General features: G+C 42.6%; 1 protein-coding gene across 1 annotated transcript; it reads left to right on the forward strand.

Annotated features, from left to right (window-relative positions):
* Positions 1–16,646: 16,646 nt before the first annotated feature.
* On the forward strand, positions 16,647–60,712 carry LOC128705299 (uncharacterized; the record flags this gene model as incomplete). The annotated part of the gene is made up of 4 exons (XM_070081322.1): positions 16,647–16,750; positions 35,217–35,383; positions 59,909–60,151; positions 60,518–60,712. Coding segments are annotated over 4 exons (709 nt in total), but the record flags the coding sequence as incomplete, so codon positions are not given.
* Between the last annotated feature and the right edge of the window lie 276 nt (positions 60,713–60,988).

The raw sequence follows: 60,988 nt of genomic DNA on the forward strand, positions 1-60,988 counted from the left end.
AGGGGAAAAAAAAGCAATTGAAAGCATCATGAAAGCAATAGGAGAAGACGATATGACCCAGCTGGAAAATTTTCGGAGAATAGGGGGGTTTGTAAAAAAAAGAACCCGGCCAGTGAGAGTGACCTTCAAGGCAGAAGCGACTCGGACCAGGATACTGCAGGAGAAAGCACGATTAAGGGACATGACGGCATACAGGAGGGTGTATCTCGACCGCGACAGAACACAAGAAGAAAGGAAGAAACTGAGAGAGATGGTACAAAGGCGAAAGGAGGAAAGAGAGGGGATGGAGAAGACAGACAGGAGATCCCAGACCCAGGAAGAAGATCTAATACAGCCTCCCTCACAACTTTCTATAGAAGCCTCCCAACCAGGTCAACCCCAGTGCAACCAAACACTCTAAATCAAAACACCCATGCCACATCCAATGCCCCCACCCACTACATTACAAACTTCACCCCCACAGCAACAACCCATAGTTCCTTACCAGGTCTCCCACTTCCCCAACCCCAATATACTTCCCAGACCACAGTCTTAGAAAAGAAGTTGAAGGTGTGGTATACAAATGCAGATGGAATAACAAACAAGTATGAGGAGTGGCACGAAAGAATCAAAGAGACATCCCCAGACATAATAGCACTCACAGAAACAAAACTCACCAGAATAATAACAGATTCAATCTTTCCATCCGGATATCAAATCTTCAGGAAAGACAGAGGGAGGAGAGGGGGAGGAGGAGTTGCACTGCTCATTAAAAACCAGTGGGGTTTTGAGAAAATGGAAGGAATGGATGGCATGGGCGAAAGGGACTACTTAGTAGGAACAATCCAGTCTGAGGGACATAAGGTGATAATTGCAGTAATGTACAACCCACCACAGAACTGCAGGAGGCCAAGAGAAGAATACGATGAGAGCAACAGAGCAATGATCAACACACTAGCCGAGGTGGCCAGGAGAGCACACATGGGGGGAGCAAAGTTACTAGTTATGGGTGATTTCAATCACAAGGAGATTGACTGAAAAAACCTGGAGCCCCATGGGGGTCCCGAAACATGGAGAGCCAAGATGATGGATGTGGTACTGGAGAACCTCATGCATCAACATGTTAGAGACACTACCAGAGAGAGAGGAGAGGATGAACCAGCAAGGTTGGACCTTGTATTCACCATGAGTAGTTCGGACATCGAGGGTATCATGTATGAAAGGCCCCTGGGAGCTAGTGATCATGTGGTTCTGTGCTTCGACTACATAGTTGAGCTCCAAGTGGAGAGAGTAGCAGGAATAGGCTGGGAAAAACCAAACTACAAAAGGGGGAACTACTCAGGCATGAGGAACTTCCTTCAAGACATTCAGTGGGAGAGGGAACTGACAGGAAAACCAGTACAAGAAATGATGGACTATGTAGCAACAAAATGCAAGGAGGCAGAGGAGAGGTTTGTTCCCAAGGGAAACAGAAATAATGGGAAGAACAGAACGAGTCCTTGGTTCACCCAAAGGTGTAGGGAGGCAAAAACTAGGTGTACTAGAGAATGGAAAAGGTACAGAAGACAGAGAACTCAGGAAAATAAAGAAATCAGCCGAAGAGCCAGAAACGAATATGCACAGATAAGAAGGGAGGCTCAGAGACAATATGAAAATGACATAGCATCAAAAGTAAAGACTGACCCGAAGCTGTTGTACAGCCACATCAGGAGGAAAACAACAGTCAAGGACCAGGTAATCAGACTGAGGAAGGGTGATGGGGAATTCACAAGAAACGACCGAGAGGTATGTCAGGAGCTCAACACAAGATTTAAAGAGGTATTTACAGTGGAAACCAGTAGGACTCCAAGAAATCAGAACAGGGGGGCACACCAACAAGTGCTGGATGAGGTACATATAACCAAGGAGGAGGTGAAGAAGCTGCTATGCGAACTTGACACCTCAAAGGCGGTGGGACCAGACAACATCTCTCCATGGGTCCTTAAAGAGGGAGCAGAGATATTGTGTGAGCCATTAACAAAGATCTTCAACACATCATTTGAAACTGGGCAACTCCCTGAGGTATGGAAAATGGCAAATGTAGTCCCAATTTTTAAAAAGGGAGACAGACATGAGGCACTAAACTACAGACCTGTATCTCTAACGTGTATAGTATGCAAGGTCATGGAGATCATCAGGAGGAGAGTGGTGGGGCACCTGGAAAGAAACAAGTGTATAATTGACAACCAGCACGGTTTCAGGGAAGGTTAATCCTGTGTCACAAACCTACTAGAGTTTTATGACAAGGTGACAGCAGTAAGACAAGAGAGAGAGGGGTGGATCGACTGCGTATTTTTGGACTGCAAGAAGGCTTTCGACACAGTTCCTCACAAGAGGTTACTGCAAAAGCTAGAGGACCAGGCACACATAACAGGAAAGGCACTGCAATGGATCAGAGAATATCTGACAGGGAGGAAACAACGAGTCATGGTACGCGACGAGGTGTCAGAGTGGGCGCCTGTGACAAGCGGGGTTCCACAGGGGTCAGTCCTAGGACCTGTGCTGTTCTTGGTATACGTGAACGACATAACGGAAGGGATAGACTCAGAAGTGTCCTTGTTTGCAGACGATGTGAAGTTAATGAGAAGAATCGAATCGGACGAGGATCAGGCAGGACTACAAAGAGATCTGGACAGGCTACAAGCCTCGTCCAGCAACTGGCTCCTTGAATTTAACTCTGCCAAATGCAAAGTCATGAAGATTGGGGAAGGGCAAAGAAGACCGCAGACACAATATAGTTTAGATGGCCAAAGACTGCAAACCTCACTAAAGGAAAAAGATCTGGGGGTGAGTATAACACCGAGCATATCTCCTGAGGCGCACATCAATCAGATAACTGCTGCAGCATACGGGCGCCTGGCAAACCTACGGATAGCGTTCCGATACCTCAGTAAGGATTCGTTTAAGACTCTGTACACCATCTACGTCAGGCCCATACTGGAGTATGCAGCACCAGTTTGGAATCCACACCTAGTCAAGCACGTCAAGAAATTAGAGAAAGTGCAAAGGTTTGCAACAAGACTAGTCCCAGAGCTACGGGGATTGTCCTATGAAGAAAGGTTGAGGGAAATCGGCCTGACGACATTGGAGGCCAGGAGGGTCAGGGGAGACATGATTACGACATATAAAATACTGCGCGGAATAGACGTGGTGGACAAAGACGGGATGTTCCAGAGATGGGACACAGACACAAGAGGTCACAATTGGAAGTTGAAGACTCAGATGAATCAAAGGGATGTTAGGAAGTATTTCTTCAGTCATAGAGTAGTCAGGCCATGGAATAGCCTAGAAAGTGATGTGGTGGAGGCAGGAACCATACATAGTTTTAAGGCGAGGTATGATAGAGCTCATGGGGCAGGGAGAGAGAGGACCTAGTAGCAATCAGCGAAGAGGCGGGGCCAGGAGCTGTGACTCGACCATTGCAACCACAAATAGGTGAGTACACACACTCGGTCCTAGGACCAGTGCTATTTTTGGTATATGTGAACGACATGACGGAAGGGTTAGACTCAGAAGTGTCCCTGTTTGCAGATGATGTGAAGTTAATGAGGAGAATTAAATCTGATGAGGACCAGGCAGGACTTCAAAGATACCTGGACAGACTGGACACCTGGTCCAGCAAATGGCTTCTCGAATTTAATCCTGCCAAATGCAAAGTCATGAAGATAGGGGAAGGGCACAGAAGACCACAGACAGAGTATAGGCTAGGTGGCCAAAGACTGCAAACCTCACTCAAGGAGAAAGATCTTGGGGTGAGTATAACACCGAGCATGTCTCCGGAAGCACACATCAATCAGATAACTGCTGCAGCATATGGGCGCCTGGCAAACCTGAGAACAGCATTCCGATACCTTAGTAAGGAATCATTCAAGACACTGTACACCGTGTATGTCAGGCCCATACTGGAGTATGCAGCACCTGTTTGGAACCCGCACTTGATAAAGCACGTCAAGAAACTAGAGAAAGTACAAAGGTTTGCGACGAGGTTAGTTCCAGAGCTAAGGGGAATGTCCTATGAAGAAAGATTAAGGGAAATCGGCCTGACGACACTGGAGGACAGGAGGGTCAGGGGAGACATGATAACGACATATAAAATACTGCGTGAAATAGACAAGGTGGACAAAGACAGGATGTTCCAGGGAGGGGACACAGAAACAAGAGGCCACAATTGGAAGTTGAAGACACAAATGAGTCAGAGAGATCGTAGGAAGTATTTCTTCAGTCATAGAGTTGTAAGGCAGTGGAATAGCCTAGAAAATGACGTAGTGGAGGCAGGAACCATACATAGTTTTAAGACGAGGTTTGATAAAGCTCATGGAGCGGGGAGAGAGAGGGCCTAGTAGCAACCGGTGAAGAGGCGGGGCCAGGAGCTAGGACTCGACCCCTGCAACCACAAATAGGTGAGTACAAATAGGTGAGTACACACACACACACCCCACACACACATACACACCACACCCCCCCCCCACACACACACACATGCACACACACACACACCACACACCCCACACACACACACCCCACAAACACACACACACACACACACACACACACACACACACACACACACACACACACACACACACACACTCACACACACACACACACACAGATGCCATCTTTCCAACGGGATACCAAATCCTGAGGAAAGACAGAGGGAACAGGGGGGGTGGAGGAGTGGCATTGCTGATCAAAAATCGCTGTAATTTTGGTGAGCTGGAGAGAGGAGACAGCGGAGAAGAAAGTGATTACATAGTGGGAACGCTTCACTCTGGAGGTCCCAAGGTGGTAATAGCAGTGATGTATAACCCACCACAGAACAGCAGGAGGCCAAGGCAAGAGTACGACTAGAGCAATAGAGCGATGGTTGACACAGTGGCTAGAGTGGCCAGAAGAGCTCATGCATGCAGGGCAAAGCTCCTGATCATGGGTGACTTTAACCACAAGGAGATAGATTGGGAGAACTTGGACCTGCATGGGGGCCAAGATGCATGGAGGGCTAAGATGATGAAGGTGGTACTGGAAAACTTCATGTACCAACACGTAAGGGACACTACAAGAGAGAGAGGAGAGGATGAACCAGCAAGGCTGGACTTAGTATTCACCTTGAGTAGTGCAGATATCGAGGACATCACATTTGAAAGACCCCTTGGAGCCAGTGACCATGTGGTTTTAAGCTTCGAATACACAGTAGAGCTACAAGTGGAGGGAGAAGCAGGAAGGTCAGGACGAATGAAGCCAAACTACAAGAAAGGGGAATACACAGGAATGAGGAACTTCCTGAACGGGGTTCAGTGGGACAGAGAACTGGCAGGGAAGCAAGTTAATGAGATGATGGAATATGTAGCAACAAAATGCAAGGAGGCTGAGGAGAGGTTTGTACCCAAGGGTAACAGGAATAATGAAAAAGCCAGGATGAGCCCATGGTTTACCCAAAGGTGCAGGAAGGCAAAAACCAAGTGTGCTAGGGAATGGAAGAAATATAGAAGGCAAAGGACCCAGGTGAATAAGGAGATCAGTCGTAGAGCCAGAAGCGAATATGCACAGATAAGAAGGGAGGCCCAAAGACAATATGAAAATGACATAGCAGCGAAAGCCAAATCTGACCCGAAACTGTTGTACAGCCACATCAGGAGGAAAACAACAGTCAAGGACCAGGTAATCTGGCTAAGGAAGGAAGGAGGAGAGACAACAAGAAATGACCGTGAAGTATGTGAGGAACTCAACAAGAGATTCAAAGAAGTGTTCACAGAGGAGACTGAAGGGGCTCCAGAAAGACGGAGAGGTGGGGCACACCACCATGTGCTAGACACAGTGCACACAACCGAGGAAGAAGTGAAGAGGCTTCTGAGTGAGCTAGATACCTCAAAGGCAATGGGGAAAGATAACATCTCCCCATGGGTATTGAGAGAGGGAGCAGAGGCGCTATTTGTACTCCTAACAACAATATTCAATACATCTATCGAAACAGGGAGATTGCCTGAGGCATGGAAGACAGCAAATGTAGTCCCAATCTTTAAAAAAGGAGACAGACATGAAGCATTAAACTACAGACCAGTGTCTCTGACATGTATAGTATGCAAAATCATGGAGAAGATTATCAGGAGAAGAGTAGTGGAACACCTAGAAAGGAACGATCTCGTCAACAGCAGCCAACATGGTTTCAGGGACGGGAAATCCTGTGTCACAAACCTACTGGAGTTCTATGACATGGTGACAGCAGTAAGACAAGATAGAGAGGGGTGGGTGGATTGCATATTCTTGGACTGCAAGAAGGCGTTTGACACAGTTCCACTCAAGAGATTGGTGCAAAAACTGGAGGACCTAGTAGCGATCAGTGAAGAGGCGGTGCCAGGAGCTCGGACTCGACCCCCGCAACCTCAACTAGGTGAGTACAACTAGGTGAGTACACACACACACATACACACACACACCCCCAACACACACACCACATACCCCACACACACACCCCACACACACACACACCCCACACACACACACACCCCACACACACACACACATACACCCCCTCCCACACACACACACACACACACCACACACACACACCACACACCCCACACACACACACACACACACACACACACACACACACACACACACACACACACACACACACACACACACCACACACACACACACACACACAGCACAAGGTGGTCATTGCAGTGAAGTATAACCCACCACAGAACTGCAGGAGGCCAAGAGAGGAATATGAAGAGAGCAACGGAACAATTGTGCACACACTTGCTGAGGTGGCAAGAAGAGCTCACTTGAGCAGAGCAAAGTTGTTGTTTATGGGTGATTTCAACCACAGGGAGATTGGCTGGGAAAACCTGGAGCCACATGAGGGTCCCGAAACATGGAGAGCCAAGATGTTGGATGTGGTGCTGGAAAAGCTCATGCACCAACATGTTAAGGACACTACTAGAGTGAGAGGGGAGGACGAACCAGCAAGATGTGACGTTGTGTTCACCCTGGGCGGTTCAGACATTGAGAACATCACATATGAGAGTCCCCTAGGAGCTAGTGACCACGTGGTTCTGTGCTTTGAATACATAGTAGAGTTGCAAGTGGAGAGAATAACAGGAGATGAATGGGATAAGCCTGACTATAAAAGAGGGGACTACATAGGTTTGAGGAACTTCGTGCAGGAGGTTCCGTGGGACAGAGAACTGGCAGGAAAGCCAGTAAATGAAATGATGGAATATGTAACAGCAAAATGCAAGGAGGAGGTGGAAAGGTTTATTCCCAAGGGCAACAGAAACAATGGGAAGACCAGAACGAGCCCCTGGTTTACCCGACGGTGTAAGGAGGCAAAAGCAAAGTGCAATAGAGAATGGAAAAAGTACAGAAGGCAGAGAACACATGAAAATAAGGAGATCAGTCGCAGAGCCAGGAACGAGTATGCACAGGTAAAAAGGGAGGCCCAGCGACAGTATGAAAATAACATAGCATCGAAAATCAAGACTGACCCGAAACTGTTGTATAGCCATATCAGGAGGAAGACAACAGTCAAAGAGCAGGTGATCAGGCTGAGGACAGAAGGTGGAGAACTCACAAGAAATGATCAGGAGGTATGTGAGGAGCTAAACAGGAGATTTAAGGAAGTTTTTACAGTAAAGACAGGAAGGGCTCTGGGAAGACAGCAAAGAAGGGAACCTCAAGAGGGAATGTACCAACAAGTGTTGGATGACATACGAACAACCGAGGAGGAGGTGCAGAAGCTGCTAAGTGACCTTGATATCTCAAAGGCGATGGGACTGGACAACATCTCCCCATGGGTCCTTAGAGAAGGAGCAGAGATGCTGTGTGTGCCCCTAACCACAATCTTCAACACATCCCTTGAAACTGGGCAACTACCTGAGAAATGGAAGACGGCAAATGTAGTCCCCATATTTAAGAAAGGAGACAGAAATGAGGGACTAAACTACAGACCTGTGTCTCTGACATGTATTGTGTACAAAGTCATGGAGAAGATTATCATGAGGAAAGTGGTGGAACACCTGGAACGGAACAAGATTATAAATGAAAACCAGCATGGGTTCATGGAAGCCAAATCCTGTGTCACAAACCTTCTGGAGTTTTATGACAAGGTAACAGAAGTAATACACGAGAGAGAGGGGTGGGTTGATTGCGTTTTCCTAGACTGCAGGAAGCCCTTTGACACAGTTCTCCACAAGAAATTAGTGCAGAAGCTGGAGGATCAGGCGCATATAACACGGAGGACACTGCAATGGATCAGGGAATACCTGACAGTGAGGCAACAACGAGTCATGGTACGTGAAGAGGTATCACAGTGAGCGCCTGTGACGAGCGGGATCCCACAGGGGTCAGTTCTAGGACCAGTGCTATTTTTGATATATGCGAACGACATGATGGAAGGAATAGACTCTGAAGTGTCCCTATTCGCAGATGATGTGAAGTTGATGAGAAAAATTGAATCGGATGAGGATGAGGCAGGACTGCAAAGAGACCTGGACAGGCTGGACATGTGGTCCAGAAACTGGCTTCTCGAATTCAACCCTGCCAAATGCAAAGTCATGAAGATTGGAGAGGGGCAAAGAAGACCGCAGACAGAGTATAGGTTAGGTGGACAAAGACTACAGACCTCACTCAGGGAGAAAGACCTTTGGGTGACCATAACACCGAGCACATCACCGGAGGCACACATCAACCAAATAACTGCTACAGCATATGGGCGCCTGGCAAACCTGAGAATAGCGTTCCGATACCTTAATAAGGAATCGTTCAAGACACTGTACACTGTGTATGTTAGGACCATACCGGAGTATACAGCACCAATCTGGAACCCACACCTGGTCAAGCACGTCAAGAAGTTAGAGAAAGTACAAAGGTTTGCAACAAGGCTAGTCCCAGAGCTCAGGGGAATGTCGTACGAGGGAAGGTTGAGGGAAATCGGACTGACGACACTGGAGGACAGAAGGGTCAGGGGAGACATGATAACGACATACAAGATACTGTGGGGAATAGACAAGGTGGACAGAGATAGGATGTTCCAGAGAGGGGACACAGGGACAAGGGGTCACAACTGGAAGCTGAAGACTCAGACGAGTCACAGGGACGTTAGGAAGTATTTCTTCAGTCATACAGTTGTCAGCAAGTGGAATAGCCTAGCAAGTGAAGTAGTGGATGCAGGAACCATACATAGTTTTAAGAAGAGGTATGACACAGCTCAGGAAGCAGAGCGAGAGAGGACCCAGTAGCGATCAGTGAAGAGGCGGGGCCAGGAGCTGAGTCTCGACCTCTGCAATCACAATTAGGTGAGTACAATTAGGTGAGTACACCACACATACCACACACACACTCCACACACCCCCCACACACGCAGACACGCAGACACACACACACACTTTCTCACACACACAGATACACACATACAACAGGCCTTGTGTCTAATCGACATGTGCCTAGGACAAAATGGTAACTAACAAACACACTATATATATATATATATATATATATATATATATATATATATATATATATATATATATATATATATATATATATATATATATATATATATATATATCTGTGTGTTACTACTGTCACCTTGTCAGAGAACTTCAGTAAGTTTATGACACAGGATTTCCCATCCCTGAATCAATGCTGGTTGTCATTTATAAGCTCATTACTTTCTCAGTGTTCCACCGCTCTCCTCCTGATAATCTTCTACACGACTTTGCATAGTATATATGTCACTGACACTGGTCAGTAGTTTAATGTTGAGTGTCTGTCTCCCTTTTAAAAATTTGAACTTCATTTGTGTGTGTGTGTGTGTGTGTGTGTGTGTGTGTGTGTGTGTGTGTGTGTGTGTGTGTGTGTGTGTGTGTGTGTGTGTGTGTGTGTGTGCTTAATTCGCAAACGGGGAAATTTTTTACAAATATTATCTCTCAATCCACAGCAGGATTCGAACCATCTCTCTCTGCATGAGTTTGTAGTTTTTATCCTCATCACCTTATTCTTTCCTATGTTTTCTTTTAATTTTTCTTTTACATACCCTTCCAAACTCGTCTACCAACCTCTGCAACCTCTCTTCAGAATCTCCCAAAAGCACAGTGTCATCAGCAGAAAACAACTGTGATATCTCTCACTTTGTGTTAGATTCTTTATCTCTTAATCCATTATCTCTTGCCAACAGCTAAGCATTTACTTCTCATACAACCCCATCTATAAATATATTGAACAACCATCGTGACGTCACGCATCCCTGACCAATTCCTACTTTTACTGGGAAATCTCCATCTCTCCTATATACTCTAACCTGACCCTCACTATCCTCATTAAAACTCTTAGCTGCTTTCAGTAACCTACCACCTATTCCATACACTTACAGCATCTACAAACATTTGCTCCCCTATCAACCTAATCATACGCCTTTTCTAAATCCATTAATACAAGGAAAACGTTCTTACCCTTGCTTTTCACCTACATGCTTCACTGTAAACACTTGGTCTTCAAATTACCTATCCCACCTGAAGCTTCTTTCTTCATCTGCGATTCTGTCATTCATCTTGTCCTTAATTCTTTGAATAATAACTATACCATAGACATTACCAGGTATACTTAACACGCTTATTTCCCTGCAAGTACCTTACCCTTGTCCACACATTTATTAAATAAAAGCTCCTTAATATTTCTGTCATGATTCCATCAATCAGCCTTTCATTTTACCCAGAGCCTCATGCACCTTCCTCACACTCACATCTGTCTCTTCCTCACTCCTATAAGATGTTAGACCTCCCTGGCCAGTGCATGAATTCACAGTTTCCTTATCTTCATCAACATTTAAGAGTTCGTCAAAATATTCCTTCCATCTTCCTGATACCTCCAACTCCCTATCTAATATCTCTCCTCTTCTGTTTTTAATTGTCAAATGTATTAATTTTCTGGGGTTTCTCAGGTTACTGATCTCACTCCAAAAAATTTTCTTTAGTCTCAGCAAAATTTGTTGAAAGCTCCTCACCCACTCTCTCATTTGCTCTCGTTGTACATTCCCCTAACGTCTCTTTTTCTATGTACTCCTCCCTCCATTTGTGCTCTGTAAAAACCTCTCATATGCAAACTTTTTTCTATTACTACTCTGTTTACCTCATCATTCGCTCCTCTTCCCTTCCACACTACTATATCCACAAACATCTGCTGAACACTCCAACACTGCATTCTTAAATCTTTCCCATAAAATCTTCAGCCTCATTACCTAAACTCTCACAAGTCCATCTTTCTGCCAATAGTTGCATATATCTTTTCCTAACTACCTCCTGGAAATATAAACACATGGAAATATAAACACATATGCAGTATAATGTGATCCTTTATTGACTACGTTTCGCCCACACAGTGTGCTTTTTCAAGTCACAGACTACCTCCTCCTTGAATTTATAAAGTTTCATCTCTCTTTCTTACTCACTGTACCTACAACTGAACATGATCTGATATTTTACGTAAACTAATATTTACTTCACAGAACTAAGAAAACTAAAACGAGTTAAAAAAATAATTATTAGGTATCTGTATTCTTTTTCAGATATTTTCTTGTATTTACCTGGTACCTATGATAAACGTCGAGTGAAGTTTTATCTGATTTATATTTAATAAAACTATTTGTTGCTTTCGTACGTAACAAAGATGTCTATGTTTCTTTACCAGCAACCTTATCGCCGGAATCTGTGATTGAGGTGGTAGAGAGCAGTGGAGCACCTCTCTACCTCGACCCTCATGTCTTGGCACCAGTTGTGTCTGGTATAGCGTGTACCCTCGCGCTACTACTATGTGTGGGTCTCCTAGTCTCCAGAGGGTAAGTAATCTTGTATGGCATGGCATGTACTCTCGCTCTGCTTCTGTGTGTTGTCTTCCTATTCGCCAGAATATAAACTACTGCACTGTTCGTGTCCACTAAAGCATCAACATTCGCTCTTTTCCTGTGTTCGCTTCCTGGTCTCCAAAGGTATAAATTATTGGCAGTGGTGGTGTCTGACTTAGCGTTTCTTCTCGTTTTACACCTGTGTTTTAGCCTCCTCGTGTAAAGAGTGTTTGTTCCATTCGATAGTAAAGAAAGAAATTTTTATACTTCCTCTTTTTCACAACGTAATATTTTTTTTACACAATTGAGAACACTTTAGCACAAATTGTGGGACCCATAACCACGGAGAAACAGAAGAAAAGGCTTTGTGTATACTCATTACCATTCCCTATATCAGGCAAGAATCTTTTACTCAGAAAATAGAAGAAAAAATTACAGCTGCTTTTTCCAGTTCATAGTGTTTCTCTCGAAGCCGATTATTTGTGTTCACAGTTCTCTATATTGGCAGATCAATACAAACAAAATATATCTGAATGACAGTGAAAACTTATCCTACTGTAATAATAACCTATTTACACTAGTGGATTTTTCCATTGGTGACTCTGCCTCCTGCTACTGCAACTCACCTGTCTATAGCATAAAAGCCGCTTCGTGCATATGCTTATTACGTCACACTCCTCCTCTTCTACCGTTCTTCTCTGTGCTGGTCTGAAGAATCTGGTGAAATGTTTCCACAGTAAACATTCCGAAATGTTGCACAAGCGTCTCATTCTTTAACTTATCAATTTTTTAAATCGTCTGCATCAACAAACAAAAATGTTTACACCTTTAACTACCAGTGGTTTGCTATCTATGTAGTGTCAGCTGATGACCCACTGTGTAGTGTCAGCTGATGACTCACTGTGTAGTGTCAGCTCATGACCCACTGTGTAGTATCAGCTCATGACCCACTGTAGCATCAGCTCATGACTCACTGTGTAGTGTCAGCTCATGACCCACTGTGTAGTGTCAGCTCATGACCCACTGTGTAGTATCAGCTCATGACCCACTGTGTAGTATCAGCTCATGACCCACTGTGTAGTATCAGCTCATGACCCACTGTAGCATCAGCTCATGACTCACTGTGTAGTGTCAGCTCATGACCCACTGTGTAGTGTCAGCTCATGACCCACTGTGTAGTATCAGCTCATGACCCACTGTGTAGTATCAGCTCATGACTCACTGTGTAGTGTCAGCTCATGACCCACTGTGTAGTGTCAGCTCATGACCCACTGTGTAGTATCAGCTCATGACCCACTGTAGCATCAGCTCATGACTCACTGTGTAGTGTCAGCTCATGACCCACTGTGTAGTGTCAGCTCATGACCCACTGTGTAGTATCAGCTCATGACCCACTGTAGTGTCAGCTGATGACGTACCCTCAAAGTGGGTCACTCTTCCAACTATATTTCTTACTTTTCACCAGTGTTATCTTCATATATCATCAAATATAATTTCTTTGCTCTAAATTCTTATAGCATCAATGACACCCCTTAACCATGATCCATGAGTTCCACAAAATTACCATAAATGTCCCCAAAATATCAGTTTCTTCACCAAAACCAGTAACATTGACCTTCTTTAAACAACATCATTGACGTCTCCCTTAATATGTATTAATGACTCAACCCTTAAATATCATCACTGACCCCAACGCAATCAGCATCAATAACACAGCCCTTAAAAAAAGGGGTCTATTGACGCTCACTGAGTGCATACTTGATGCTGGTTAATGGTGCATTGATGCTGGTTAATGGTGTATTGATGCTGGTTAAGGGAGATATTGATACTTTTTTAGAGTGGTGCATTGTTGATAGTTAATAAAATAGTTGATGCTAATTAAGGAATTCAATGATGGTAATAAAATGGGGGTTATTGATGATAGTTACGAGTGGTACATTGATAATGATTTAGAAAGTCAATGTTCAAAGTAAAAGGGATTCATTGATGCTGGTTGAGTGAGTCACTGGTGGTAGTTAAGGAGCGCATTTATGTATACTGGATGGTATCATTCTTGCTCGTTATGAAGGACCATTATTACTGGTCAAATTAGAGTGGACTCACTGCAATGTTTATACAAATAGAACAAAAAAGGCACAATACCGTGAATGTTAGAAACACAGATAACCCGTACATAGAAGAGAGAAGCTTACGACGACGCTTCAGACCGTCTTTGACCATTTACAAAGTCACATTGACTTTGTAAATAGTCGAAGACGGACCGACACGTCGTCGTAAGCTTCTCTCTTCTAGGTGCAGGTTACATGTGTTATGCTCACACAGTATTGTTGTCACTGCAGTAATCACAATACCAAGTTTGAACCCTGCTGTAAATGTTGTATTAATGTTTAGTGTTATAACTGTAGTTCTCAGTGTTCAGGATAAAGTGCTGACGCTACAATTAAGTGCTCACATAAGTTTGTAGAAATAATTTGAAGATGAGACATCTGTACAACATTTGGGTATCTTTATTCTGGAAACGTTTGGCCAGCCAGTGGCTTCTTCAGTCCAGTACAGAGAAGGGTGGAAGCTGAGAAGTTTGAGGTAATCAGTCTCTCAGTCTGGAGTCGATGTGTTCAACTCCAGATTGAGGGACTAATTAACTTGAACTCCTCGTCTTCCACTGAATAAAGAATAAATAAAATCTTTATTCTTTATTTTATTTTAATAAATTAAGAAATTGGATTTTTAATCGAGTTACGAATGCTGGGTAAGAACGGGATATTGATGATGGATTAAGAGGTGTAATCAATGCTGGTTGATGATGCTTTGGTGATGGCTGACCTGTTACGAACACTAGCGAGAACAATGCTGATTGCTTATATTACAACCCAGGATTCCAAATGGCCTGTTATCCCGGGTGTAATGGGAGCAAAATAAACACAGCAGAAAAGTTTAGACTTATATTATCCTTCACCAATTTATAACAGCAATATGTACACTATGTACAGTGATAAGTATAGTGAACTCCACGGTAAGCAAGGCAGAAATAGAAGCCACAAGATAGCAGACCGTGCTTCAACCAGCTCTAGAATGGGAATGACAAGGGCAGACAGGAGAGCGGTACCCACATAACCTCTGCGATTACCAAAACCATCTTCTTATTGGCTAGAACCTGGTCACTAGTTGAACGACGGGGCCCCATCATCAACTCTTAGCAACCTGGTTCGCTGGTTGGGGGAGATAGCCTGTAAATGAGGGTGTGTACATGCGCCGAATAAAGGTTACGTACTCTTTGCATGCCACAGCTTACGACATTAATACCCTTAAACTGTCCAAACACAGATCTACGGTCACATGCGTAGCGCTCCAAAAGTAGATCTACGTTTTTTTACATTTTTCAATTTTAATTAATTATTAACACACTGGCAAATTCCCACCAAGGCAGAGTGGCCAGAAAAAGAAAAACTTTCACCATCATTCACTCCATCACTGTTTTGCCAGAGGAGTGTTTTACACAACAGTTTTTAAACTGCAACATTAACACCCCTCCTTCAGAGTGCAGGCACTGTACTTCCATCTCCAGGACTCAAGTCCGGCCTGCCGGTTTCCCTGAATCCCTTCATAAATGTTACTTTGCTCACACTCCAACAGCACGTCAAGTATTAAAAACCATTTGTCTTCATTCACTCATATCAAACACGCTCACGCACGCCCGCTGGAAGTCCAAGCCCCTAGCACACAAAACCTCCTTTACCTCCTCCCTCCAACCTTTCCTAGGCCGACCCCTACCCCGCCTTCCTTCCGCTACAGACTGATACACTCTTGAAGTCATTCTGTTTCGCTCCATTCTCTCTACATGTCCGAACCACCTCAACCCTTTCTCAGCCCTCTGGACAACAATTTTTGCAATCCCGCACCTCCTCCTAACTTCCAAACTACGAATTCTCTGCATTAAATTCACACTACACATTGCCCTCAGACATGACATATCCACTGCCTCCAGCCTTCTCGCTGCAACATTCATTACCCATGCTTCACACCCATATAAGAGCGTGGGTAAAACTATGCTCTCATACATTCCCCTCTTTGCCTCCAAGGACAAAGTTCTTTGTCTCCACAGACTCCTAAGTGCACCGCTCACCCTTTTCCCCTCATCAATTCTATGATTCACTTCATCTTTCATAGACCCATCCGCTGACACGTCCACTCCCAAATATCTGAATACATTCACCTCCTCCATACTCTCTCCCTCCAATCTGATATCCAATCTTTCATCACCTAATCTTTTTATCCTCATAACCTTACTCTTTCCTGTATTCACTCTTAATTTTCTTCTTTTACACACCCTACCAAATTCATCCACCAACCTCTGCAACTTCTCTTCAGAATCTCCCAAGAGCACAGTGTCATCAGCAAAGAGCAACTGTGACAACTCCCACTTTATGTGTGATTCTTTATCTTTTAACTCCACGCCTCTTGCCAAGACCCTCGCATTTACTTCTCTTACAACCCCATCTATAAATATATTAAACAACCACGGTAACATACTTTCAAATGTTGAAAAAACGTAGATCTACGTTTCGACAGTTTAAGGGTTAATGTTAAAAGTAATTTTTTTTTTTTTTTAATATTTTATACCGAGCATTATTCTGAAAACTTTATTTTGAATTTTGTAGAAAGAAGACTATTATGAGCACTGTATTCTCATTAGCAACTCTTTTGTGAGAACACTGAACACTGCAGAGTGAACGTTATTGTACGAGAAGTGAACACATTAGTGTGATCACTGTTTTGTTAACAGAATTACAATGTGAGCACTAATATAAGCATTGTGGCGTTTGAACACTTCTTCATGAACAAGTACACTGAAAAGTATAAGTTGAACATTGAGCTGTTAACATTACAGTAAGTGCTCACAGTACTACAGCGATAGCATCGACGGTTTTTGTAATCGCTGTTTTGCGAACTCTCAGCATTATTATTATTATTATAATCAAGGGGAAGCGCTAAACCCATAGGATTATACAGCGCCTGGGGGGATGTGGAAGGCATTCAGGCTTAATTCGGGAAACTGGAGCGCAGATCCAATTCCCTAAATCAAGAGCCCCTCACCAACATCAAGGACCTTCCCTGAGGGGAACTCTTAGCATTGTAACTCAGATTCAGAACACTGACAATTGTTAACTGCAGTGTATGTCTGCTGCTGTGAGTGATCTGTATTCTGAGCACTGTAATGTGAACACCAACAGTGTTAGTGTTCACAAACACTCATGTGTGAATATTTTACACTGTAGAATGTATCTTACGCAAGTATGCTGGCGCCTCGGGATATAAAATATTAAAAATTACACCAAATTATGGTCACACTTGTAACTTCACATAAAGTGCTTAACTAACGATCAGTACTCTTGTTACACCTTAAGTTCATTATCAGTAAGGACACAAACTCACGTATATGAAACTAAACTATATTAATCAGTAACAGCATTCATATATACAGAACAAACCCTGCCTTCACTATATTTCACAAAAAAATCACTAGTACACTGCTACTAGTTATCTAAGGCTAGGCTATATAAATGACTCCACTCTTCAGCCGGCGTTCCCCACATAAATACCAGGGCCATACCAGTTTCCATAAGAGCACAAACAAAATCACCGAGAAACATCCTATGGCTTAAACATAACTCAAACACCACAACTTACATAACTCAGCCTAAGTCCGTATGAGTCGTTCAGCAACTACTGCCCTCTCATCGCTGCCTCCAAGACTCTCCCAGTCAGTCACTTGTACATTCAACTTTACACGTCTAAAACACGTCCGTTTGATCTTCAATACAGAGCGTTTTTTTTCGCTTACAATAAACTATTTTTATATTTTACAACGATACTTGTTCTATATTAGCTGTATCCTGCATAACATAGAACACCTGTGTTCTCTAGTGAGAATGTTGATCATTTAAGAACAATGAAAAAATCACACCATAGAATGAACACTGGAATGAAAATATAGAGTAGTGAACACTGGAATGAAAATATAGAGTAGTGAACACTGGAATGAAAATATAGAGTAGTGAACACTGGAATGAAAATATAGAGTAGTGAACACTGGAATGAAAATATAGAGTAGTGAACACTGGAATGAAAATATAGAGTAGTGAACACTGGAATGAAAATATAGAGTAGTGAACACTGGAATGAAAATATAGAGTAGTGAACACTGGAATGAAAATATAGAGTAGTGAACACTGGAATGAAAATATAGAGTAGTGAACACTGGAATGAAAATATAGAGTAGTGAACACTGGAATGAAAATATAGAGTAGTGAACACTGGAATGAAAATATAGAGTAGTGAACAATGGAATGAAAATATAGAGTAGTGAACACTGGAATGAAAATATAGAGTAGTGAACACTGGAGTGTGAACTGTGAACACTAACAATGAACATTAAAGTGGAAATAACATTGAAAATATTTTTCTTTTTGAAATGAACATTGTAATGAGAAAGTTGTAACATTTGACAGTGATTATGTAGTGGTGACTGTACTCACCTATTTGTACTCACCTATTTGTGGTTGCAGGGGTCGATTCACAGCTCCTGGCCCCGCCTCTTCGCTGATTGCTACTAGGTCCTCTCTCTCCCTGCTCCATGAGCTCTATCATACCTCGCCTTAAAACTATGTATGGTTCCCGCCTCCACTACGTCACTTTGTAGGCTATTCCATGGCCTGACTACTCTATGACTGAAGAAATACTTCCTAACATCCCTTTGATTCATCTGAGTCTTCAACTTCCAATTGTGACCTCTTGTGTCTGTGTCCCTTCTCTGGAACATCCCGTCTTTGTCCACCTTGTCAATTCCGCGCAGTATTTTATATGTCGTTATCATGTCTCCCCTGACCCTCCTGTCCTCCAGTGTCGTCAGGCCGATTTCCCTCAACCTTTCTTCGTAGGACAATCCCCGTAGCTCTGGGACTAGTCTTGTTGCAAACCTTTGCACTTTCTCTAATTTCTTGACGTGCTTGACTAGGTGTGGATTCCAAACTGGTGCTGCATACTCCAGTATGGGCCTGACATAAATGGTATACAGAGTCTTAAACGAATCCTTACTGAGGTATCGGAACGCTATCCGTAGGTTTGCCAGGCGCCCGTATGCTGCAGCAGTTATCTGATTGATGTGCGCCTCAGGAGATATGCTCGGTGTTATACTCACCCCCAGATCTTTTTCCTTGAGTGAGGTTTGCAGTCTTTGGCCATCTAAACTATATTGTGTCTGCGGTCTTCTTTGCCCTTCCCCAATCTTCGTGACTTTGCATTTGGCAGGGTTAAATTCAAGGAGCTAGTTGCTGGACCAGGCTTGTAGCCTGTCCAGGTCTCTTTGTAGTCCTGCCTGATCCTCATCCGATTTGATTCTTCTCATTAACTTCGCATCATCTGCAAACAAGGACACTTCTGAGTCTATCCCTTCAGTTATGTCGTTCACATATACCACGAACAGCACAGGTCCTAGGACTGACCCCTGTGGAACCCCGCTTGTCACAGGCGCCCACTCTGACACCTCGTCGCGTACCATGACTCGTTGTTGCCTCCCTGACAGGTATTCTCTGATCCATTGCAGTGCCTTTCCTGTTATGTGTGCCTGATCCTCTAGCTTTTGCAATAACCTCTTGTGAGGAACTGTGTCGAAGGCCTTCTTGCAGTCCAAAAATATGCAGTCGATCCACCCCTCTCTCTCTTGTCTTACTTCTGTCACCTTGTCATAAAACTCTAGTAGGTTTGTGACACAGGATTTTCCTTCCCTGAAACCGTGCTGGTTGTCAATTATACACTTGTTTCTTTCCAGGTGCCCCACCGCTCTCCTCCTGATGATCTTCTCCATGACCTTGCATACTATACACGTTAGTGATACAGGTCTGTAGTTTAGTGCCTCATGTCTGTCTCCCTTTTTAAAAATTGGGACTACATTTGCCATTTTCCATACCTCAGGGAGTTGCCCAGTTTCAAGTGATGTGTTGAAGATCTTTGTTAATGGCTCACACAATATCTCTGCTCCCTTTTTAAGGACCCATGGAGAGATGTTGTCTGGTCCCACCGCCTTTGAGGTGTCAAGTTCGCATAGCAGCTTCTTCACCTCCTCCTTGGTTATATGTACCTCATCCAGCACTTGCGGGTGTGCCCCCCTGTTCTGATTTCCTGGAGTCTTACTGGGTTCCACTGTAAATACCTCTTTAAATCTTGTGTTGAGCTCCTCACATACCTCTTGGTCGTTTCTTGTGAATTCCCCATCACCCTTCCTCAGTCTGATTACCTGGTCCTTGACTGTTGTTTTCCTCCTGATGTGGCTGTACAACAGCTTCGGGTCAGTCTTTACTTTTGATGCTATGTCATTTTCATATTGTCTCTGAGCCTCCCTTCTTATCTGTGCATATTCGTTCCTGGCTCTTCGGCTGATTTCTTTATTTTCCTGAGTTCTCTGTCTTCTGTACCTTTTCCATTCTCTAGTACACCTAGTTTTTGCCTCCCTACACCTTTGGGTGAACCAAGGACTCGTTCTGTTCTTCCCATTATTTCTGTTTCCCTTGGGAACAAACCTCTCCTCTGCCTCCTTGCATTTTGTTGCTACATAGTCCATCATGTCTTGTACTGATTTTCCTGTCAGTTCCCTCTCCCAATGAATGTCTTGAAGGAAGTTCCTCATGCCTGAGTAATTCCCCCTTTTGTAGTTTGGTTTTTCCCAGCCTATTCCTGCTACTCTCTCCACTTGGAGCTCAACTATGTAGTCGAAGCACAGAACCACATGATCACTAGCTCCCAGAGGCCTTTCATACATGATACCCTCGATGTCCGAACTACTCATGGTGAATACAAGGTCCAGTCTTGCTGGTTCATCCTCTCCTCTCTCTCTGGTAGTGTCTCTAACATGTTGATGCATGAGGTTTTCCAGTACCACATCCATCATCTTGGCTCTCCATGTTTCGGGACCCCCATGGGGCTCCAGGTTATCCCAGTCAATCTCCTTGTGATTGAAATCACCCATAACTAGTAACTTTGCTCCTCCCATGTGTGCTCTCCTGGCCACCTCGGCTAGTGTGTCGATCATTGCTCTGTTGCTCTCATCATATTCTTCTCTTGGCCTCCTGCAGTTCTGTGGTAGGTTGTACATTACTGCAATTATCACCTTATGTCCCTCAGACTGGATTGTTTCTACTAAGTAGTCCCTTTCGCCTATGCCATCCATTCCTTCCATTTTCTCAAAATCCCACTGGTTTTTAATGAGCAGTGCAACTCCTCCTCCCCCTCTCCTCCCTCTGTCTTTCCTGAGGATTTGGTATCCGGATGGAAAGATTGAATCTGTTATTATTCTGGTGAGTTTTGTTTCTGTGAGTGCTATTATGTCTGGGGATGTCTCTTTGATTCTTTCGTGCCACTCCTCATACTTGTTTGTTATTCCATCTGCATTTGTATACCACACCTTCAACTTCTTTTCTAAGACTGTGGTCTGGGAGGTATATTGGGGTTGGGGAAGTGGGAGACCTGGTAAGGAACTATGGGTTGTTGCTGTAGGGGTGGAGTTTGTAATGTAGTGGGTGGGGGCATTGGATGTGGCATGGGTGTTTTGATTTAGAGTGTTTGGTTGCACTGGGGTTGACCTGGTTGGGAGGCTTCTATAGGAAGTTGTGAGGGAGGCTGTATTTGATCTTCTTCCTGGGTCTGGGATCTCCTGTCTGTCTTCTCCATCCCCTCTCTTTCCTCCTTTCGCCTTTGTAACATCTCTCTCAGTTTCTGCCTTTCTTCTTGTGATCTGTCGCGGTCGAGATACACCTTCCTGTATGCCGGCATGTCCCTTAATCGTGCTTTCTCCTGCAGGATCCTGGTCCGAGTCGCTTCTGCCTTGAAGGTCACTTTCACTGGCCGGGTTCTTTTTATTACAAACCCCCCTATTCTCCGAAAATTTTCCAGCTGGGTCATGTCGTCTTCTCCTATTGCTTTCATGATGCTTTCAATTGCTTTTTTTTCCCCTTGTTTTCTTGCTTCATATGTTTCCCCTTCAGCTTCCTGGAGCCCATACACAAAGACTGATCTCACCCTTTCATTCTCCCACTGCTTATCCCTGTGTATCCCCTCATTTAATTTGGTTTCCTGCACTGCAGCTTTCCTTTCTTCAGTTTCACTGGCTAATGTACTTGGGCTCAGTGGCTGTGATCATGTAGTGGTGACTGTGATCATGTAGTGGTGACTGTGATCATGTAGTGGTGACTGTGATCATGTAGTGGTGACTGTGATCATGTAGTGGTGCTTGTGATTATGTAGTGGTGACTGTGATCATGTAGTGGTGACTGTGATCATGTAGTGGTGACTGTGATCATGTAGTGGTGACTGTGATCATGTAGTGGTGCTTGTGATCATGTAGTGGTGCGTGTGATCATGTAGTGGTGCTTGTGATCATGTAGTGGTGCTTGTGATCATGTAGTGGTGCTTGTGATCATGTAGTGGTGCTTGTGATCATGTAGTGGTGCTTGTGATTATGTAGTGGTGACTGTGATCATGTAGTGATGACTGTGATCATGTAGTGGTGCTTGTGATCATGTAGTGGTGACTGTGATCATGTAGTGGTGCTTGTGATCATGTAGTGGTGCTTGTGATCATGTAGTGGTGCTTGTGATCATGTAGTGGTGACTGTGATCATGTAGTGGTGACTGTGATCATGTAGTGGTGCTTGTGATCATGTAGTGGTGCTTGTGATCATGTAGTCGTGCTTGTGATCATGTAGTGGTGCTTGTGATTATGTAGTGGTGACTGTGATCATGTAGTGGTGACTGTGATCATGTAGTGGTGCTTGTGATCATGTAGTGGTGACTGTGATTATGTAGTGGTGCTTGTGATCATGTAGTGGTGCTTGTGATCATGTAGTGGTGCTTGTGATTATGTAGTGGTGACTGTGATCATGTAGTGGTGACTGTGATTATGTAGTGGTGCTTGTGATCATGTAGTGGTGACTGTGATCATGTAGTGGTGACTGTGATCATGTAGTGGTGACTGTGATCATGTAGTGGTGACTGTGATCATGTAGTGGTGCTTGTGATCATGTAGTGGTGACTGTGATCACGTAGTGGTGACTGTGATCATGTAGTGGTGACTGTGATCATGTAGTGGTGCTTGTGATCATGTAGTGGTGACTGTGATCATGTAGTGGTGACTGTGATCATGTAGTGGTGCTTGTGATCATGTAGTGGTGACTGTGATCATGTAGTGGTGACTGTGATCATGTAGAGGTGCTTGTGATCATGTAGTGGTGACTGTGATCATGTAGTGGTGCTTGTGATCATGTAGTGGTGCTTGTGATTATGTAGTGGTGCTTGTGATTATGTAGTGGTGCTTGTGATCATGTAGTGGTGCTTGTGATTATGTAGTGGTGCTTGTGATCATGTAGTGGTGCTTGTGATTATGTAGTGGTGCTTGTGATCATGTAGTGGTGCTTGTGATCATGTAGTGGTGACTGTGATCATGTAGTGGTGACTGTGATCATGTAGTGGTGACTGTGATCATGTAGTGGTGCTTGTGATCATGTAGTGGTGACTGTGATCATGTAGTGGTGACTGTGATCATGTAGTGGTGACTGTGATCGTGTAGTGGTGACTGTGATCATGTAGTGGTGACTGTGATCATGTAGTGGTGCTTGTGATCATGTAGTGGTGACTGTGATCATGTAGTGGTGACTGTGATCATGTAGTGGTGACTGTGATCATGTAGTGGTGACTGTGATCATGTAGTGGTGACTGTGATCATGTAGTGGTGACTGTGATCGTGTAGTGGTGCTTGTGATCATGTAGTGGTGCTTGTGATCATGTAGTGGTGCTTGTGATCATGTAGTGGTGACTGTGATCATGTAGTGGTGCTTGTGATCATGTAGTGGTGACTGTGATCATGTAGTGGTGACTGTGATCATGTAGTGGTGCTTGTGATCATGTAGTGGTGACTGATCATGTAGTGGTGCTTGTGATCATGTAGTGGTGCTTGTGATCATGTAGTGGTGCTTGTGATCATGTAGTGGTGCTTGTGATCATGTAGTGGTGACTGTGATCATGTAGTGGTGCTTGTGATCATGTAGTGGTGCTTGTGATCATGTAGTGGTGACTGTGATCATGTAGTGGTGCTTGTGATCATGTAGTGGTGCTTGTGATCATGTAGTGGTGACTGTGATCATGTAGTGGTGACTGTGATCATGTAGTGGTGCTTGTGATCATGTAGTGGTGACGGTGATCATGTAGTGGTGACTGTGATCATGTAGTGGTGATTGTGATCATGTAGTGGTGCTTGTGATCATGTAGTGGTGCTTGTGATCATGTAGTGGTGCTTATGATCATGTAGTGGTGACTGTGATCATGTAGTGGTGACTGTGATCATGTAGTGGTGCTTATGATCATGTAGTGGTGCTTGTGATCATGTAGTGGTGACTGGGATCATGTAGTGGTGACTGTGATCATGTAGTGGTGACTGTGATCATGTAGTGGTGCTTATGATCATGTAGTGGTGCTTGTGATCATGTAGTGGTGCTTGTGATCATGTAGTGGTGCTTGTGATCATGTAGTGGTGACTGTGATCATGTAGTGGTGCTTGTGATCATGTAGTGGTGACTGTGATCATGTAGTGGTGACTGTGATCATGTAGTGGTGCTTGTGATCATGTAGTGGTGACTGATCATGTAGTGGTGCTTGTGATCATGTAGTGGTGCTTGTGATCATGTAGTGGTGCTTGTGATCATGTAGTGGTGCTTGTGATCATGTAGTGGTGACTGTGATCATGTAGTGGTGCTTGTGATCATGTAGTGGTGCTTGTGATCATGTAGTGGTGACTGTGATCATGTAGTGGTGCTTGTGATCATGTAGTGGTGCTTGTGATCATGTAGTGGTGACTGTGATCATGTAGTGGTGACTGTGATCATGTAGTGGTGCTTGTGATCATGTAGTGGTGACGGTGATCATGTAGTGGTGACTGTGATCATGTAGTGGTGACTGTGATCATGTAGTGGTGCTTGTGATCATGTAGTGGTGCTTGTGATCATGTAGTGGTGCTTATGATCATGTAGTGGTGACTGTGATCATGTAGTGGTGACTGTGATCATGTAGTGGTGCTTATGATCATGTAGTGGTGCTTGTGATCATGTAGTGGTGACTGTGATCATGTAGTGGTGACTGTGATCATGTAGTGGTGACTGTGATCATGTAGTGGTGCTTATGATCATGTAGTGGTGCTTGTGATCATGTAGTGGTGACTGTGATCATGTAGTGGTGACTGTGATCATGTAGTGGTGACTGTGATCATGTAGTGGTGACTGTGATCATGTAGTGGTGCTTGTGATCATGTAGTGGTGACTGTGATCATGTAGTGGTGCTTGTGATTATGTAGTGGTGACTGTGATCATGTAGTGGTGCTTGTGATCATGTAGTGGTGACTGTGATCATGTAGTGGTGCTTGTGATCATGTAGTGGTGACTGTGATCATGTAGTGGTGCTTGTGATCATGTAGTGGTGCTTGTGATTATGTAGTGGTGACTGTGATCATGTAGTGGTGACTGTGATCATGTAGTGGTGACTGTGATCATGTAGTGGTGCTTATGATCATGTAGTGGTGCTTGTGATCATGTAGTGGTGCTTGTGATCATGTAGTGGTGACTGTGATCATGTAGTGGTGACTGTGATCATGTAGTGGTGACTGTGATCATGTAGTGGTTACTGTGATCATGTAGTGGTGCTTGTGATCATGTAGTGGTGACTGTGATCATGTAGTGGTTACTGTGATCATGTAGTGGTGCTTGTGATCATGTAGTGGTGACTGTGATCATGTAGTGGTGCTTATGATCATGTAGTGGTGCTTGTGATCATGTAGTGGTGCTTGTGATCATGTAGTGGTGACTGTGATCATGTAGTGGTGACTGTGATCATGTAGTGGTGACTGTGATCATGTAGTGGTTACTGTGATCATGTAGTGGTGCTTGTGATCATGTAGTGGTGCTTGTGATCATGTAGTGGTGCTTGTGATCATGTAGTGGTGCTTGTGATCATGTAGTGGTGCTTGTGATCATGTAGTGGTGCTTGTGATTATGTAGTGGTGACTGTGATCATGTAGTGGTGCTTGTGATCATGTAGTGGTGCTTGTGATCATGTAGTGGTGCTTGTGATCATGTAGTGGTGCTTGTGATCATGTAGTGGTGACTGTGATGATGTAGTGGTGACTGTGATCATGTAGTGGTGACTGTGATCATGTAGTGGTGACTGTGATCATGTAGTGGTGACTGTGATCATGTAGTGGTGACTGTGATCATGTAGTGGGGACTGTGATCATGGAGTGGTAACAGCACTAACCTAGTTGTATTCACCTACTTGTGGTTGTAGGGGTCGAGTCATACCTCCTGGCACCGCCTCTTTACTGGCCACTACTGGGTCACTCTCCCTGAACCATGAGCTTTATCGTACCTCTGCTTAAAACTATGTATGGATCCTGCCTCCACTACATCTCTTCCCAAACTATTCCACTTACTGACTACTCTGTGATTGAAGAAATACTTCCTAACATCACTGTGATTCATCTGTGTCTTCAACTTCCAACTGCGTCCCCTTGTTTTTGTGTCCCATCTCTGGAACATTATGTCTCTGTCCACCTTGTCAATTCCTCTCAGTATTTTATATTTTTTTATCATATGCCCCCCCCCCCTATCTCTCCTGTCGTCCAGTGTCATCATGTCGATTTCCCATAACCTCTCCTTGTAGGACATACTTTTTAGCTCTGGGACTAGTCTTGTCGCAAACCTTTGCACTTTCTCTAGTTTCTTTACGTGCTTGGCTAGATGTGGGTTCCAAACTGGTGCCGCATACTCCAATATGGGCCTAACGTACACAGTATACAGGGTCCTGAACGATTCCTTATTAAGATGGCGGAATGCTGTTCTGAGGTTTGCTAGGCGCCTATATGCTGCAGCAGTTATTTGGTTGATGTGCGCTTCAGGAGATGTGCCTGGTGTTATACTCACCCCAAAATCTTTTTCCTTCACTGAAGTTTGTAGTCTTTGGCCCCCTAGACTGTACTCGGTCTGTGGTCTTCTTTGCCCTTCCCCAATCTTCATGACTTTGCACTTGGTGGGTTTAACTCCAGGAGGCAATTGCTGGACCAGGACTGCAGCCTGTCCAGATCTCTTTGTAGTTCTGCCTGGTCCTCGTCCAATTGAATTCTTCTCATCAACTTCACATCATCTGCAAACAGGGACACTTCGGAGTCTATTTCTTCCGTCATCTCGTTCACGAATACCAGAAACAGCACCGGTCCTAGGACTGAACCCTGCGGAACCCCACTCATCACAGGCGCCAACTCTGACACCTCACCTCATACCATCACTCGCTGCTGTCTTCCTGATCCACTGCAGTGCCTTTCCTGTTATTCCTGCCTGGTCCTCCAGTTTTTGCACTAGTCTCATTAACAGAACTGTGTCAAAGGCCTTATTGCAGTCCAAGAAAATGCAGTCTACCCTTCTCCCCTCTCTCTCTTGTCTTACTGCTGTCACCTTGTAATAAACCTCCAGTAGGTTTGTGAGACAGGATTTCCCGTCCCTAAACCCATGTTGGCTGTTGTTGATAAGCTCATTCCTCTTCAGGTGCTTCATCACACTCTTCCTGATAATCTTCTACATGACTTTGCATACTCTGCATGTCAGTGACACTAGTCTGTAGTTTAATGTTTCGCGCCTGTCTTCTTTTTTTAAATATTGGGACTACATTTGGTGTCGTCCATACTCTGTTTCCATAGACGTGTTAAAGATTGTTGTTACACACAGCGCCTCTACTATCAGGACCCATGGAGAGATGTTATCCATTCCCATCGCCTTTGAGGCGTTTAGTTCGCTTAGCAGCCTCTTCACTTCTTCCTCGGTTGTATTTATTGTGTCCAACACTTGGTTGTGCACCCCACCTCTCCTTCTTTCTGGAGTTCCTTCTGTCTCCTCTATGAACGCTTCTCTGAATCTCATGTTGAGCTCCTCACATACTTCACGGTCTTTTCTTGTGAGCTCCCCTCCTTCCTTCCTCAACCTGATTACCTGGTCGTTGGCTGTTGTTCTCCTGATATGGCTGTACAGCATCTTCAGATCAGATTTTGCTTTCGCTTCTATGTCATTTTCATATTGTAGTTGGGCCTCTCTTCTTACCTGTGCATATTCAATTCTGGCTGTACGACTGCTCTCCTTATTCTCTTGGTCATTTGCCTTCTATATCTCTTCCATTCTCTGGCACACTTGGTTTTGGCTTCTCTACACCCTTGGGTGAACCATGGGCTCATCCTGGCTTTCTCGTTGTTTCTGTTACCTTTGGGCACAAACCTCTACTCAGCTTCATTGCATATCGTAGTCACATATTCCAGCATCTCGTTTACTGGCTTCCCTGCCGGTTCTCTGTCCCACTGAACCCCGTGCAGGAAATTCCTCCTGCCTGTGTAGTCCTCTCTCTTGTAGATTGGCTTCATTCTTCCTTCCCTTCCTGCTTCCCTCTCCACTTGTAACTCTGATCATGTAGTGATGACTGTGATCATGTAGTGGTGCCTGTACTCGCCTAGTTGCACTCACCTTGTTGTGATTGCAGGGGTCGAGTCATAACTTTTGGCCCCGCTTCTTCACTGGTCCCTCCTGGGTCACTCTTCCTGCTCCATGAGCTTTATCATACCTCTGTTATGGTGCCTGTGATCAAGTAGAGGTGACTGTGATCATGTGGATCACACTTTTGATCATGTAATGGTGCCTGTGATCATATAGTGGTGCCTATGATCATATGGTGCAGACTGATCAAGTGATAACTGTGATCATGTAGTGATGACTGTGATAACGTGATATTTTTTATAACAGTGATCGTGTAATTGCGACTATCATAATTTAGCAGTGACTATGTAGATTTAGTGGTGACTGTGATCATGTAGTGGTGACTATACTCACCAAGATGTGTTTACGAGGGTAGACACTCCTCTCCTAGAATGCTTTGACTGGAATCATTGATTTTTTTGGCATCATCTTCATTTATTCGCTAATGTCTTACCTCCAGCACTTCACCATGAAGTGAGACTAAAGAAATACTTCATTAATTAAACCTCCGATGGTACCTTTCTGTATCCAGGCTCCAACTGTGTCCCCTTAAACTAAGTAACCTCCAACATTCACTGCCCCCTACGTTAAGTCACATGGGATGACTAGAAAGTCCAGCATTGCTGGTTTGTCTCTCACTGTCTTCCAGGTTGTATCCCTGAAATTCTCACTCGTGAGGTTTTCCTTTCTTCCAGCAATTTAACTCACCACGTTTCCGCTCCCAGGTCTTACTTCCGTAACTTTCAAATTTCCCATGATCATTTGTTTTATATTGCCTTCGTGAGCTTTTCTAACTAATCCCAACTTTCTTCTCTGAAAGATTGTCTTGCCTTTAAGGTTTAAGTAAGAAAACTTCATGTTTTATTAAAACTTTTATTTAAACTTCTGACAATTACTCTGTGCTTCCCTAAGGTACTCTGATGTACTCTGATGTACTCTGATGTACTCTGATGTACTCTGATGTACTCTGATGTACTCTGATGTACTCTGATGTACTCTGATGTACTCTGATGTACTCTGATGTTTTTGCTCCGGTCTCTTGCTGAGTAAATATTTTTTTTAAGAAAATGCAGTTTACCCACCATTCTCTCACATCTGTTATTTTTTGTATAGAATACAATAGGTTAATAAAACAAGATTTTTCATATTTAAACTCTTGTTGGATATTGTTTATGTAATAACTTCTCTTCTTGTTTCTATCTCCTTCCTTTAAATAATCTTCATTATCTTGCATGGAATGAATGTTTGTGGAATTTGTCTTTAGTTCAATGTTTCTTGTCTGTCTCCTTTCTTAAATATACGGGGTACATTTTAGTCTTCTTGGACCTGTTTTCATTGACTTATTTATCTAAGCTGGTGGTTCTGACAGTGCTTTTGCTCACTTTTGCAGAGTCCATGGTGACACTGTCAGCTTCCATTACTGTTGATGTATCCAGTTGACTAAAACTTTCATCACCTCATCCATGTTGTGTGTGTTGTGTCCGGTTTCACAAGGCTTTTGGGTATTGCCCTTATATCCTCTTGAAAACTGCTCCAAATTGTTTAATCATCACCTCACAGACTTCCCAGATATTTCTAGTGAGCTCTGTTCCTTCCTTCTTCAGTCAAATAAACTAGTAATTTACTGTCTTCTTACTTCTGATGTGACTGAGAAACACTTTTAGTTCAAATATGCCCTTTGATGCTGTCATCTCTAAAATGTTCCTCAGCCTCTCTTTTCACATGTGACTATTCAAGTTTGGCTAATCTGCTCTCTTCTCTGTTCTTGTTACTCCTTTGTTATCGGTATGTTTACCAAGTTTTATGCTTATCTTTTTTTGCTTCTGTTGTTGAATTAAGCTTTGTCTTTGCCGTTTCCACCTCTTCCGAGCAAGAAATTCTCCTCTGCCTCCTGGCAGTTTCTTAATTGGTACTCTCACTAATTTTCCTTCGTATTCTCTTACCTGTATTCTGCATTCAGAAATTTTCTCGTTCTGTCTAGGTTCTCTCCTCTATGTGTTATCCATCTTACACGTGTCATCCCCCTTGTTATTCTTTCCTTTACATTTACTTCCAAAACGATTTTGGCGTTGAAGACTACATGGTCGCTTAAGCCTTGAAGATTTTCATATTGTTTCGATGTACTTACAGAAAATTCTAAGTCCAGTTTTGCTGCCTCACCTTCTCTCTTTCTCTTTCTTTGTCAAGGTTGGGAACCAAAGCAATCATAGTACTAGGGGGAGAGAGCACAACTTTGTAGTACCCACAGTCATTGGACAGGCTTCAAACACCTTTTATTGTACAGCAATAAAGGAATGGAACAGACTGCCTGCACATGTCAAAGCCAGTCATAGCATGAACCAGTTCAAGAAGAGTGCCAAAGGTGTCTGATGAATGTAGCTACAGAAAGGGAGGGGAATGATTTTCTATTTTTTAGCTAACATACGTGTAAATTTTACCTTATTCCTAGTAATGACCCTCGTATTGTAGATAGTCTTAATGACCCTCGGGTAGTAGATAGTCTTTTTAGTATGATGATAAGATGTTATCTTCATTGTAGAATAATAAGAAAATATTATAACCTTTATATTATAATAATAAGGTAAAAGGACCCCAATGGAAATAAGTCACTCTGTCTGACTTTCTTGTGTTATCCCAGGTTCTCTACACATATGCTGCTATGTATGATAATTCTATGTAACTGTATTTGTGTATACCTGAATAAATTTACTTACTTACTTACTAATTCCTTCTTTCTCTCTCTCTCTCTCTCTCTCTCTCTCTCTCTCTCTCTCTCTCTCTCTCTCTCTCTCTCTCTCTCTCTCTCTCTCTCTCTCTCTCTCTCCTAGGTTTCTTTGTTTCCAGTCCTGTATGTGGTCCTCATTTCTTCAGATCTGTTTCCTTAAGTGTACATAAGCTACTTTAATCTATTTTTTTGTGTGTTCTACATTTACTGTCTCGGTCTCCTACTGTTAGATGGTGGGTTGTATATTTCTGTAATTACTACTTTGGTTCCCCCGGTCTTAAATGAGCACATTATGAAGCCTTTTTCTTGAAATCTATTTATCGTGCTTGATTCTTCAAAGCAGTGTCTCTCCTCCTCCTCACGTATCACTTGTCAGTTTTTGTATCTGTGATGGCTGTAATGTCTGATGACTGTAATGTCGGCTATTTAGTCTTCAAACTCATCATTCATGTGTAATAATCTTTCTCTGTATGGCAACCTCACTCTGAACTTTCTTTTACCATACACTGGTTTGTGTTGTCTAATCTCTCAGCGTGTTGATAAACTGACAAGACTGGGAGAGGTAGAGCTGGGATTTGTACGAACATCACTACAGTGCAGAGGTTAAGGATGAGGTTTTAAATAGAGAACATGAAGGGGAAGGGGTTTAGGGATGAAGAGTGAAGAGTTGGCGTTAGTGCTGCTGCTGGGAAAAGTATGGACAGGTCTTGAGTTAGGCTCACTAAGTGGATGAGGTTCAATGAGGGAGGGTCTTCCTCCTGGCTTCTTGCCTGTCAGAATTTTATTTACATCCACGGCTCTTCCCTCTATGTTACTGACCAGTCCGAGTTTTCTTCAAGCTCATTTTCGGGAAAATAATACAGTTCTGAGATAAATGTGATCCTCTGAAAATTGCTTTCTTTCCAATCTCTTCCTTTCTTATACTATCGACGACCAGTAGGATTTTAAATAGCTCTTTGTCGCCTCTGTTTTTCTGGACCTCACTCAACCTCCTGTAGTTCATAGATAACCGGCGATTTCCTTCTTTCTTCCACTCATTGCCTTTCCCCGCAGACTTCTTTGTTTGCCTCCATTTCTCTTGCTGTCTTTCTATTCATTTCCTTAAACTCTTTACATTCTTTGCCGTTTCTGGATCCCTTTGCTACTACGTCCTTCATTATTTTTGCCCCTGTTATCCTTACCCCCATTTCTTCCATTGTCTCCCTCAGTTCTTTCTCCTCTTTCATCTTAAAGCTTTGGGAATAAATTCTTCTGCCATATTATCCCTATTTACAGGTTCTGCAACCTCTTTCGTTTGTCTGGTGAATACTGATTGCCACAATCCCCTACTGAAATGGAACCGAACTTATCTTCAAGCTTCTTCTTGGCTCTGTCTTTTTGCTGTCTGCTCTTTGTGATGAATGGTTTGAAAAAACCGACAAGTTGAAGATTGAGACACTTATGCAGCATATGGTAATCTTTATTCAGGAAACGTTTCGCCACACAGTGGCTTCATCAGTCCAATACAAAGAGGAAGGCGTAAGGAGAGGAGGAGAATGAGGTAATCAGTCCCTCAACCTGGAGTCGATGTGTTCAGTCCATCAATCTACAAGATTGATGGACTGAACACATCGACTCCAGGCTGAGGGACTGATTACCTCATTCTCCTCCTCTCCTTACGCCTTCCTCTTTGTATTGGACTGATGAAGCCACTGTGTGGCGAAACGTTTCCTGAATAAAGATTACCATATGCTGCATAAGTGTCTCAGTCTGCTCTTTGGTTCACTCTCTTGGCAGCGTGAACCATATCTTAGCTCTTAAGATATGTAAACAATCTGTTTCTACTACTGCACTGCGCACTTTTTCTTTCCTGACTACTATGAAGTTAAAAAGTATTTTCTGACACATATGATGTGTTTAGCTTCCAGCTTTGTATGCCTTGAGTGTTTCTAAAGCTGACTCTGTCCTCCATATCAGCTCCTCTCAGCATCTTCAGTGGGATAGTCATTTCATTCCTGTTCCTAGTTTATTCAAGTTTAACTCTAATTTCTCCTCATGGCTCATACAAAAGTGCAAGCCTTTGCACTTTTTTCCTAGCCTTTTATACATACATTATCAGAGGAGGGTTCGGTATTGGTGATGTGCCTGACAAGCCGTGTAGGGTCTTGAGTGCCATCTTGTTATGGTTCCTGATTGCTTCTTTGAATCTGCAACTCTTGCGTTAGCTGTGACCATTGTTCGGTTAATATGTGACTCAGGCGAAATTATACGCACCATCAGGAATTTGTATATCAGGGTGGTTCGCAGAATTTGTTTTCCAACCCTAGTTTGGAATGGATGTGTAAGTTGGGATGAACGTGATTTAGTGGTGATTGTGATCATGATGCTATGACTGACCATTTAGGGAGTGACTTATCAAGTTGTGATGACTAGAACATGTAGAGATGACTGTGATCTTATATAACGCTGGCGGTGTTTATGTTGTGCTGACTGTGATCTTAAAGTGGTAACAGTAATCATGTAATGATGATTAGTCATATTATAAACTGAGATCACTGGTGACTGTGATCATCTACTGGCGACTATGATGATGTAGGTCTTAATCTGATTAATTAATGATGACTGTGCTCATGTTTCGGTAATAGTGATCATGTTGTGGTGACAGTTACTATGTAAGGGAGACTGTATTAACCTGTTCCTCTTCAAGTATTTGTGGCTACAGGTCAAGTCTCAGTTCCTGGTCATGTCTTTTGACTGATTACTCCCAGGTTCATTAATCTTTTTGCCTACAATGCAATAAAGCTAACAGAATCCTTGGCTTCATAGCAAGAAGTATAAATAATAGAAGTCTTCAGGTTGTTCTTCAACTCTATATATCCTTGGTTAAGCTTCATTTAGATAATGCTGCACAGTTCTGGTCACCGTATTACAGAATGGATATAAATGCTCTGGAAAACGTACAAAGGAGGATGACGAAGTTGATCCCATGTATCAGAAATCTTCCCTATGTGGATAGACTGAGGGCCCTGAATCTGCACTCTCTCGAAATGCGTAGAATTAGGGGGGATATGATCGAGGTGTATAGATAGAAAACAGGAATAAATAAAAGGGATATAAATAGCGTGCTGAAAATTCAGATTCAGGAAGGATATTGGAAAGCACTGGTTTGGTAATAGAGTTGTGGATGAGTGGAACAAACTCCCGAGTACCGTCATAGACGCTAAAACGTTGTGTAGTTTTAAAAATAGGTTGGATAAATACATGAGTGGGTGTTGGTGGGTGTGAGTTGGACCTGACTAGCTTGTGCTACTAGGTCGGATGCCGTACTCCTTTCTTAAGTGACATGTCTGACCTCACTAGGTCAGGGCATTGGCTTAAGCCGGTGGTAGAAATGGAGCTGCTTCGCATTGGCCAGTAGGCCTGCCGCAGTGTTCCTTCTTTATGTTGTTATATTCATTCTTAATGGCGGTAGCCTCTATTACTTATTTTTTCAAGTCATTTTACTCTCTGTGAGATCTGTAGCTTAATGAATATTTCCCAACATCTTTGTGATTTTTCTGTGAGTTACGTAAAACTGTTTATCTCTGTCTATTGTATTATATCTTCTAAGTTTTTCATATGTTATGTTTCAATGAGTATTTATCTTCTAATGCCATTACGTTCAGTATTTTTGGCTCTTCGTTATCCATTACTAATAGTTCCCGGATAAACCTTTGTACGAACCTCTGCCGTTTCTCTAGTGTGTTGACAAGGTCGTCCATCATGCTACATGATAGATCTCGAATATGTTGTCAGTAGATTAGAGACTGTGATTATGTAGTAATGAACGTGATGTTGTATATGTAAGTTATCACTTACAAAAGCTAAGTTCAACTGTATTTTGAACTCTACGTTAGCATATTTTTTTTTCCTTTTCAAATTATTTACTAAGATTTTTACCGGCTTATGTAGCGGCCAACGAGCTGACTTTTTCTGCACACTTGTTATTGCTTCTTCCTAACTCGTCTTTCTTTTCCACTGTTAATAAATGGTCTGTGTTCCTTCAGACGTGCGCGGTTTGTAAAGAGTGAGTCTGGACCTTCCGGAGACGGTGCCACTGCCACCAGGGGACCTAAATACCCTCACTCATTAGCTGAGCTACAGAACCACCGTAATGACAGCCAGGAGCAGCTCTCTCCTGCAGCTAAAGCCAAACAAGAGGAGGCCTACACTGGTAAGTCGGCTTTTAAATTATACTTGCCACCTCATAGGCGAAGATTCACATTCCTTTTCTCCTGATGATTATAAGTAGAATAAAAAAAACATTTTGTCGTTTAAAAACTATATGTTTGTGAGACTGGTGTGCGGCATGATGACACTGTAATTAATCGTAATTTTGTTTAATAAATATTTTATTTTGTTAATTACGCATTTCGTTTTTAGTGTGACCGTGTCTAACATTTTTAATATTTTATGTATAGTGTTAGTGACTGATAAATACTGAGTGGCTCTGATATAATATTTTCTGTTTGAACTAATTCTGGTGCCAAAACTTATATAATATTTCTAAAATAATTATGCAACGTTCAAGCATATATTTATCAATTAGATTAAGAAAAACAAGGAAATATTCGAAACAATTGGCATTCACTGCCAATATATATATATATATATATATATATATATATATATATATATATATATATATATATATATATATATATATATATATATAAGGAATTCGCAAGAGCAGGCGAAATATATACAAACACTGATCTCTGCTGAAGGAGACTCGAACCTACGAACCTTGGAACAAGGTACGCAGTGCTTTACCAATCTACCTACAATTGGATTCCAAGGTATTGGTCCAGGGTAGATTTGTAAAGCACTGCGTACCTTATTCCAAGGTTCGTAGGTTCGAGTCTCCTTCAGCCAGAGATCAGTGTTTATATATATATATATATATATATATATATATATATATATATATATATATATATATATATATATATATATATATATATATATATATATATATAATGGGGTCCACCTCTAGTGCAAATTGGGGGATCCATAGCTTCGAAGTGGATAAAAAGGCTTCAAGGAAAAATATTTGGATTTCTTCCTGAAGCCTTTTGAATATTCCACTTCCCCTACCACCCCATCTTTTTATATTTTTTTTTTTACTAATAGGAATATTTTATTACATAATATGGTACAGAAGATCCAAGAGATACACTATTGATATAAAGGTGGCACATACGGTACATGTTGTTACGTGTGTATCACCGATTATAAGGCGAAAATCTCATCCAGCTCCTCAGAGCTGGGGCGTGTGCCCAAAATACAGCAGGCATTACCCCTTTGAACAGCCGCACTGAGCCGCTGGAACAGAAAACTAGCTGCCCTGGGATCCCTAGTTACCCTGATGAGTCTTTTTCCCAGCTCCTTGAGGAATTTAGATGCACTCTTTCCCCATGAGCCAAGGGTCTCTGAGCCTATGGGAACAAAAATATAATGATGGGCAAGTTCTCCATATTTTCTAGACTTTTGGGACTCCCTGAAGCTGGCAGCTGCCCCTCCTTCCTCCCTGGTGTATTGGAGATAGGTATCAGCCAAGGTAAATGCACATGTATAGTCCCACACCACCTGCTTCCCATCTGTCCAGGCTTGAAGGGTGATACCATCTGGACACTTCTGGCTGCCATCAGATCTGCATAGTTGGGGTGGCTCCCTTACTGCTGGGCATCCAGCTGTTGTGATGCTCCTCTTGATAATGTTATTAACCTCCTCATGTCTTGCAATCTTTCCCTCGGATTTACGGCACACAAGACCATGGTACCCGAATCGGTCTGCTGCTTCACTGCCACAAATACACCTGTGTTCGGCGAGAATAGGGGCGGCAAGTCGAAGGGCAACACCGATGCGAATGGTCTGCGGGTCGAGACGTGTGCCAAGGCTGGAGTTGGGAACAGCCAACAGAAAGTCCCCAGCATGAGGGGCTCTCACTGCCAGGAGGCGAGCTCTATCCTTCCCTGACACACTCTGAAGCATTGATGAGGCAATATTTTCCACTATTGGACCATCCCAGTGCGATTGTTTGTAGTTGTTGGGGGGAGCAGGTCTGGCTCCAGAGCCCCTTAGATTATCCCAGATCATTGCTCCATCAATGAATTTTTGGTCCTGGACTCCTATCTTGTCCCTAAGATGTTCAGGGAGAATCGCTGCTACAAGCTCTCTGGATGCAATACACGAGGACAGAAAAGCAGGTAACGCAATCTGTGATGACTTGCGGACACCAATGCCTCCTAGTCTGACTGGAAGTGTAGCTTGGTTCCACTGCCCGTCTTCTAGAGTAAGGTTAAGTACTTTCGTAAAAATCTGCCTCAGAATACTGTCATATTCGTGCAGTATAGGGTTATCATATGAAGGTGCACAACTTAGGAAATATGTCAACCTGGGCATATATATATATATATATATATATATATATATATATATATATATATATATATATATATATATATATATATATATATATATATATATATATATATATATATATATATATGCATATATGACTGTGAAACAGAAACCTGTAACTGTTTTGCATGATGGTAGGATTGCTGGTTTCTTTTTCTGTCTCATAAACACGCTAGATAACAGGGATATCTTGCTACTCCTACTTACACTTTGGTCACACTTGACAGACACGCACATGCATATATATATACATACATATAGGTTTTTCTCCTTTTTCTAAATAGCTCTTGTTCTTCTGTATTCTCCTATTGTCTATGAGGAAGTGGAAAAGAATCTTTCCTCCGTAAGCCATGCGTGTCGTATGAGGCGACTAAAATGCCGGGAGCAATGGGCTAGTAACCCCTTCTCCTGTAGACACTTACTAAAAAAGAGAAGAAGAAAAACTTTATAAAACTGGGATGCTTAAATGTGCGTGGATGTAGTGCGGATGACAAGAAACAGATGATTGCTGATGTTATGAATGAAAAGAAGTTGGATGTCCTGGCCCTAAGCAAAACAAAGCTGAAAGGGGTAGGAGAGTTTCAGTGGGGGGAAATAAATGGGATTAAATCTGGAGTATCTGAGAGAGTTAGAGCAAAGGAAGGGGTAGCAGTAATGTTAAATGATCAGTTATGGAAGGAGAAAAGAGAATATGAATGTGTAAATTCAAGAATTATGTGGATTAAAGTAAAGGTTGGATGCGAGAAGTGGGTCATAATAAGCGTGTATGCACCTGGAGAAGAGAGGAACGCAGAGGAGAGAGAGAGATTTTGGGAGATGTTAAGTGAATGTATAGGAGCCTTTGAACCAAGTGAGAGAGTAATTGTGGTAGGGGACCTGAATGCTAAAGTGGGAGAAACTTTTAGAGAGGGTGTGGTAGGTAAGTTTGGGGTGCCAGGTGTAAATGATAATGGGAGCCCTTTGATTGAACTTTGTATAGAAAGGGGTTTAGTTATAGGTAATACATATTTTAAGAAAAAGAGGATAAATAAGTATACAAGGTATGATGTAGGGCGAAATGACAGTAGTTTGTTGGATTATGTATTAGTAGATAAAAGACTGTTGAGTAGACTTCAGGATGTACATGTTTATAGAGGGGCCACAGATATATCAGATCACTTTCTAGTTGTAGCTACACTGAGAGTAAAAGGTAGATGGGATACAAGGAGAATAGAAGCATCAGGGAAGAGAGAGGTGAAGGTTTATAAACTAAAAGAGGAGGCACTTAGGGTAAGATATAAACAGCTATTGGAGGATAGATGGGCTAATGAGAGCATAGGCAATGGGGTCGAAGAGGTATGGGGAAGGTTTAAAAATGTAGTGTTAGAGTGTTCAGCAGAAGTTTGTGGTTACAGGAAAGTGGGTGCGGGAGGGAAGAGGAGCGATTGGTGGAATGATGATGTAAAGAGAGTAGTAAGGGAGAAAAAGTTAGCATATGAGAAGTTTTTACAAAGTAGAAGTGATGCAAGGAGGGAAGAGTATATGGAGAAAAAGAGAGAGGTTAAGAGAGTGGTGAAGCAATGTAAAAAGAGAGCAAATGAGAGAGTGGGTGAGATGTTATCAACAAATTTTGTTGAAAATAAGAAAAAGTTTTGGAGTGAGATTAACAAGTTAAGAAAGCCTAGAGAACAAATGGATTTGTCAGTTAAAAATAGGAGAGGAGAGTTATTAAATGGAGAGTTAGAGGTATTGGGAAGATGGAGGGAATATTTTGAGGAATTGTTAAATGTTGATGAAGATAGGGAACCTGTGATTGCGTGTATAGGACAAGGAGGAATAACATCTTGTAGGAGTGAGGAAGAGCCAGTTGTGAGTGTGGGGGAAGTTCGTGAGGCAGTAGGTAAAATGAAAAGGGGTAAGGCAGTCGGGATTGATGGGATAAAGATAGAAATGTTAAAAGCAGGTGGGGATATAGTTTTGGAGTGGTTGGTGCAATTATTTAATAAATGTATGGAAGAGGGTAAGGTACCTAGGGATTGGCAGAGAGCATGCATAGTTCCTTTGTATAAAGGCAAAGGGGATAAAAGAGAGTGCAAAAATTATAGGGGGATAAGTCTGCTGAGTATACCTGGTAAAGTGTATGGTAGAATTATTATTGAAAGAATTAAGAGTAAGACGGAGAATAGGATAGCAGATGAACAAGGAGGCTTTAGGAAAGGTAGGGGGTGTGTGGACCAGGTGTTTGCAGTGAAACATATAAGTGAACAGTATTTAGATAAGGCTAAAGAGGTCTTTGTGGCATTTATGGATTTGGAAAAGGCGTATGACAGGGTGGATAGAGGGGCAATGTGGCAGATGTTGCAAGTGTATGGTGTAGGAGGTAGGTTACTGAAAGCAGTGAAGAGTTTTTACGAGGATAGTGAGGCTCAAGTTAGAGTATGTAGGAAAGAGGGAAATTATTTCCCAGTAAAAGTAGGCCTTAGACAAGGATGTGTGATGTCACCGTGGTTGTTTAATATATTTATAGATGGGGTTGTAAGAGAAGTAAATGCGAGGGTCTTGACAAGAGGCGTGGAGTTTAAAGATAAAGAATCACACACAAAGTGGGAGTTGTCACAGCTGCTCTTTGCTGATGACACTGTGCTCTTGGGAGATTCTGAAGAGAAGTTGCAGAGATTGGTGGATGAATTTGGTAGGGTGTGCAAAAGAAGAAAATTAAAGATGAATACAGGAAAGAGTAAGGTTATGAGGATAACAAAAAGATTAGGTGATGAAAGATTGAATATCAGATTGGAGGGAGAGAGTATGGAGGAGGTGAATGTATTCAGATATTTGGGAGTGGACGTGTCAGCGGATGGGTCTATGAAAGATGAGGTGAATCATAGAATTGATGAGGGAAAAAGAGTGAGTGGTGCACTTAGGAGTCTGTGGAGACAAAGAACTTTGTCCTTGGAGGCAAAGAGGGGAATGTATGAGAGTATAGTTTTACCAACGCTCTTATATGGGTGAGAAGCATGGGTGATGAATGTTGCAGCGAGGAGAAGGCTGGAGGCAGTGGAGATGTCATGTCTGAGGGCAATGTGTGGTGTGAATATAATGCAGAGAATTCGTAGTTTGGAAGTTAGGAGGAGGTGCGGGATTACCAAAACTGTTGTCCAGAGGGCTGAGGAGGGGTTGTTGAGGTGGTTCGGACATGTTGAGAGAATGGAGCGAAACAGAATAACTTCAAGAGTGTATCAGTCTGTAGTGGAAGGAAGGCGGGGTAGGGGTCGGCCTAGGAAAGGTTGGAGGGAGGGGGTAAAGGAGGTTTTGTGTGCGAGGGGCTTGGACTTCCAGCAGGCATGCGTGAGCGTGTTTGATAGGAGTGAATGGAGACAAATGGTTTTTAATACATGACGTGCTGTTGGAGTGTGAGCAAAGTAACATTTATGAAGGGGTTCAGGGAAACCGGCAGGCCGGACTTGAGTCCTGGAGATGGGAAGTACAGTGCCTGCACTCTGAAGGAGGGGTGTAAATGTTCCAGTTTAAAAACTGTAGTGTAAAACACCCTTCTGGCAAGACAGTGATGGTGTGAATGATGGTGAAAGTTTTTCTTTTTCGGGCCACCCTGCCTTGGTGGGAATTGGCCAGTGTGATAATAAATATATATATATATATATATATATATATATATATATATATATATATATATATATATATATATATATATATATATATATATATATATATATATATATATATATATATGCAATAAGATCACAGTAAACAGGTGATTTCAGAATATGCAAAACAACCACTCTGAAAGAATAGAGAAATTCCAAGCGCTTTCGTGACTACTCACAATATAACATTGATAATGTGAGTAGTCACGAAAGCGCTTGGAATTTCTCTATTCTTTCAGAGTGGGTGTTTTGCATATAGATATATATATATATATATATATATATATATATATATATATATATATATATATATATATATATATATATATATATATATATATTGTACCCACGATCGAGTGGTATTGATCAATAACAACACTGCAACTCGCCGAAGAGTTGAGTGTTGTTATTGTTCAATACCACTCATGGTGAGCGAAAACTCATGACGCTCTAGTCCACGGAACCACACAATCCTCAAGAATGATGCACCCATCCAAGCTAGGTGTTATACCCGTCATCTGAGGACATACGATGGTGTGGATGCTTCTGAGCTAATTTTATTCTACTCCCCATTTGGTGTACTAGCCCAACGAGAAGTATTTTATATTATTGTAATCACGAACAAGTGGTATTTATTCGAAACTATGTTGTTGTAGCCCCAAAACGCTGACGGATGTGTCTATAAGATTCCTTGTAAGATATGTGATAAAGTTTATTATGATCAAACTGGTTAAAGTCTCAAACTAAGAATAAAACAACATAAATATAGCATTAGAACTGGACAAGATTTTAATTCTATATTTATTCATGTGAGAGATTTTAACCATCCAATTCATTTTCGAAAGGTTGAGAAAGTTGTATCAAGCAAGATCATGGTCGACAGGAATATAATTGTATCATCCTTCAGAAAAATCAGTTTCAAAAATATGAATATTTCTTTTGGTTTATATAAATTTGATTAATTTATAATTAATAAAATTTAGGAAGAGTTTAATAATACATTAGACAAGTAAAAAACATTGTCCTCAGACATGACATCTCCACTGCCTCCCGCCTTCTCCTCGCTGCAACATTCATCACCCATGCTTCACACCCATATAAGAGCGTTGGTAAAACTATACTCTCATACATTCCCCTCTTTGCCTCCAAGGACAAAGTTCTTTGTCTCCACAGACTCCTAAGTGCACCACTCACCCTTTTCCCTCATCAATTCTATGATTCACTTCATCTTTCATAGACCCATCCGCTGACACGTTCACTCCCAAATATCTGAATACATTCACCTCCTCCATACTCTCTCCCTCCAATCTGATATCCAATCTTTCATCACCTAATCTTTTTGTTATCCTCATAACCTTACCCTTTCCTGTATTCACTTTTAATTTTCTTCTTTTGCACACCCTACAAATTCATCCACCAATCTCTGCAACTTCTCTTCAGAATCTCCCAAGAGCACGGTGTCATCAGCAAAGAGCAACTGTGGCAACTCCCACTTTATTTGTGATTCTTTATCTTATTTATATATATATATATATATATATATATATATATATATATATATATATATATATATATATATATATATATATATATATATATATATATATATAATAGGATGGGGTCCACCTCTGGTGTAAATTGTGGGATCCATAGCCTCGGAGAAGTGGATAAAAAGGCTTCAAGGAAGAATATTTGGATTTCTTCCTGAAGCCATTTGAATATTCCACTTCCCCTACCACCCCATCTTTTAAACTATTTTTTTTTACCAATAGGAATATTTTATTACATAATATGGCACAGAAGATTTAAGAGATACATTGTTGATATAAAGGTGGCATATACGGTACATGTTGTTACGTGTGTATCACCGATTATAAGGCGAAAATCTCATCCAGCTCCTCAGAGCTGGGGCGTGTGCCCAAAATGCAGCATGCATTACCCCTTTGAACAGCCGCACTGAGCCGCTGGAACAGAAAACTAGCTGCCCTGGGATCCCTAGTTACCCTGATGAGTCTTTTTCCCAGCTCCTTAAGGAAATTAGATGCACTCTTTCCCCATGAGCCAAGGGTCTCTGAGCCTATGGGAACAAACATATAATGATGGGCAAGTTCTCCATATTTTCTAGACTTTTGGGACTCCCTAAAGCTGGCAGCTGCCCCTCCTTCCTCCCTGGTGTATTGGAGATAGGTATCAGCCAAGGTAGATGCACATGTATAGTCCCACACCACCTGCTTCCCATCTGTTCAGGCTTGAAGGGTGATACCATCTGGACGCTTCTGGCTGCCATCAGATCTGCATAGTTGGGGTGGCTCCCTTACTGCTGGGCATCCAGCTGTTGTGAGGCTCCTCTTGATAATGTTATTAACCTCCTCATGTCTTGCACTCTTTCCCTCGGATTTACGGCACACAAGACCATGGTACCCGAATCGGTCTGCTGATTCACTGCCACAAATACACCTGTGTTCTGCGAGAATAGGGGCGGCAAGTCGAGGGGCAACACCGATGCGGATGGTCTGTGGGTCGAGGCGTGTGCCAAGGCTGGAGTTGGGAACAGCCAACAGAAAGTCCCCAGCATGAGGGGCTCTCACTGCCAGCAGGCGGGCTCTATCCTTCCCTGACACACTCTGAAGCATCGTTGAGGCTATATTTTCCACTATTGGACCATCCCAGTGCGATTGTTTGTAGTTGTTGGGGGGAGCAGGTCTGGTTTCTGAGCCCGTTAGATTATCCCAGATCATTGCTCCGTCAATGAATTTTTGGTCCTGGGCTCCAATCTTGTCCCTAAGATGTTCAGGGAGAATCGCTGCTACAAGCTCTCTGGATGCAATACACGAGGACAGAAAAGCAGGTAACGCAATCTGTGATGACTTGCGGACACCAATGCCTCCTAGTCTGACTGGAAGTGTAGCTTGGTTCCACTGCCCGTCTTCTAGAGTAAGGTTAAGTACTTTCGTAAAAATCTGCCTCAGAATACTGTCATATTCGTGCAGTATAGGGTTATCATATGAACGTGCACATCTTAGGAAATATGTCAACCTGGGCAGACTCAAGCACTTTGTGAGAAGGTACAAGGCATCGTGGGTGTCCAGATTGAATATTCGTTGTTCCATTCTCCTTAACTCTTCCAATTTCTTCCTGAGAATTGTGTCAATGGCATTGCTTCCCAGAGGTGCTCCTAGCAAGACATTATTTGTGGGGGCAATGACTGCTGCTCCTGGTAGTTTTGATCTCACTGCATTTATCACTTGTTGACTGACTGAGATGATTTCACATTTGGATGGATTCAGGATGAGACCCATTTCCTGTCCCCGTGTCATTACCTGTGTAAGGTCATGTAGGAGGGACTCCTTTGTACCTGCTAGTGTGCCATCATCTAGGAACCAGATGTTTAGCTCGCTGGTCAGTCTGACTGTGATTTCCCTAACTGCAATACAGAAGAGAAATGGTGCAAGAGGATCTCCTTGTTGGACACCCTCCGATGATGTGATTTCATGCTCTCCAAAGAGAAGCATTGATTCCTTGCTATACCCAGCTGAAACAAAAGGGAAGAGACCAGGGAAATGTTCTTGTACTGCTGCTAATACCACGTCTCTTTTCAGGAGATTGAACGCATTCTTGAAATCTAATTTTACCACTGCATTGTCCTCAGACAGGTTGTTGATATATGCCCTTGTTGCATGAATCGCTGCTTCACTTTCTTTAGAGACCCCAAAGCCAAGCTGGTTTGGTTGAAGCATCATGGCTGCCTGTCCACGAATACTTCGGACAGCAGCTTTGGATACGAGGCGGCGTAACGTGTTGCCTACTGCAATTGGCCGAATTCCTCCATCCTTCTTTTTAAGTGCACAAAGTGTTGCACCAAAAAAAAAAGGTCTAATTTCATCAGGAATCAGACCAGCCAAGGAATTGTTGACGAACCTTGTGATCTCTGAAAGCAGTGTCTCTGCAATTTCCCCAATAACTGGATTAACCATTTCCTTTAAATGCTGTGGCCTTATTCCAGTGTAACCCCCAGCAGAGCCAGATGGGAACGACATTATTGCTTTGTAAATGTCTGAGTCTTCCACAATCAATGGTTCCATAGTGGGGACAGAGGTGTTGGAACTGTTGGTGCCACTGGTTTCCCTGGCAGGGTGCTTTCCTCTAAGTGCTTCAGCCGTGTCAGCATCCCTGAGAGCAACTGTATCTTCACTGGTAATAATTCTGATTGCCCCCACTGTGTTGCCCTCTTCAATTTTCTTGCTCACCTGGACTCTGACTTTTTCACTGTCAGTAGAGTGAGTGGGGGTTCTGCCTCTCCCTTTTTTGTGTTGACGGGGAAGGTGAATGAGGTTATCAACTCTAGGAAAATCTCTTAAGGATTTAATTATCATTGAGGCTAGCCTCTTTCCCCTTCTTTCCGGCACAGCTAAGCAGACATTGCCAAAACGTAGCAAGTTGTGCCATGCCTTGATGGTTGGTGGAGCATTTAAGATAGTGAAACCCTCGTTTACTTTTTTCAGGAGGTCTGTAAGTTTCCCAGCTGCGTGTGGACGGGCTGCTTTGGGAATAAGATAAGATAAGATAAGATAAGATTTCGTTCGGATTTTTAACCCCGGAGGGTTAGCCACCCAGGATAACCCAAGAAAGTCAGTGCGTCATCGAGGACTGTCTAACTTATTTCCATTGGGGTCCTTAATCTTGTCCCCCAGGATGCGACCCACACCAGTCGACTAACACCCAGGTACCTATTTGCTGCTAGGTGAACAGGACAACAGGTGTAAGGAAACGTGTCGAAATGTTTCCACCCGCCGGGAATCGAACCCGGGCCCTCCGTGTGTGAAGCGGGAGCTTTAGCCACCAGGCCACCGGGCCACCGTGAGTGTCCTCGTACCTGTTGCTTTGATTGCTTCTAAGAGATTGTCTGATGAGATAAAATCTGTTGGAGTGGGTTCAGGTGCCTGAGGTGGCTCTGGAGCATCACTTTCCACAGGAGGACATCCTGAACAAGGGCAACTACCGTGTTTGCGGAGGAAACCATTAGAGTTGAGACAACAAAGCTGTAAGCATGACCGACACTTGCCTCTCCTAGTATTGCCAACCGTGCCATTTCCCTGGCTGCTTGCTTCCTCCTGGTTGGCATCCATCTGCTAGACTAGACAATAGGAGTGGAATATGACATGCTGGGTGGGTATGGTGCGTGGAAGGTAGTGAACTTGACCGTGGTGGCCTGGTGGAGTTTGAGGGGCCGGGAGGGGAAGGGGAAAACTTCCCTTGGGAATTAGGTGGGGGAGGCGCAGGTTGAGTGGGGTTATCCCGGGAAGTACAATACACATGGACTTGCGCACTATATATTGTTCACACTGTCTTACAATACACAATAACTTTATTTGTTTCCCATGTACACTATGAACAATGTGGGTATGGACACTGCTGAACCAATGTGTTCACTCACCATCCAGTTACACATCCCACCTCTTCCACCCACCCCCGTGACGTGGGGGTGGATGCACTGACTGGTCACTCCCTCGTTAACATTAATTTCACATTGTTTTTCCATAACATATGCCTCTAAAAAGTCCATGCATCGACACAATCATTTCCACGTTAACTGGAAGCATGGTGTATGGTGCTGGATATACATGTTTTTATAAGAGCTTTTCGAGGTTTGTATGTACGATATATATATATATATATATATATATATATATATATATATATATATATATATATATATATATATATATATATATATATATATATATATATATATATATATATATATATATATAATGTCGTGCTGAATAGGTGAAACTAGTCAATTAGCAAGAACTCATTTGAAATTAAATCCATTCTAAAATTTTCTCTACAATGATGCTAATATAAAAATTAATGATTTTGTACTAAAATATATTTGACATAAGTTTACAATAATTTAATAATAAACAAACACAATGAAATATATATTTTTTGGTCAAGTTCAAAATGATTTTTGCGAAATTACTGCATACATAGAAGAGCGTTACTATTTATGCCAAAATCCCAAGCTTTACCTATTTGGTACGATATATATATCGAAGGAGGGAATATTTTGAGGAATTGTTAAATGTTGATGAAGATAGGGAAGCTGTGATTTCGTGTATATGGCAAGTAGAAATAACATCTTGTAGGAGTGAGGAGCAGCGAGTTGTGAGGCAGTGGGTAGAATGAAAGAGGGTAAAGCAGCTGGGATTGATGGGATAAAGTTAGAAATGTTAAAAGCTGGTGGGGATATAGTTTTTTAGGGGTTGGTACTTTTATTTAATAAATGTATGGAAGAGGGTAAGGTACCTAGGGATTGGCAGAGAGCATGCATAGTTCCTTTGTATAAAGGCAAAGGGGACAAAAGACAGTGCAAAAATTATAGGGGTGTAAGTCTGTTGAGTATACCTGGTAAATTTAATGGTAGCTGTTGTTTAAAGAATTGAGAGTAAGACGAAGAGTAGGATAGGCGATAAACAAGGAGGCTTTAGAAAGGGTAGGGGACGTGTAGACCAAGTGTTTACAGCGAAACATATAGGTGAACAGTATTTAGATAAGGGTTAAGAGATTTTTGTGGTAATTATTGATTTGGTAAAGGCGTATGACAGGGTGGATAGGGGGGCAATGCGGCAGATGTTGCAGATGTATGGTATAGGAGTAAAGATACTGAAAGTAGTGAAAAGCTTTTACGAGAATAGTGAGGCTCCGGTTAGAGTATGTAGGAAAGAGGGAGAGTATTTCCTAAGGTGAGTGATGTCACCATGGTTGTTCAATATATTTATAGATGGGGATGTTAGCAAGAGGTTTGGGTTTAAAAGATAAGGAATCTAACTCAAAGTGCGAGTTGTCACAGTTACTCTTTGCTGATGCTACTGTACTTTTGGGAGATTCTGAAGAGAAGTTGCAGAGGTTGGTGGATGAGTTTGGTAGGGTATGTAATAGAAGAAAATTGAAAGTGAATACAGGAAAGAATAAGGCGATGAGGATTTTTATTTGTTTTTATTATCACACTGGCCGATTCCCACCAAGGCAGGGCGGCCCGAAAAAGAAAAACTTTCACCATCATTCACTCCATCACTGTCTTGCCAGAAGGGCGCTTTACACTACAGGTTTTAAACTGCAACATTATCACCCCTCCTTCAGAGTGCAGGCACTCTACTTCCCATCTCCAGGACTCAAGTCCGGCCTCCCGGTTTCCCTGAACCCCTTCATAAATGTTACTTTGCTCACACTCCAACAGCACGTCAAGTATTAAAAACCATTTGTCTCCATTCACTCCTATCAAACACGCTCATGCATGCCCACTGGAAGTCCAAGCACCTAGCACACAAAACCTCCTTTACCCCCTCGTTCCAACCTATCCTAGGCCGACCCCTACCCCGCCTTCCATTCTCTCTACATGCCCGAACCACCTCAACAACCCTTCCTCAGTCCTCTGGACAACAGTTTTGGCAATCCCGCACCTCCTCCTAACTTCCAAACTACGAATTCTCTGCATTATATTCACACCACACATTGCCCTCAGACATGACATCTCCACTGCCTCCAGCCTTCTCCTCGCTGCAACATTCATCACCCATGCTTCACACCCATATAAGAGCGTTGGTAAAACTATACTCTCATACATTCCCCTCTTTGCCTCCAAGGACAAAGTTCTTTGTCTCTACAGACTCCTAAGTGCACCGCTCACCCTTTTCCCCTCATCAATTCTATGATTCACCTCATCTTTCATAGATCCACCCGCTGACATGTCCACTCCCAAATATCTGAATACATTCACCTCCTCCATACTTTCTCCCTCCAATTTGATATCCAATCTTTCATCACCTAATCTTTTTGTTATCCTCATAACCTTACTCTTTCCTGTATTCACTTTCAATTTTCTTCTTTTACATACCCTACCAAATTCATCCTCCAACCTCTGCAACTTCTCTCAGAATCACCCAAGAGCACAGTGTCATCAGCAAAGAGCAATTGTGAAAACTCCCACTTTATGTTAGATTCTTTAACTTTTAAACCCACACCTCTTGCCAAGACCCTCGCATTTACTTCTCTTACAACTCCATCTATATATATATTGAACAACCACGGTGACATCACACATCCTTGTCGAAGGCCTACTTTTACTGGGAAATAATCTCCCTCTTTCCTACATACTCAACTTGAGCCTCACTATCCTCGTAAAAACTCTTCACTGCTTTCAGTAACCTACCTCCTACACCATACACCTGCAACATCTGCCACATTGCCCCCCTATCCACCCTGTCATACGCTTTCCCAAATCCATAAATGCCACAAAAACCTCTTTAGCCTTATCTAAATACTGTTCACTTATATGTTTCACTGTAAACACCTGGTCCACACGCCCCCTACCTTTCCTAAAGCCTCCTTGTTCATCTGCTATCCTATTCTCCGTCTTACTCTTAATTCTTTCAATAATAACTCTACCATACACTTTACCAGGTATACTCAACAGACTTATCCCCCTATATTTTTTGCACTCTCTTTTGTCCCCTTTGTCTTTACACAAAGGAACTATGCATGCTCTCTGCCAATCCCTAGGTACCTTACCCTCTTCCATACATTTATTAAATAATTGCACCAACCACTCCAAAACTATATCCCCACCTGCTTTTAACATTTCTATCTTTATCCCATCAATCCCGGCTGCCTTACCCCCTTTCATTTTACCTACTGCCTCACGAACTTCCCCCACACTCACAACTGGCTCTTCCTCACTCCTACTAGATGTTATTCCTCCTTGCCCTATACACGAAATCACAGCTTCCCTATCTTCATCAACATTCAACAATTCCTCAAAATATTCCCTCCATCTTCCCAATACCTCTAACTCCCCATTCAATAACTCTCCTCTCCTATTTTTAAATGACAAATCCATTTGTTCTCTAGGCTTCCTTAACTTCTTAATCTCACTCCAAAACTTTTTCTTATTTTCAACAAAATTTGTTGATAACATCTCACCCACTCTCTCATTTGCTCTCCTTTTACATTACTTCACCACTCTCTTAACCTCTCTCTTTTTCTCCATATACTCTTCCCTCCTTGCATCACTTCTACTTTGTAAAAGACTTCTCATATGCTAACTTTTTCTCCCTTACTACTCTCTTTACATCATCATTTCACCAATCGCTCCTCTTCCCTCCCTCACCCACTTTCATGTAACCACAAACTTCTGCTGAACACTCTAACACTACATTTTTAAACCTACCCCATACCTCTTCGACCCCATTGCCTATGCCCTCATTAGCCCATCTATCCTTCAATAGTTGTTTATATCTTAGCCTAACTGCCTGCTCTTTTAGTTTATAAACCTTCACCTCTCTCTTCCCTGATGCTCCTATTCTCCTTGTATCCCATCTACCTTTTACTCTCAGTGTAGCTACAACTAGAAAGTGATCTGATATATCTGTGGCCCCTCTATAAACATGTACATCCTGAAGTCTACTCAACAGTCTTTTATCTACCAATACATAATCCAACAAACTACTGTCATTTCGCCCTACATCATATCTTGTATACTTATTTATCCTCTTTTTCTTAAAATATGTATTACCTATAACTAAACCCCTTTCTATACAAAGTTCAATCAAAGGGCTCCCATTATCATTTACACCTGGCACCCCAAACTTACCTACCACACCCTCTCTAAAAGTTTCTCCTACTTTAGCATTCAGGTCCCCTACCACAATTACTCTCTCACTTAGTTCAAAGGTTCCTATACATTCAATTAACATCTCCCAAAATCTCTCTCTCTCTCCTCTACATTCCTCTTTTCTCCAGGTGCTAACACGCTTATGACCCACGATGAGGATAAAAAAAAATAGGTAATGAAAGATTGGATACCAGGTTGGAGGGAGAGAACATGAAGGGGATGAATGTATTCGGATATTTAGGAGTGGACGTGTCAACAAATAAGTATGAAAGATGAGGTGAATCATAAAACTGACGAGGGGAAAAAGGTGAGAGGTGGTCTGAAGAGTCTGTGGAGACAAAGAACTTTTGTCCATGGAAGAGTCAGTGTAATGCAGAGAATTCGTAGTTTGGAAATTAGAAGGTGCGCGATTACCAAAACTATTATCCAGAGGGTTGAGGAGGAGTTGTTGAGGTGGTTCGGACATGTAGAGAGGGTGGAACAAAATAGAATGATTTCGAGAGTGTATAAATCTATAGTGGAGGGAAGGCAGGGTAGAGGTCCTTTTTGGAAAGTTTGGAGGGAGGAGGTAAAGAAGATTTTGTGTACAAGTAGCTTGAACTTACAGATAGCTTGCGTGAGCATGTTAGATAGGAACGAACGAAGACAAAAGGTTTTAAGACTTAACTTGCTGTTGGAGTGTAAGGAAGGTAACATTATGAAGGGATTCAGGGAAACCGGCAGGCCGGACTAGAGTCCTGGAGATGGGAAGTACAGTGTCTGCACTCTGAAGGTGGGGTGTTAATGTTGCAGTTTAAAAACTGTAGTGTAAAGCACCCTTCTGGCAAGAGAGTGATGGAGTGAATGATGGTGAAAGTTTTCCTTTTCAGGCCACCCTGCCTTGGTGGGAAACGGCCGATGTGTTAATAGAAAAATAGAGAGCGAGAAAGAGAGAATGAGAGAGAGAGAGAGAGAGAGAGAGAGAGAGAGAGAGAGAGAGAGAGAGAGAGAGAGAGAGAGAGAGAGAGAGAGAGAGAGAGAGAGAGAGAGAGAAAGAGAAAGTCTCCCTGATAACATTGTGTATACATAGTGTATAGTGTATACTACAGTGGCTCCCTAGTATATAGATGATAAATAAATGAATGTAAATGAAGTGATAAGCCTATAGAGGCAGGTGCCGGAAGTCGCCAGAAACTTACCACAGTGGTCAGCTGTTTTTAATAATCTTCCTGGCTTGCTAGTGTACTCGCATATAATCTAGTGATACCAGTGAATAGCAGAATACAGTGTTGTGTAGTAGCAATTAACCAGTATTATAATGGTACTTAGTGGAGTGGAGTGACTTTCATTAGTTTCTTTTTTCTTGAAATACCAGACGTATACTGTGAATTTCATATAACCTGTAGTTACCAGCGGTCGCAATATACACAACGAGAAGCAATTATTACTACAGAAAAAGCGTCCTTCCTCCAAAATTTCTACCAGTCAACTATAGTGATAATATAGCATTTATTGTGGTGGAGACGAAAAAAAAACTAGAAAAGCTAGATACAGCGATTGATAAACAAGGGTTGAGGCTCGACCGTTCGTCACTGTAGGAGCTGCCAGAAATCACAGGCTCTTCAACACGCAAGTTATACTTTTGTATCAATCAAATCACATATTACTCAGGTAGATAATTTCAAGTAGATCCTTCATGTGTTAGCCCAAATCACCGACCAGTATGTTTTAAATAAGTGACCCACTGATCAGATCAGACTAGTCCGAACCCTCGACTGGTCCGAACCCTTGACTGGTCCGAACCCTTGACTGGTTACAAACGGATTCGTTGGACAATAAAGCAGACTGTAAACGGATGGGGTTGTAGGCGCCCTTATCAAACACAAACAATAAATATAAATCAGGAGCGTACACAGTAAGCTGTCCAATATACAAGTACAGTTAGAAATAGAACTACAAATAGCTAGCACTCGATGTAAGAAAAGGGAGGAGTACATGTAAAATAGAAAGAGACAGGCGCTCCCTTTACAGGCGATGGAAAAGAATAACAGAGCGGCTAAAAGAGGTCAATATATCTGAAATGCGTAGGGAGACACTGGTCAGAGAAATAGCAAGCATCGAACTTAAGCTAAAGGAATCTTATAGGAGTCAGGAATCGCGGGAAGAACTAAAAGCCATAAATGATATCGAAAGAAACCCAAAGTATTTCTTTTCCTATGCCAAATCAAAGTCGAGAACAACGTCCAGTATTGGGCCCCTACTTAAACAAGATGGATCCTACACAGATGACAGCAAGGAAATGAGTGAGCTACTCAAGTCCCAATATGACTCAGTTTTTAGCAAGCCGCTAACCAGACTGAGAGTCGAAGATCAAAATGAATTTTTTATGAGAGAGCCACAAAATTGGGTTAACACAAGCCTATCCGATGTTATCCCTAAGCCAAATGACTTCGAACAGGCGATAAATGACATGCCCATGCACTCTGCCCCAGGGCCAGACTCATGGAACTCCGTGTTCATCAAGAACTGCAAGAAGCCCCTATCACGAGCCTTTTCCATCCTATGGAGAGGGAGCATGGACACGGGGGTCGTCCCACAGTTACTAAAATCAACAGACATAGCCCCACTCCACAAAGGGGGCAGTAAAGCAACAGCAAAGAACTACAGACCGATAGCACTAACATCCCATATCATAAAAATCTTTGAAAGGCTCCTAAGAAGCAAGATCACCACCCATCTAGAAACACATCAGTTACACAACCCAGGGCAACATGGGTTTAGAACAGGTCGCTCCTGTGTGTCTCAACTATTGGATCACTACGACAAGGTCCTAGATGCACTAGAAGACAAAAAGAATGCAGATGTAATATATACAGACTGCAAAAGGCTTCGACAAGTGTGACCATGGCGTAATAGCGCACAAAATGCGTGCTAAAGGAATAACAGGAAAAGTCGGTCGATGGATCTATAATTTCCACTAACAGAACACAGAGAGTAGTCGTCAACAGAGTAAAGTCTGAGGCAGCTACGGTGAAAAGCTCTGTTCCACAAGGCACAGTACTCGCTCCCATCTTGTTCCTCATCCTCATATCCGACATAGACAAGGATGTCAGCCACAGCACCGTGTCTTCCTTTGCAGATGACACCCGAATCTGCATTGACAGTGTCTTCCATTGCAGACACTGCAAGGCTCCAGGCGGACATCAACCAAATCTTTCAGTGGGCTGCAGAAAACAATATGAAGTTCAACGATGAGAAATTTCAATTACTCAGATATGGTAAACACGAGGAAATTAAATCTTCATCAGAGTACAAAAACAAATTCTGGCCACAAAATAGAACGAAGCACCAACGTCAAAGACCTGGGAGTGATCATGTCAGAGGATCTCACCTTCAAGGACCATAACATTGTATCAATCGCATCTGCTAGAAAAATGACAGGATGGATAATGGGAACCTTCAAAACTAGGGATGCCAAGCCCATGATGACACTCTTCAGGTCACTTGTTCTCTCTAGGCTGGAATATTGCTGCACACTAACAGCACCTTTCAACTCGGGTGAAATTGCTGACCTAGAAAATGTACAGAGAATCTTCACGGCGCGCATAACGGAGATAAAACACCTCAATTACTGGGAGCGCTTGAGGTTCCTAAACCTGTATTCCCTGGAATGCAGGCGGGAGAGATACATGATTATATACACCTGGAAATCCTAGAGGGACTAGTACCGAACTTGCACACGAAAATCACTCACTACGAAAGCAAAAGACTTGGCAGACGATGCAACATCCCCCCAATGAAAAGCAGGGGTGTCACTAGCACGTTAAGAGACCATACAATATGTGTCAGGGGCCCGAGACTGTTCAACTGCCTCCCAGCATACATAAGGGGGATTACCAACAGACCCCTGGCAGTCTTCAAGCTGGCACTGGACAAGCACCTAAAGTCGGTTCCTGACCAGCCGGGCTGTGGCTCGTACGTTGGTTTGCGTGCAGCCAGCAGCAACAGCCTGGTTGATCAGGCTCTGATCCACCAGGAGGCCTGGTCACAGACCGGGCCGCGGGGGCGTTGACCCCCGGAACTCTCTCCAGGTAAACTTCACAGCCTCTGAGAAGTGGATTAAGAGGCTTCAGGGGAATTTTTAGGTTTCTTCCAGTAGGTATTTGAATATTTCCTTCCTACCAAGCTATCGATTTGCTTTACAAATAGGTATATTTTATTACAAAACATGGTACTTTAATGTACATTGATGGTGCAGAAATGCCAGATACAATGAGGTTTGAGGGATACATTACATTATTATTATTATAATCAAGGGGGAAGCGCTAAACCCGGAGGATTATACAGCGCCAGGGGGGGGGGGGATGTGGAAGGCATTCAGGCTTAATTCGGGGAACTGGAGCACAGATCCAATTCCCTAAATCAAGAGCCCCTCACCAACATCAAGGAACCTTCCTTGAGGGGGGGATACATTACAAATAAAGTATTACTACACGTTTGTCAGAAACTACAATGTATGCCATTCTTCTACTGCCAGTGGGCTTCCCTCTTTATCCATGCATATTTTTTTTTCTGGCTGTTTTATTCATCTCCCTACTTTACTGGGTCGTTTATCTAATATACTTTTTCCATGTTCTGATGCACTTAGTTTTAGCCTCTCTACACCTCCGGGTGAACCAAGGGCTTGTTCTGGTTTTTACATTGTTTCTGTTGCCCTTGGGTACAAACCTCTCCTGTGCGTTCCCGTAGTTCACAGTCACGGGTTCCATCATTTCATTAGCTCTCTTCGCCACTGCACCTAATGCAGGAATTACCTCATGCCTGTGTAGTCCCTTCTCTTGTTGCTTGGCTTCTCCCGTCCTCCTCGTGCTGCTTAACTATCCACTGTTATCTCTAGAATGTGTTACAAGTTCAGGACCACGTGGTCACTAGCTCCTAAGAACCTTTCATATGTGATGTCCTCATTGTCTGAACTACTCGAGGTCAATACGAGGTCCAGACTTGTTGGTTCATCCTTTCCTCTCTCTCTCTCTATGGTAGTGTACCTAACCTGAGGTTTTCCGGACCACCTCCATCATCTTAACCCTCCATGTTTCTGAGCCCTACGTGGCTCCATGTTTACCCTCTCAATCTTTGTTGCTATCATCATTCTCTTATCTTGGGATCCTGCTATTTTGTGGTGGTTTGTAGATCACTGCAATCACTACCTTGGTTCCTCCAGTCTGAACTGTTCCTAATATGTGGTCCTTCGCTTCCCTTCTGTCCATTCCTTCCAACTCCTCAAAACTCCACTGGTTTTTTTATTTGCAATGCAACTCCTCCTTCCCTTCTCTTCCCTCTATCTTTCCTCAGGACCTGTTATACAGTTGGATAAATCACATCTGTTATCCCCGTGAGCACTGTTTCTATGAGTGCTATGTCTGGGGATGCCTCCATGATTCTTTCGTGACACTCATATTTATTTATTTCCACTTCATTTGTGTACCATACCTTCAGCTTTTTCTTCAGTTCTGCATTCTGGGGAGATTTATGGAAGCTGGGGGAGTGAGAGACCTGTCAGAATACTATGGGAAACTAATGTGAAGGTGCTGAATATGGTTTATTTTGTATGCTTTTGTTTGGTTTTGGTGTAGGGAGTGTGGGTTGATGGTATTCTCTGAGTGGTTGTCTTTGCTGGTCCTCACTAGTCTGAGGTCCCCCCTGTGACTGGCCTGTACTCCTGAGTACAGTTATTCAGGCTAAAACGTTGTGTAGTTTTAAAAATAGGTTAGATAAATACATGAGCGGGTGTGGGTGGGTGTGAGTTGGACCTGACTAGCTTGTGCTGCTGGGTCTGGTACAGTGCTCCATCCTTGAGTGGAGATGATCAGACTGGGTGGGTCATTGGGCTATTCCGGGGGGGGGGGGTCATTAGTTTAATCTGGGGGGGGGGACATGGACCTGCTCCGCATGGGTCAGCAGACCTGTTGCAGTGTTCCTTCTTTCTTATGTTCTTTCCTGCACTTTGCATCATTATATCCTCTCTTTCAGTTTCTGTCATTTTGTTCATGTTCTGTTGCATTCAAGGTGCACCCACTGGTATTTTATCGAGTGCTTTAACCGTGGTTTCTCTTTCAGGATACTGTTTTCCACCATTTCTGTCCTGAAAGTCAACCTGACTAGACAATTTTCTTTCCTCGAGTATCTCCTTGTTTTCTTAAAACTTGTCATCTCAGTCATGTCCTCCTCTCTTGGTAGTTTTATGATATTTTCAATATTTTTTTTTTCTTTCCTGTCGTGTTTCGTTGTATGTTATCCCTTCAGCCTCCTGATGTCCATAAACAAAGATTGCCCCCTCCCTCTCCTCTTCTCATATCATTTCTCTCCATATCTCTGCATCTCATTTAAAAGTCAAAATTGCTGCTTCCCATACCATTTCTTGGATCTTCCTGTGGCATGATAGTACCACTACAAGGGACTTATCTCCCCTGCCTTCAGTCCCCTCTGTGACTGTTCTTGTACCCAGCAGCATGCCCCTTTTATTTCTTGACACATCCTTGGCCTCCCACTGGCCTGTGATGGATATAAGTACTTCCCATCCTTTGGTCTCCTCGCTGCTCACTGATATCCCTGCTTCTAATGCCATGCCCCTTCTGCTCTTTAGTTCCATATCCCATTTGAACTTGTTCAATTTCTCTTCTAGGCTCTATATCATAGTTTCTGCAGTTTCGGCTTGTAACTCACGCTTCTTGCTCTCTGCAATCATTCTCTTCTGTGTGTGTGTTCGAGGTGCTATCAAGAAGTTCATGGATTCAAAATTTTGAGCACTTCCTGGGTGATATATGGCAGCAGTGCAGATCAAGTTGTGCATTACCTTGTTTTGTTAAGTAATATGGCGAATTTCAGTGTGGTCAGGCATTCCATTAAATTTAAACAGGCATTTTATGTTGTGTTCTCGGTTCAATGTTAATTTTTGTGTAACAGAATGAAATCTTTAAAAAAAAAGGAACAGTGTGTGTGAAATTTTGTTTTAAGCTTGGTAAAATGGCTGGAAAAACTCCCATGTTTCAGCAAGTATTTGGCAATGAAAGAATGGGTCGGACACAGAGTTTTGAATGTGTTTTGATAGAATGCAGGACAAACATCGTTTGATGATGAGCACACTGGTCGTCCATCAATGTCAAAAACAGACAACAATAAAAGTGAGGAAAGCTATTCATGAAGATAGTCGTTACAGTATCTACTGCAATTACTGTAGGAATTTCTTGTGTCAAGGCAGTTTAACTGTAAATTTAAATCAGAGGCAAGTGGCTGTGAAATTTATGCCTCTCTTGCTGACCCAAACCAGGAAGACTATCGTTTTCTTGCTAAAAACAACATGGCGATCGTCCAGCATCCTCCCTACTCCCCAGATATACTCTCCTGTGACTTCTTTCTCTTCCCAGAAATCAAAATGGCACTTAATTGGAGGCGTTTTAATGACATGAAGGAGATTCAAGCGGAATCTCACTCCGTGCTAAATGTCTTAAGAGAAAAAAAGAACACCAGAAATTACTCAAGACGTGTGAGAGGCGCTGGGATCAGCGCCTCTCACACTTCTTGATTAAGTAAACCATTATATTTATTAGTTAAACCTTTATATTATTTTGGAGACAGCCATAGAGCTTTTCAACAGCACCTCGTAGAGTCAGATCTTGCTCTATAATTGCAGATCGTTTTGCAAATATACATTTGCAACGCTTTCGGCTCGATAGCAAATCGTTAAGTACGTGATGTTTCTCGTTTTATTTGTGCCAAAAAATTTTGTACAGTGCACATTTTTGTACAGTGCACATTTTTGTACAGTGCACATTTTTGTACAGTGCACATTTTTGTACAGTGCACATTTTTGTACAGTGCACATTTTTGTACAGTGCACATTTTTGTACAGTGCACATTTTTGTACAGTGCACATTTTTGTACAGTGCACATTTTTGTACAGTGCACATTTTTGTACAGTGCACATTTTTGTACAGTGCACATTTTTGTGAACTTACTCACCTTTTGCTGCACATAAGCAGGATCTCCTGTATGTGCACATATGTATTGCTATATCAAAAATGAATCAGTCTTAAGATTTTCTGAACTCAGTTAAAGAGGAAAATCACTTTTCTATATGCTTTTGTAAAAATTATTCTTGCAGTTCACACTACTCCAGAAACATTGAATCTTGTAAAATATAGATCAAATAAGTGATGCTGCAAAGATCTGGTATTGGTAAATAAAAAGAAATTTGTTCAGCTTTTGTAATGCAGAAAATTTTTGCGTCGGCGAATTTGATTATCGAAATTATGCAACACAAATTTATTGGAAAAACAGTTTTTTTTTTTAAGCAAGTTAGCAAGAGTTTGGGAATAGACATTATCAACGCAGACTGAATTATGTGCCTCTAAACCTGTCTATATGATTTACAAGAAATCATTAATAAAATCATGTGTATTTTCGAATTCAGTGCCATAATTAAGTTAAATCTCTCTAGAGTTAAGTTCACCAAGTTGTTACTGTTTTTTTTTTTTTCGTCAAAGGTAACATTAATAGTTTTATTTTCTTTGAACACTATTTTTTATTTCTAAAATTTATATAAGTCTGTCGTATCTGGTTTGCTTTGTAACTTGGTGCCTCTGATGCTGGCTGTGTTTGTCTCACCATCTGCTTGTTGTCCTATCTTGTCTTGTTTCTTAGTAACATGTCAGCAATGCTTAGAGTTTTTATATATAGACTTTTCTTAGTATCCTCGTAGTGGCTTCTCTCTTGTACGAATGATTTTTACTGCTAATATTGTGTGTAATTTTTATTTTCTAGTGACCGTCCACTACTGTCAGCGGTATTGTAATTGTATTACTCTTCCATTTTCTCAAGTGTTTTGTCACCAGTCACTTATGTCCTACCTTGTGCTTCAGTCCTTTCTTGATCTACCATCCTCTCACTCCCTTGTCTTCCTGATGGTGGGTTTTCTCCCTGGCAGTGGATGAGCCTTACGAGATCTGCCCCTATGCCACCTTCAGCTTCCCACCCGATAGTGGTATCGGCGGCGTGCTCGACTACACTCTACAGTTTCAGACGTTTGGCCACCAAGACTGTTACGAAGGCCAGTCACAACCACCATGGTCTTCCTCCTTCATGGGTGGGAAAAGGCGTGAGGGTGGTGGTGGTGGTAGTGGTGGTGGTGGTGCTGGTGGTGGGGTGGTAGGCGCTGGACCCACTGCCGGTAAGCGTCTTATTTAGCCCATTTTCCTATGGTCCAACTCATTCCTATAATCAAATATGGCCCCAATAATCCTCCTCCTCCTTTCTTGCCACTCAATATTCTTATGAAATACATCATTCCAGCATTTATTATATGAATTTTGTTGACGTTAGCATTGCAATTAGTTATCATAGCTGGAATGGCCATCTAATATTTTTATAATTATTTTATAAAGTAGAATTGTATAATGTTTAGGGCAAAGGAATGGCTTATATGCATGGTCAGTGTTATTGGTGTTGCCTGACATTAAGTGTAGATTTTACCTAAACACTTCTCCTCATTTATTTTCCGAATACGTTTTCATGATAATGTACGTCTCTCCTGCAGAGATCGCATGTATCTCGAGCCAACAAACTCTTCCAATCTCTTCGGTGGGTCTCCGTGGACGGACGTGTAAGCGAGGAAAAGCTGGCGAGGAAGGGCAGGGTTCAGACAGCGAGCAGGACAACAGCGGCAGCCCTGGCCACACCCCGGCCCACGGCCTCCCAGACACCTACAAGGTCCCAGTGCGGCTCAGGAGAGGTGAGCCCTTAAATGCATATAAATTAAGGTTTTGATGCAGTTACTTCTATCTTCTCGTCGATTCGCCGGTATTCTCCCGGCCCGGGCCTTTTCCAAGTGGTGGCCCGGCCTTGGCTCCCTGTCTAGGGAGTGTCTGAGACCTAAGTCTCCCATGGGAGGAGGTACAAGTACCCCCTCATCGTTGGGACTAACTGTCCCCAGGCCTAGCCACATTCCCCGCCCTCACGGGGCTCGTAGGGAGAAGCTAGGCCTCTGTAAAAATAATTAACATTATTG

The sequence above is a fragment of the Cherax quadricarinatus genome, unplaced genomic scaffold, assembly GCF_038502225.1.
Source record: "Cherax quadricarinatus isolate ZL_2023a unplaced genomic scaffold, ASM3850222v1 Contig2324, whole genome shotgun sequence".
Classification (NCBI taxonomy): domain Eukaryota; kingdom Metazoa; phylum Arthropoda; class Malacostraca; order Decapoda; family Parastacidae; genus Cherax; species Cherax quadricarinatus.